Source organism: Carcharodon carcharias, chromosome 11 (assembly GCF_017639515.1).
Source record: "Carcharodon carcharias isolate sCarCar2 chromosome 11, sCarCar2.pri, whole genome shotgun sequence".
Lineage (NCBI taxonomy): Eukaryota > Metazoa > Chordata > Chondrichthyes > Lamniformes > Lamnidae > Carcharodon > Carcharodon carcharias.
The window spans coordinates 100,989,420-101,061,508 of record NC_054477.1 but is presented as its reverse complement, the minus strand read 5'-3'; the positions used below and the strand labels follow the sequence as shown (position 1 = coordinate 101,061,508).

The 72,089-nt window shown below is 44.9% G+C and overlaps 1 long non-coding RNA gene across 1 annotated transcript; it reads left to right on the top strand.

The window, feature by feature from the left end:
- Window positions 1-12,123: 12,123 nt before the first annotated feature.
- LOC121284371 lies at window positions 12,124-69,244 on the top strand. The gene is made up of 5 exons (XR_005944473.1): window positions 12,124-12,191; window positions 12,313-12,534; window positions 67,712-67,799; window positions 67,887-68,016; window positions 69,098-69,244. It is a non-coding gene; the product is annotated as an uncharacterized LOC121284371 (long non-coding RNA).
- Window positions 69,245-72,089: the final 2,845 nt, after the last annotated feature.

Below are 72,089 nucleotides of genomic sequence, written 5' to 3'. Positions count from 1 at the left end.
TAATTCTGTTTTTGCTTTGGATGATCCATTCATTCATTGTTTGTTTGAAGAGCAACATCGCAAAAGTTATAAGGAGCAGCTATGTAATTAAAATTGTTGTTCATGATCAACATTAGTACTGATTATATGTTTTGCGTAATGTTAACCTTAGTAAGACTAATTGATAGTTCATAACAGGAAGTTGCCTATAAAATGAAATGTTTATTGGCAAATCCATATCCTCCAATCAGTTATTATCTCTGCAATTGCTACATCTGATTCTACGTATAAAATGCCTAGAAATTTGAAAGCATGAGTTCAGCAAATACAAGGGACCATTATAATACTTCAAAACAAATAGCTTTATTTTCCTGGAAAAAGTCAGCAGGTCTGGCAGCATCTGTGGAGAGGAGCACAGTTAACATTTCGAGTCCGTATGATTCTTCAACAGAACTAAGTAAAAATAGAAAGGAGGTGAAATATAAGCTGGTTTAAGTGGTGGTGTGGGGGGGTGGAGGGGGTGCAGTAGTTGGGGGAGGGTTGAGCTGGATAGAGGGCCAGTGATAGATGGAGATAGCCAAAAGATGTCATAGACAAAAGGACAAAGAGGTGTTGAAGGTGGTGATATTATCTAAAGAATGTGCTAATTAAGGGTAGAAAGCAGGACAAGCAAGGTACAGATAGCCCTACTGGAGATGGGGTAGGGTGAAGGAATCAAAATAGGCTAAAAAGTAGAGATAAAACAATGGATGGAAATACATTTAAAAACAATGGAAATAGGTGGGAAAAGAAAAATCTATATAAATTATTGGAAAAAAATAAAAAGGGAGGGATCGGAAAGGGGTTGGGGATGGAGGAGAGAGTTCATGAGCTAAAAATGTTGAACTCAATATTCAGTCCGGAAGGCTGTAAGTTGCCTAGTCGGAAGATGAGGTGCTGTTCCTCCAATTTGCATTGAGCTTCACTGGAACAATGTAGCAGGCCAAGGACAGACATGTGGGCATGAGAGCAGGGTGGAGTGTTGAAATGTTAAGCGACAGGGAGGTCTGGGTCATGCTGACTGATCTGCAGTTGCTGGCCTTATCTTTATACTCTTTTTGAACAAAGGTGTAAGATTTGCAATTCTCCAGCCCTTTGGCACCACCCTGAGTCTAAGGAAGGTTGGTAAATTATCGCCAGTAACTCTGCACTTTCCACCCTTACTTCCTTCAGTATCCTTGGATCCATCTCATTTGGTCCTGATGCCTTATCAACTTTAAGTACAGATAACCTATCCAATCCCTTCTCCTTATCAATTTTAATCTCTTCAATTAGGGAGTCTCATGGTCCAGTGGTAGCATCCCTACCTCTGAGCCAGCAGCTCTGGTTTTAAGTCTCACTCCAGGACTTGATGGCCACAGAACGCAGGTTCACAATATGGCCAAACAGGGTGATTATCAATGTGCAAATCCTTCTAATACACCTGTGGCAGGCATTAAGAATGGCACAATCTCTGAGCCAGCCAGAACTGTGTGGTAGCTGTAGCACAACAGCCTCCCCATGTTAAAAGACTCCATGTGCAGGTGCATGGGATGTACTCCATGATAGGCATTGTCCTAATAAAAACTAAAAGAGTGAAATAACTAGCTCTCTCCACATGTCATAATTTAATAGCATGTTGTGTTTCCTTTTTCTTGTTCTGTCATGTCAAGCTGATATGAGAATATTACAAATTGTTAAAAACTGTACTTTCTTATAAAAATGAATGTTTTTTGGATTTTTAAAATGGCTGCTACAGATCACCTGACTTTCTGGATCTACAAATTGGCCAAGCTTCTGGAAGCTTCTAAAAGTAGATTACAATGACCACAGTCTTATGGAATATCGCACATGCCATTGTGAAGACTCACCCCAAAGCAGCAAGGACAAAAAAGCCTCAGACATCCTGTCTCCAGAACTGCCAGCTGACAAAGGGGAGCTAACAAAACTGATAATGTGAAAGAAAGTGCTAAGAACTTCTATCTGTCTTCATTGTATGTCGATAGTTTTGGCCATGGGAGGTGGGAGTTACTTTGTTAATATGAAAAAACTATCGATTGCTTCCCATCGTGTATCAATGGCCAGTTGTCACCTGACTGAAACTCCTTCATTTCTGAAAGCCTTTTAAATTATGAGCCCTGCTTGCTTGCAAAAGAGACAGCACTGCAGAATGCAGGTGTAACATCACTGCAGAAACCTAGCTATTAACATCTAGTCTCCTTGAAACCTATTCTCTGAAAGATACTAAATTTGCCTGGAAAGCAAACTGGTCCTCTGCCTACAAAAATTATCAAGGCTGCCTTTCTCAATTTGCTGCATATCTTTTATCCTGAAGTAAAAACCACAAAATCTTGTCTTTGGCTACCTGGACTTGTTTGGGTTAACTCCTGAGTGGAAGAATCCCTCTCACTGGACTTTAATATTCATGTGAACTATTAACTGCTCTGATTTTATATTCATAGAAGTGAAACTCCTTTCTCTTACTATATCTTTCTTGAGGGCTGAATTTTATGTCCTGCTGGCAGGTGCGTGCCTGACCCGATCAGGCGTAAAGTCATGCAAGAAGACATTGGGCGAGTGTCCTGACGTCATCGCGCACTCGCACGATATTTCGCTCAGCAAGCATATGCAAAAGTTGGAAGCACACCTGCCTACAATTAAGAGGGTGGTTAAGCCCATTAATGGCACAATTGTCTCTGGTTTTTTGTGGCCCGTCCAACCTAATGGTTGGAGGATGGGAGAAACAGCCAGGTGGCCTTTGTATTTTTCATCAAACCACATCCAAGGGTGGGACGAAATTTGCATTATGAAATAAAATAAAAATAAAAATCATATTACCAGCTATATTTTCAGGTGTCTGATTGTGATGCATGGACTTTTTTTGCAGCTTTTAAAACCTTTATTTGATGATTTTCAGGTCTGCAGCTCCCTGAGGCAGCTGCCTGCCTTCAGGGAGCTTTCTCACAGCGCTCACCCGCGCCCGCAGAAACACCATCACCAGCCCTCTTCCCACCCCGGCAGCGCTGATGTTTTCAATACGCATTTCATGTTGTCTGGCCATTAATTGGCCAGGCAGCATGAAATCGCAGTCGGGGGCCAATCGTGGTCAGGGGCCTGTTTTCCGACGCACACCCGCCAAAGATAAAATTCATGCATGTGTGTGTGTGTGTAGTAGCAACAAAAAGCTTTTCCGGGATGGTGTGTGTGAATAAATTACGCCCCTGCTTTAAAATTTCAGGAAAGTCTGCGGCTAGTGACTTTATTCAAAAACTAATTACACATAAATAGGGTTTGGGAATCATATCTCAGCATTATCAAAATTAAACCACACTGTTCACAGACAGAAGGTTAGAAGATTTAAGGAATTCAGTTGGTCTCTTTTCCATGTCCGTAATACTTCTGAAGACAAATGTGCGGTCTACCTAAATGTGATTAGTATACTCCAGTGGGATTGGTAAACTCAAATAAAAGCAAAATACTGCAGATGCTGGAGATTCGACTCCAATTTGACTCTCCTTTGGAACTAAACTCAAATGTGGGTTCTTTATTTATGAAGATTAAGTATGTCATGCCCAATACAGGTATGTAATATGAACTTTCGGTCAATACTTTTAAAAATTGCACTCAAACAAGTTGCTTAGGTGGCTGCCACAAATCATGTCACTTTTGGCATTTGGACTACAGACAATACCAAGTCCCCGGCAAATACCTAATTAAATATAGACATAGGTGAGGATACCTCACAGCCAACTGTGAAATTCACACATCTCATTGTTCAAGGATGGCCCAATACCTAAAAATTATAGAGCTTCCAGGCATCCTGACTCTATGTTTCATGCTGGGCAAAAAGGAAAATTGAAAACCAATAGCCACTTTCAACTTGCCATTGTATCACAATGGCCTCCCCTATCCAAACGAGACATGGTGGGTCTCAGAAGTGTTAACCCAGAAGTCATGTGATCAAAGCTGGTTTAAGGGGCTGCACCTTGATAACCCGAGGACCCAACAGATCCTTAGAACCATCAGTCATCAGCTAGTCTGATAACCAGAGTCTGAAACCAGCTGCAAGTCAATAAGCAGCCAAAGTACTTAACCTGCTCCAGTTTCAAAGTTCACCTGAGAACCAACCTCATAGATATTCAGCTACAAAAAACCTCACAACCTCCTGTAAACCCTTTGCTTTACAAGGCCCTTACTTCAATGTTAGATCATCAAATCCATTCAAGAAACCATAGGCCTGCCATGTAGCAAACCAGAAACTGTAAATCAGAGATTGAATTAACTATACTCAGTAATAGTGCACTGTCTTTATCTGTATCCTGCCTGCCTGTGTGTGTGTGTGTGTGTGTGTGTGTGTGCATGTGCGCGAGTGTGTGTGTGTGCATGCGCGATACTGAGTATGTGACATTGCTTTCATTTTGGTTAAGTGCGTGAGAATAAATAACCTTATTTATTTTAAACACACACAAGCTTGCTGCTGAATTATTTAATTGGAATGCACACTCCAGGGATAAGAAAAGGCACACCTTTCCATGCAAAACATACTGGTGACGGGTAGTAAGAGAACACATATATTCTGTCCGAGATAAGTAACATATATACAATCTTGGTGAGCTTTTGATAACAAATCTTATTTGGATGGCGACACAGTCCAGACTACCTATCATGTGATACATCACATCATTTCCTATCTGGTGATGTTCATAGATCATAGCCACACCTATTTAAAGGTATACCACAATGACAAAGGCAACCAGGCAATAACCCAGCAATGTAACAATATTATAAAATGGTAACATTGCATTATAATAATGTAGTAAAAAAAGAAGTAACACATTTCCCACTCTACCATTAGGGTAATTTTATGAACTCATGCTCCCAACATGGAGCTTCACCTGCTTGGAGTGCATTTTGGGAATTTGTCTACATGATATCCACAGGTCTCCATCAAATGCTGAAAAATCACAGCCCTATAATTCTCATTGAGCACTTCAGTGGGTGAACTTCTACACTGAGATAGCAAATTCAAAAATTATTACAATAGTACCTTTGATATAAACAGACTACCAAGATCTAATGAGTTCAGTAGATTGATATATGAACAGGAAAAAGCGCAAAAGAACCAGGAAGGCTTTACTTGATCAGATATAAACCATCATTTTTCATGTGGAATGTGGACCATGTTGTAACATTAGCCAAGAATGTTTCACACAGTATTATTCACAAAATAGTAATAGTTTTGGCAACTGATCCAACAGACACCAGACTTCTGTTTCTTTTGTCCTCCATAGTAATTTAACCCCAAAGAGCGAGTATCCCAGCCCTTCCTCTCCAATTCCCAACAGCAGTTTAGGACTGTGTCTTTAATCTATTCTCAAACTACCCTGGGAATCTTCCCAGATATTCTTCAAATTGCTGAATTCAGACATAGGTGCTGTTATAAGCTAAAAGTGGGCCCCACCAGGACTACCTTTCAATTCTGATTGTTGACTTCAAGCTGGTTCAATTAAAGACAATGGCCCATAACTTCCATTTCCCAGGGCCTCATACTCGGGGTGGGGGTACCCCAAAGATGTGCTGGGCACCCTCAGTTTACACAGCAATTGCCCAGGAAGTTCAAACTTCCTTTGGGCAATTACCCTGCAATGGGAACCAGCTGATTTAAATCACAGTCTGTGAATGGTTCCAACTGTCTTACAGGAATAATTACCCAAGAAAATTTAGAAGAATTCAAACCACTTCTTTCTCCTAGACTACTGACCCCGATCCCTCACTGGACCTCCTAACCTTCCCCTGCACTACCTCCCCACCCCCTCTAATTACCCATCTGGTTCACTAATGCCCTTAAGGGAAGGAAATCTGCCATCCTTACCTGATCTGGCCTACATGTGACACCAGACCCACAACAATGCGGTTGACATTTAACTGCCCTCTGAAATGGCCAAGCAAGCCACTTAGTACAGGGGTAATTAGAGATGGGCAACAAATACTGGCCTTGTCAGCAAAATCCACATCCCATGAGAGAATAAAAATAAGAAAAACCACCCCAACACCCCATGGGGCCCACTGACTACTCCTCCCATCCCCCCCTGAACCCCCTGACTAGACCACACCCCATGAATACCCTTCCATCCCCCAAGTACCCTCCCCAACCCCCGACTACCTTCCTGACCTCGCAACTACCCCCTGCCCCCAAAATACCCACACTGACCACAGCTCTGCTAACTATCTGAACTCCCCTCACTGGCCATTCGCTCCCCCACACTGAGCACCAAACCCTCCCAACTGACCAGCCGAAGCTCCCAACTGACGTCCTCCTCTGATCACCCGAACCGTCCACTGACCCCCTGATTCCCCCCCCGCACTGACTACCCAACTCCCCCCTCCACTACACTAACCACCCGACCCCCCACACTACTGACCATCCGGCGCCTCCCGCCACTGATCACCCGACTCCCCAGACCCATCCTACCCCCTTGACTGAAGGCCTCATGCCCCTGCTGCACTGCACCTTTCTCACCTGGCCCAAGTCGGAAGGTCAGGCAAGAAAGGTGTGGCTTCATTTCATTGTAAGTAAATAGGGGCAGAGTGGCAATCCAACTGTGATTGCCACTCCTTGGAACTTATGGCCCAATGCCATAGATATGCTCCTATCAGTTTAGGAATTTTATTACGATAATTATATGCCTCTAGTCTTTGTCCTGACCAATTCTAGGCATCTTTTTCTCAAAGTGACAGGATAGTGCTCTGAAATTCATGCTGAGGGCTCGCCTGTGTTGCACCACTAAAAGAACATGCATTACTCAATATTCCCATCACAGGCATTTGGAATGATGTCTTGGCAGCAAGTGGAAGATCCCTTCTTGTCTATTTCTCCAGAATTTCACACTTTCATTTTGAAGAGGATATCAATGCACTGGAGAAGACTCAGATGAGAGTCTTCCTGGGACCTTATGAGCAGAGACTCACAGTTTTTATAATCTTTTGATGTAAGTTTGAGAAATATTAAAAAGCCATGTCCGTAAAAAGCTAAAAAATAAAAGTAATACAGGCACAATTAGGTTGCATAATTTAAAGTAGGACTGCAGACTAGACAACATAAACATAAATGAGGAAACCTCAAACCTCAAGTGAGACTTGAGGATAAATAGGGAGGGTAATTGTTAACTTCATCGCTCAGGGAATAACCTGATGGTGCAGGGCACCTGCATTTTATAAAATCTGCCCAATTTTCATTCCATTGGCTGGGTGGTGAAATTGACAATTAGTTCCTAGATTTCCCACAGGGTGTTACAGTTGTGGAAGGCACTCCCATTGAAAGCTGTTCATGCTATGTCAAACAGCTCTTGAGAAAGAGTTGAAAATCCTCAGATTATTTAAGGAGCTGAAAGTTATAAGTAACAACTCTATAGAACGTGGTGGATCCAGTCTTGCTGGAGCCATGAAAACATAGAATTTCCTCACTGTTTCCAATGGCAGCCATGGTGCTGGAATGGTGTAGAATTGATTTCAAATGAGGAATCCTGGGTGGAAGCAATTTCTTCCACTTGTGCACCTTCAAATCTCTCCCCTCAAGTTTCCTCAATCTTTTAGGTTCCACCTAGGTTATGTTTGTCTAATCTGGTTGAATTTTTTGAGTTGGAAATGAGCATGGTGGATAGGAGAAAATATAAGAACATAAGAGAAAGGAAGAGTAGGCCATACAGCCCCTCGAGCCTGCTCTGAAATTCAACATGAACGTGGACGATCATATGCCTCAACTCCATTTTCCTGCCCACTTCCCATTTGTTGGTTCCCTGGGGGACCAAAAATCTGTCTATCTCAGCCTTAAATATACCTAAGGATGCAACATCTGCAAACCTCTGAGGTAGACAATTCTAAAGATTCCCAACCCTATGAATGAAGAAATTTCTCTTCTTCTAATCCTAAATGATCGATCCCTTATCCTGAGACTGAGGGAAGGATTTTCCATTGGGACACCAAGGTTGTCAGAATTATTTGTGCATCTGGACTCTGTTCTGAAGTAGTCACAGGCCACAATTTTCCATGAGGTTGACCTGTATTGGCTGTAAGTTGGGTTTAGAAGCCAATCAGTGCTGGCTGGGAAGGAGGACAGAGCCTGCATGTGTAGCCCTGATTTAAAGGCATTACGGCAGCCATTATTGTGGCAGCCATTTTGCATCTCAATGGCAGGAACAAGTGCACAGGTGGAGAGGTAATGGCTAGGCAGCCCCGGGGTGGGGTGGAGAGGAGGGGAGAGAGGGGTGGGGGGGCGGGGAGGGGAAGGACGGGGCTGCCCCACTGTTTAGTGATGCAGCCCTTAAGATCATTCTGCAGACTGTGCTTGAAAGGTGAGAGGTCTTGTTCCCAAAAAGTAGCAGGAAAAGGCCACTCAACCAAACGAAGCAGGCTTGTCAGCATCTGCAATGTCATTCAAAAGGATCTAGGTGTAGTGCCACAAAGTGTTCAATGATTTATTTTGTTCTGGCAAGGTGAGTGCCACACAATATCTAGGTGACAGGCTGTGGAGCCTGAGGGTACATTGTGCTCCTGAACATGGGAGGAGTGTGTGTTCAGGGCAATTGCCAACCCATCAGCAAAGACCACAGCTCATAGCATTGTTGAGGATCTGCCAGCTGTAATACATTTGGTTTCTTAAATGAGACACTGGCATTGGTAAGAGAGGCCAGCATCCCATTGGATAGAGGATTGGTTACTACACAAGATAAGAGCATATGGTGTTGGGGATGATATGCTAGCATAGATTAAGGATTGGCTAACTAACAGGAAGCAGGAGGCAGGGAGTTGGGATAATTTGGGTCATTTTCAGGTTTGCAAACTGTAACTAGTGGAGTGCCACAGAGATCAGAGCCAGAGAATTCCATATTAATGACTTGGATGAAGGAACTGAGCGTATGGTTGCTAAATTTGCTGATGAAACATGAATAGGTTGGTAGCAAGTTGTGAAGAGGATACAAAGAGTGTGCAAAGGGATATAGATAGGTTAAGTAAATGTGCAAAAATCTGGCGGATGGAGTATAATTTAGGGAAATGTGAGCCTTTCCACTCTGGCAGGAAGAATAGAAAAGCAGAATATTAATTAAATGGAGAGATACTGCAGAATTCTGTGGTACAGCTGGATCTGGGTGTCCTGGTGCATGAATCATGAAAAGATCCAGTAAGTGATTGGGAAGGCAAATGGAATATTGGCTTTTATTGTTAAGGGAATGGAATAGAAAAATAGGGAAGTCTTGCTAAGCTGTACAAGCCCTTAGTGAGACAGCATCTGGAGTACTGTGTATAGTTTTGGTCTCCTTACTTAAGGAGGGATATAATTACGTTGAAAGCAGTTCAGAGAAGATTCATGCTTCCTGGGATGAAAGGATGGAAAGATTGAACAGGCTAGCCCTATACTCATTACAGCTTAGAAGAATGAGAGGTGACATTACTGAAACATATACGATTCTGAGGGGACTTGACAGGCCGGATACTGAGAGGAAGATTCCCCTTGGCGGGCAGTCTAGAACCAGGACGTACAGTTTAAAAATAAGGAGTCTTCCATTGAAGATGAAAATTAGGAGGATTTTTTTTCCTATCGTAAGGTTGTTAGAAATTGGAATTCTCTTCCCCAGAGTGCAATGGAGGCTGGATCACTGAATATATCCAAGGTTGGATTAGACAGAGTTTTGATTGAAAAGTGATTCAAGGGTTATGGGAAGGCAGACAGTGAAGTGGAATTATGACTACAATCAGATCAGCCATAATCTTATTGAATGGCTTTGCAGACTCTATGGGCCGAATGACCTACTTCTGCTCCTATTTCTTATGATTTTATGCTTTATATCTCTCTCTCTCGATAATCCAAGCAGCGGAAAAGGGCGCAGAATGCTTGGGAAAGGCCGCACACAAGAGGAGGAGTGTCCCGGCTCACCATCCCAACTGCAATGGCAGCACTGGACATCGCGAGGGTGATGCTCCAAGAAGAAGTGGGCAATGGAGAGATGGGAATACCTGTAGGAGATGGCGAAAAGACATCAAATTCTGTTAATGAAGGGGGTGCAATGCAATCCTCCTGCCTGACACCAAAATCTCAGCTGCATTGGGAAGCCTCAGCTGTGCAGAGACTTCTGCTCTCACAGGTGGGTTCTCATGATCTTTTTATGTCTCTCACAGGCCAGTTGTGGAGGTGAAGTCTGCCAGCACTCTGCAGCATCCCCAGGGGCCTCAAACACTAGGTGGATCCTCATGCACGATTAGATAGGGTGGCACTGAGTGATGAGCTGTCACGAGTGAACAGGAGGTGAGAGAGGCAGAGGTAAGCCTGGGCAAACCCCCTTCGGGGATGAAAGACAGACACAGCCCTGCTCAGCTGGGTGCAGGGCCTCATGAGTCATGAGGAAACAGGCTGGCACTTAGAACTGCAGCATGGGACATATACACAGTCCCCTGCAGAGTCATGGGCTGAGAATGGGGGATTTCATCCAGCTCATGTGCACCACCATGCCTCAGGGTATTGAAAGCATGAGCTCTGCCATAGAGAGGGATATGTGACAGCACTCGGAGTGGCAGGCACAGTGCACTGACAAGCACAGAATGCATGTCACGCTCTGTAGCATTCACCAGTCACTCACACTGATTGTGCAAAGATACATAGAGTGGATGCCATTTGTGCCCCGGCTGCTGATCCCCTTCAATGGTCTAGACCACCATCCAAGGGCTGAGATTATCATCGATGAGGAAGAGGGAACCTCATCTCGCAGAGTGCCATCACCATCATTGACCTCCTTAACCCCTCTGGCTGACCATGGCCCAGTAATGGAGGTGGCTCCTGCCATTGATGCCATTGCAGCAGCATCTGGAGGCACCCCAACTGGCACCTACATGATGAGGATGACTGCCCCAGGCATCTCAGCTGCAAGCATTTAGACGGGACCAGGCTGCCTCTACCACATCTGAGGCAATAAGAGCAGCACCTCATAGAAGTGGCTGAGAGCAGAGGCCACCATGATGGTCAGAACATAGACTGGCTCACTGGGGTTAATTTACAATAGTGTACATTATTATTTGCTAATAACATTGGACATGTTGAGTCATGATCCTAGGCATGTGAGCTTCCAATCTTGCACGGAAAACCCCGAACAAATCAAAAAAGTGGTGGACAGATATGTACTGTGCAATGTCAGTAAGAATGGAGCTATTCAAAGCTGTCTGTTTAAAGGCTGTTTTCACAATCAGAGCAAGATAAGTGTCAGAGAATGCTATCCTACTTGATGAGTAGCACTCAGGTAAAACATGCCTGGATCAGATTTGCCCTGGCATTCAGGCCAGCGTGTTGAGAGCTTCTATTCCTGAGACAGCCCTGGACACATCCCTGCATCTCTCTGCTTTGCATCACCCTCCTCTTCCTCCCACGATGAACTGTGTTGATCTAGTGCTTCAACCTCTTCAAGGTCCACATCTCTGTGGAATGCCATATTATGGAAAGTGTATCAGACCACCACAATGCATGAGACCCTTGGAAGAGTAAACTGCAGGGCATCACCTGACCAGTCCACGCACTGGAGCAGCATCTTCAGATGGCCTGCTCATTGGTTGTCTCTGTGAGGGTTTGATTTTTATTAAGGATTGCTTGTCCTACAACCAACAAACTTTCATCAGTCACACAAAATTGGGAGAATTGTTCTCCATCTATTTGTTTTGAGTGTATGTACTGAGCTGTACTTTGTTCCTCTGTATGACTGGTAGTGTAACAGCCACACCTGAGAGCAATGCTGTTCAAATGGTGCCAAACTATCTCTACATCATCAGTACATTGGTAGTGTAGTCAACCTGCTAAGTTGTCTGATTGCACATGAACAATGTTAATTATTACCAAATGTGTAAGATATCTCCCTAAGGGAACATATCTGCACTCATGAGTACTTGTTAATGAATTATATATCCAATTATTCTTACATCATTTCCCTCCAGATTAAATTGTAACCTATTGGTGTAAACTTTCTTTAACAAGAAAAGTTTTAAATAATTGACTACAGGAAGATTTCTAGTCTCAGCAAGAAATGATTTAGTTCAGCAGGAACAGCTCTGAAGATGTTGTGCCTTTATTTTTTTACTTTCTTCTCCTTTTGTGAATATTGTTTTTTCTTTGTTGGTCTTTCTTCGAAGTGAAGCAAAGTGACTTGAACAATGCACAGGTTTGCAATATTTAATAATCATTTTTAAATGCGTTGAGAGCTTGATAATTTTATTTTTTAAAACACTTAAGAGAGGGATCAGTTAAATAGATTTGATCTGATCTTTTATTCTTTCAAACAGAAATATATTAAACAGTTCTATACCCTGGGAGATGGCTCTGAAGGTCTCCTAGAAAGTAAGGACTCCCTATCAGGAAAGATTAAAGAAGTGCAACAATTCTATGGACTGCAGGAAACAGGGAAACTGACTATGAAACTATGACAATGCCTCGATGTGGATCTCTTGACCTTGCTTAATATAGACTATCCAGGAAGACCTCAACGAACCATTTGTCACATACAGGTAAAGAATTCAAGCAGTGTACTTCTTTCTATTTTAGTTTAATAAAAATGTACAATAATATAAACAATGTTTATCCTTCCTAAAGAGTAGTAAACTATGTCCCTTAACTAAGCTACTTTGAGATGGAAGATACCTTATGGAGGGCTGTAAATATTTGGCAAAAAGCAATTCTAGTGAATTTTGACAGAGTCCATAGTATTGAAGCTGATATCACAATTTCATTTAAAGCATGTGGTATGATACTGTTTTTAAGCTTGTTGCTCATTTGTGTGGGAGTAACTTATCTTTTAATATTTTATTCATTTTTATGAAATCTGTGCCATCACTAACACCACCTATTTCTACCTCTAAAGCATTACCCAATTTTACCCCTGTCTCAGCTCATCTGCTGCTGAAATCCTTGTTCCTACACACTCCTGGCTGGTCTTCCACATTCTATCCTCTGTAAATTTGAGCTTATCTAAAGTGTCACAGAACAGCTGCGCAAGAGGGTGAACAGCCAGAGGTCGTGGTCCATGTACATTGGTACTAACGACATAGGTAGGAAGGGGGATGTGGTCCTGCAATTGGAATTTAGGGAGGTAGGGAGAAAATTAGCAAGCAGGACCTCTAAAGTAGCAATCTCTGGATTATTCCCAGTGCCACCTGCAAGTGAGTGAAGAAATAGGAAGATAAGACCGATGAATGCGTGGTTGAAAAGATGGTGCAGGAGGGAGGGCTTTATATTCCTGGGACACTGCAACTGGCTCTGGGGAGATGGCACTGGTTGCACCTGAACAGAGGTGGGACTGAATTCCTTGTGGGGCATTTTGCTAGTGCTGTTGGGGAGGGTTTTAGCTAACTCAGCAGGGGTGTGGGAACCAGGAGAGAATATTAGAAAGTAATACCAGGGTGCATGGAATGCTGGGAGAGGCAGATAGCACTAAAATAGAGAATGGTAATTAATAGACGGAATCAGAGTAAGAGAGCAAATAGTGAAGTCTAAATCAGGGTTACACTGCATGTATGTGAATGCATGGAGTACAGTTAATAAAATTGAAGAGTTACAGGCACAGATTGCCTTGTGGGATTATGATGTTGTGGTGATTATGGAAACCTGGCTTAAGGAAGGGCAGGTCTGGGTGTTAAATATTCCTGGTTACAAGGTGTTCAGAAAAGATAGGAAAGGGAAAAAAGGAGGGTGGCGTTTTTGGCTAAGAAGAGTATTGTAGTACTGGAGAGAGAGGATGTGTCAGAGGATTCAAGGACAGAATCGATTTGGCTAGAGTTAAGGAATAAGAAGGAGCCAATTACATTGTTCAGTGTAATGTATAGACCACCAGCTAGTGGGAAGGATATAGTGGAACAAATCTGCATGGAAATTACAGAGGTGTAAACATCATAAGAGTAGTTATAATGGGGGACTTTAATTACATGTATATAGACTGGGATAGTGGTAGTGTAAAGGGCAGTGAGGGACAAGTGTTCCTAGATTGTGTTCAGGAGAATTTCCTACAGCAGTATGTGTCCAGTCCAACAAGAAAGGAGGCACTGCTAGACCTGGGTCTTTGGAATGAGGTGGGCCAAGTAGATCAAGTGACAATGGGGAAACATTTTGGGGACAGTGATCATTGTATCATAAGGTTTAGGATGATGGTGGAAAATGACATTGGTCAATCTAGAGTAAGAATAATCAACTGGCAGAGAGCGGACTTCAATAGGGCAAGAGCGGATCTGGGCCAGATAGATTGGAACCAAAGGCTGGCGGGAAAAGCAGTAGCTGAACAATGGGCTGCCTTCAAAGAGGAGATGGTTTGGGCAAAGTCAAGGTATATTCCCTCAAAAGGGAAGGGTAGGGCAAACAATTCCAGAGTTTCTTGGATGACAAAGAGGACAGAAATTAAGTTAAAGAAGAAAAAATGTGCATATGGCAGGTGTCAGGTAGCAAATACAATTGAGAACCAAGCTGAATACAGAAGGTTCAAAGGGATGTGAAAAAGCAACTACGAGAATAAAGAGGGATTATGGAAAAAAACTGGTAGCTAACATAAAATGAAATCCCAAAGTATTCTATAAGTACATCAGTGTAAAAGGGTGGTAAAAGGAAGAGTAGGGCCTATTATGCCCAAAAAGGGGATTTACATATTGAGGCAAGATGCATGGCTGAGATGTTAAATTAATATTTTGCATCTGTCTTTACCTATGAGGCAGATGCTGCCCAGGCAATCAAGACAAATGAGGAAACTCAGTCACTAAAAGGGCTTAAAATTGATAAGGAGGAGGTATTGTATAAGTTGTCGGTACTTAAAGTTGATAAGGCACTGGGACCGGATGAGTTGCATCCAAGAATATTGAAGGAAGTGAGAGTGCAAATTGCAGAGGTGCTGGCAATAATCTATCAATGTTCCTTGAACTCAGGGAGGACTGATGAATTGCAAACATTACGCCCTTGTTCATACAAGGCTGTAAAGATCTGCCCTGCAATTACAGACCCATCAGTTTAACTTCGGTGGTAGGGAAACTTCTAGAAATGATTATTCAGGATAGAATTAATAGTCACATGGAAAAATGTGGATTGATTCAGAAGGGTCAGCATGGATTTATTAAAGGAAATTTGTGTCTAACTAACTTGCTGGGGTTTTTTGAAGAGGTAACTGAGACAGTTGATGAGGGCAAGGCTTATATATAGCTTATATATACTTCCAAAAGGCATTGGAGACAGAGCCACACAGCAGATTTGAGAGGAAAATTATAGGTCATGGAATAAAAGGGACAGTAGCAACATGGTTACAAAATTGGCTGTGGGATAGGAAACAGAGAGTAATGGTTAATGGGTATTTGATTTCCCAGGGGTTGGCATTGCTTTTCCTGATATATATAAATGATCTAGATCTTGGTGTGCAGGGAACAATTTCAAAGTTTGCGGACGATACAAAATTTGGGAGAATTGTAAACTGTGAGGAGGACAGTGTAGAAATTCAAAAGGACATTGACACATTGGTGGAGTGGGCAGATACGTGGCAGATGAAGTTCAATGTGGAGAAATGTGAGGTGATACACTTTGGCACAAAGAATATGGAGAGACAGTATAAAATAAAGGATACTATTTTAAAGGGCGTGCAAGAGCAGAGAGACCTGGGTGTATATGTACATGAGTCATTAAAGGTGGCAGGACACGTAGAGAGAGCTGTTACCAAAGCATACAGTATTCTAAGCTTCTATAATAGGGGCATAGAATAAAAAAGAACGAGGAGGTTATGATGAACTTATATAAGACACTGGTTAGACCACAGCTGGAGTACTGTGTACAGTTCTGGACATCACATTATAAGAAGGATTTGAACGCATTGGAGAGGGGGCAGAAGATTTTCACAAGAATGGTTCCAGGATGAGACACTTCAGTTATGAGGAAAGATTGGAGAAGTCGGGACTGTTTTCCTTGGAGAGGAGAAGGCTAAGAGGAGACTTGATAGAAATTTTCAAAATCGTGAGGGGACTGAACAGAGTAGATAGGGAGAAACTGTTCCCGCTTGTAAACAGATTGAGAACCAGAGGACACAGTTTTTTTAAGTGTTTGCAAAGGAAGCAAATACAAGGTGAGAAAAATCTTTTTTTACACAGTGAGTAGTTAGGGTTTGGAATGCACTGCCTGTAAGTGTGGTGGAGGCAATTTCAACTGAGGCATTCAAGAGGCATTGGATGATTATTTAAATAGAAACAACGTGCAGGGTTACGGGGAGAAGGCAGGTGATTGGCACTAAGTTAAAATGCTCAGAGAGCCGGTGAAGACATGATAGGCTGATTGGCCTCCTGCTATGCCATAACAATTCTGTGAAAACCCTGTTGCCCATGTCTTAACTCAGGCAAACCTCATTTCCCTCTCACCGCTGTGTTCACTGGCTCGCAGTCAAGTAATGTCTTGATTTTAAAACTCTCATCCTTGTTTTCAAATTCCTCCATGGCCTCCCTATCTCTGTAATCTCCTCCAACCCCACAACACTCTCAGATACCTACATTCATCTAATTTTGGCCACCTGAACATACCCAATTTTATTTTTTCCACTATCATTGGGCATGTCTTCAGTTGCCTAGGCTCCAAGCTCTGGAACTCCTTCCCAACAGCTCTCTGCCTCTCTCCTTCATTTTCCTCCTTTAACACACTCCTATCTCTTTGACAAAGCTTTTGGTCTTATAACATCCCCCTATGTGAATTGTTGTGATCCTTTGTTTTATAATATTCCTGTGAAGTGCCTTGAGATATTTCATTACCTTAAAGGCACAATTTAAAAGTGCATTGTTGTTGCTTAGGGAAGAATCATCCCTCTGTCAGGTGTGTAGAAGCGGGCACGGGCGGGCGTGCCTCCGATCAGCGCCCCTGATTGGGGGCATGCTGCCATTTTAAATGGGCAGGCCAATTAAGGCTCGCCAGTGTGATGTCCGCCAGGAAGCACTATGCACTCCTCATGTGGGCTGGGGTGGAATCCCTCAGCCGAGAGTGCACTCATCTCCCTGAAGCAAAGTGCTGCCTCAGGGGGATCAGCACCAAATTTGAAAATGGTGAAGGTGCAAAAATAAAATTACCTTCATATGTCCCCTCATGTGACACTGCCACATGAGTTGGGACATGTCCATCCCTTTTAAAGCATACATTTATTAAAATTTTAAAAATGCTCATGAAACCTCATCCCGCCCGTAGATGAGGTTTCAAGCTTTCTTTGAAGCCCGCCAGGGCTCCCGGCCTGCCCACCAACCTTAAGGTTGGACAGGCAAGTCCATTAATTATCTCAATTACTCTTTAAATGGCCTTAATAGGCTGTTGACAGGTCGACAGGTGCACAGCTGATTCAGCTATGCTCCTGCCGACCTGAAAATTTAAATGAGGTTGGGTGACGTCGGGAGTTCTGCCTAATGTCATCCTGTGTCATTTTACACATCGGTGAGCAGGCCCCACCCCCCACTCACTGACCTAAAGATCCTGGCCTTAGAGTGTCAGCTGCATCCCAATGGGTAGCATTCTTCCTAGTGCATCACAATTGGATTCTGCATTCAAGTCTCATTCCAGGTCTTGAGTACAAATATCAAAACTGACACTCCAGTGCAATACTAAGAGAATGCTGCACTGTCAGACGTGCTTTTCTTTGGCTGAGACATTAAACTCAGGACCCATCCTCAGGATGTTAAAGATACTGTATCATTATTTTGAAGAAGAGCAGGGGAGTTAGCCATTGTGTCTTTTATTATATTCTTTCACGAGACGTGGGCATTGCTGGCTAAGCAGCATTTATTGCCCATCCTATTTGCCCTTGAGAAGGTGGTGGTGAGCTGCCTTCTTGAACCGCTGCAGTCCATGTGGTGTAGGTACACCCACAGTGCTGTTAGAAAGGGAGTTCCAGGGTTTTGACCCAGCGACAATGAAGGAACAGTGATATATTTCCAAGTCAGGATGGTGTATGGCCAATATGGTCTTGATTTCACCAATATTTATCACTCAATCAACATCACAAAAACAGATTAACTGGTCATTATCACATTGCTGTTTGTGGGAGTTTACTGTGTGCAGATTGGCTGCTATGTCTCCTACATTACAACAGGGGCAAGAATTCAGAAAATATTTGATTGGCTGTAAAGCATTTTGTGGTTGTGAAAAGTGCCATACAAATGCAAGTGTCTCTTTCTTATTGGTTTTTAGTAGAACATACATGGTTATGGACTAAATCTACCTGAAATTTACCTGTGTTCATTTAGTAGCAAGTGTTAATGATATTATAATTGACAGCATATATCCTTATTCAGTTAAAAGCAAAATACTGCAAATGTTGGAAATCTAGAACAAAAACAAAAATACCTGGAAAAACTCAGCAGCTCTGACAACATCTGCGGAGAGGAATAAGTTGACGTTTCGAGTCTGTATGACCCTTCATCAGAACTAAGACATATAGAAATGAGGTGAAATATAAGCTGGTGGAGGGGGGTTGGTGGGACAGGTAGAGCTCGATAGGGGGCTAGTGATAGGTGGAGGCCAAGAAGAGACTGCCAAAGATGTCATAGACAAAAGGTCAAAGGGGTGTTGACAGTGGTGTTATTATCTAAAGGATGTGTTAATGGGGACACTAAGGGCAGAAAGCAGGATGAGCAAATGACAGATGGCCCTAGTGGTGGTGGGGTGGGGAGAAGGGATTGAAATGGGCTAAAAGGTGGAGATGAAACAATAGATCGAAATAAATTTAAAAATAGGAGGGAAAAGAAAAATATTTTTGTAAAAAACTATAAGTTATTGGAAAAAGGAGAATCGGAAAGGGGGTGGGGATGGAGGAGAGAGTTCATGATCTGAAGTTGTTGAACTCAATATTAAGTCTGGAAGACTGTAAAGTGCCTAGTCGTAAAATGAGGTGTTGTTCCTCCAGTTTGCATTGAGCTTCATTGGAACATTGCAGCAGGCCAAGGACGGACATGTGGGCATGAGAGCAGCTTTATCCTTATTCATTGTTTGTCACAGTTATTTTGATGATCTTGTGTGGAAAAAATACTGCTGCAGGGAAATCAGCAGTAATTGACTGACAATGGTAATTTCATATAGAGGCATAGTCATACCTGTAAAGTTGTTTCACAAGCTTCAGACCATCGTTTGATCCTTTCAGATCATTTTGTTTTCCAACTGCAGTGTCAATATTCACTTTGACATCCATTAATTATAACAGTTGCATGTGATTTAACTGACAAAAATAATTTACAACTTTGTTAACCTATTTCACTTCCCCAAATGTTCATTTTTAAGGGCATTAATAGCACCCTCAGTAGTAATGATGACACCTTTTAAGGAAATGAGAGCAATCTTTGGCTTCTACCATTTATAATTGATCGATTTCATAATGACCTGGTCCTCTCAGAAGCTGAAAGTGATCATTTAAAAATTACAGCCACAAAGCCATATTGTACCATACCATAAATCAATTCTGAACTTGGGATTGTTGTATATTAGCATCATTTTTGGTATTTTCTAAATAATATCAATAATAAAACCTCAGGACAGAGTCACCAGTAGGTAGTGCTTTCATCCAAAATCAGTCAAACCAGTGTAACATTTCAAATGCATGAAACACCCAGCGCAAGTCGAATTTCTGTGATCTCTGCCATTGGTTATACAAAACATTTGAAACTTACAGAATACTGAAAGGCCTGGATAGAGTGGACATGGGGAAGATGTTTCCATTAGTAGGAGAGACTAGGACCCGAGAGCACAGCCTCAGAGTAAAGGGAAGACCTTTTAGAACAGAGATGAGGAGAGTGGTGAATCTATGGAATTCATTGCCACAGAAGGCTGTGGAGGCCAGGTCATTGAGTATATTTAAGACTGAGATAGATAGGTTCTTGATTGCTAAGGGGATCAAAGGTTACGGGGAGAAGGCGGGAGAATGGGGTTGAGAAACTTATCAGCCATGATTGAATGGCGGAGCAGACTCAATGGGCTGAATGGCCTCATTTCTGCTCCTATGTCTGATGGTCTTATGATCTTATTATGTTGAATCCAGCTCCACCCATGAAACTGGCTACGTATCTAATTTGAATTAATAGCCAGGATTTTCCTGCTCCATTGTGGCAGGACCTGCCATGGGTGATGTGCCAGCCCAGCCAAAAGCCCAATGACTTTCAGCGGGACCGGAAGATCCCGTAGTGCTGGAAAATCCTGCGCTAGGTTTAGAAAATAGGTATTAAAGCAGGATTTTCTGAGAGGCTTCGGGACTCCGATGCCAGGACCAAATGGGGGCCCCGAGCCTGCATTTAATGGAAGCCTAACCATGGGACTTATTACCTGGAGGTGGCTCCCACCTGGCTTCCTCCGAGCTCGCCGTTCAGTTGAGGGCAGCGGGAAGGCTCCCGAAGCTGCAGGCTCAATCACAGGGCAAGCAGCTCTAAAGCCTTGTCAGCCCCACTGAGTTAGCTGCTGTGGCAAAGGTGCCTATCTGAGGCATAAAAATAGGTAAATATTTCAAAGGGGGCAAGCTGGCAGGCAGGCAGGCCACTTCGATAGGAGGAAGCCTCCCTGGTGACTATGTTTGAGCCGCAGGTACAGCCTTTGCAGTCGATGGACCCCTCTTTGGTGGATGGAGCCTATGGCTCTATTGGCTCTCTGAACTGCGGCAGGGAGCTCACCTTCATCAAGTAGCAAAATGTTTCTGAGCTTTTTAAATGCTCCCTAAATGGATCCTTAAAACATCAAGCGATCTACAATCTTACCTGCCCTGGGAAAAACCTGGCTGATGTTATGAATGCTTTGGGCAGCCATCCCATGTAGCTCTCGACTATTTACCAGGCCACCCTGCCTCCAGTCCTGCCATCCCAGCGCAAGGAAACCTCTGCCCTGAGTGTCTGGTATATTAATTTGAGTGCCCTAAATTTAAATAACTGAAAATGACGTATACAGAGCCATTTGCTAATTTAGTTGGTATACATTAGTCAGTCCCTCAGTAAATTAAATACATTTTAATATTTATTTTTCTTTGAAAAAAGGTTGCTACAATGCCTTTGTGTCTAAAAGAAATTCATTTGAAGAAACTCTTGGTGAAAACTCACTATGCTCATTGAACCATAACTTCGCCAAGGGTGATTTTGCACCCATTTTGTGCACAAATTTGTCCATTGCCCAATGTGAAATCTTCCATGTTATTATTGTAATAGTGAATTCACTAGAAACAATGCAGACATTTGAACTGGGATCAGGAAAATTATGAACATTGGCCGAGATTTTCTACTGCCATCTCAGACAGGAGTCTGTGGGAAATAGGTCGGAGATCTATGATTCTGGCTCTTCACTCAGTTGAGCACCCATCTGTTTTCAATTTATTTTTCTGGTGAATGGGGAAGCTCTGATCTCAAAAATAACAAAACAAAGTTTGTTTTGAATTCTGAAACAGAATTTAAATATGTTGGGCCGAGATGCCCTGCATACCATTTCTCACTATTCTGTCATGCAGGATAACTACTACTAAATAAATGTCAATCATCCCAACAGCAACGGTAATGCAGATGTCTAATTTAAAATTTTAGCCATAGGATCACCTACAAGGGCTTCTCTTCCTGCTCCTGCACAGTTACCTCAGTTGTTTTAGATCCATTCACCTATTTTTCATCCATGTGCTGCCCATCCAGTGAAATCGTCCAAAACCAGGGTGTCAGATCCACAAGCATACTGACAATATGCATTTTACCTGTTCACCACCTCTCTCAACCCTCCCTGTCTCTAAATGATCAGATGCTTGCCCAACATCAAGGGCTGAATGAACAGATATATCCTCTAACTAATTATTGGGAAGGTTGAAGGCTGGGGCATGTTAGGGGAGGTTGGAGGGGGATTGTGGGGCAGGTTGCAGGGGAGGTGGGGAGGGGAAGTTGGAGGATGGCTTGAGGGTGGGAGTGAGTCAATTTTAAGATTTAGTAGCACAAACTTAAATACTGTACACCTCTCAAAATTCTCTTTGAATGTAAACCACCATATAAATAGCTGTCTAATTTCTTTATGCCATAAAGTAGACATAATTCTAATGACATGCCGTTTCAATGTACCAGAGGATTGAGAATCTTGGGCCTCATCAAAATAAATATAAGAAGCTGAAAACCAGGAGTGTTGCAAAAAAGGTGTTGACTCACTGTTGCTGGCTTTATTACACTTGCAAAGTCTGGAGATAAAATCCTATTTGTCACAAAGAGATTGCTTAAAGAAGGGTTTTACAAATCTCTACTCCATCCTAGATTAACCCCAACCTGCACCATCCTGTTTAAAATCTACCAGAAGGGGGTCACACTGTGGGGTTAAAAGTTCTCTGGGGGTGAGGATTCCTGATCATATATTGTAAATTTGGCAAAAAAAAATCTATTGAAAGCCCAGGGAAATAGCATAAACGGTTTTTACCATAAGAGGGCCTTTACAGAGACCCAGTCCTATGACTTAAGTGCTTCTAGAAATGATTTCTCTCAGGATTTTGCTGTTGCATTTTTTTTGCTGTTGCAGTTTCTTATTTAATTAAATTTTCCCACTTAATTTGCCTATTTCTCTCATACCTCAAACAACAATTGGAATTTTAAAAAAAAAATGCTATTTGCACATTAATTTAGTACAAATGCTATGCAACATTATATTACCTGTGGATAGGCTGTAAATCCACAGTGTACACCAAAATTGTATGTAGTGGGTTGGTGCCAGAGAAATCAGAATGGTAAGGCTGTGTTACCTACAGAGTTGAATTGTTTTGTAAATAGTGATTTCTTTGTAGCCACTTTCCTAACATCAGCTGATTGCTCTGTGATTACTTATCCTTAAAGACTCAGCATTGGACCTCCATTTTCACCATTGCTATAGGCACTCTGCCTGCTTCACACAGGTATAATGAAAGAAAGACAAAGCCTATATTTATAAAGCACCTTTCATGATGCATAAAAGTTGCTTTAAAGCCAATCAAGTACTTTTGAGTTGTAATCATTGGTGTAATGTAGGTAATGTTATCAAAAGATTGAGCAGGTTTGATGTCAAATGGCTTACTCCTGCTCCTAATATGTATGTTCATATGGCAGGACAGGAGTGCATAATGGACTCGTGGCCTGAATTTTCAGTTCAGTGGGCGGGTGTGATCAGCAGGCCCAGAATCAGCCAGGAAACGGACCACCAACTGTGATCAACCCCGACTGCAATTTCTTGCTGGCTGGCCAATTAACATCCAGCCAGCATGAAACATGCCGTGAAGAGCTCAGCACTGTCAGGGTGGGGGTGTGAAGGGGATGGGCGATGACATCATTGTGGATGGGGGCCAGCACTGACAGAAAGCTTCCTGAAGGTAGAGAGCTGCCTCAGGCAGCTGAAGACCCGATAAAGCAAAAATAAAGGTTTCAAAAGCTGAAAAAAAGTGACCATGCATCATAATCAATCACCTGAAAGTTTAGCTAATGGAAATGCTATCCACAGAAATTTATTTATATTTTATTTCATTACGAAAATTTCATCCCACCTGTGGATGTGGTTTGCTGAAAAATGTAAAGGCTGCCTGGCTGATTTGCCCATCAACCAAACATAAAGTTGGACGGGCAATGAAAAATCTGAGTCAATTGCACCATTAATGGGCTTAATTGCCCTCCTAATTGTCGGTGGGCGCTCACAAAAGTCGGAAGTGTGCACACCAACAAATATCGTGTGAGTGCGGGATTACATCGGGACGCTCACCCAATGTCTTCTCACGTGATCTTATGACCAATTGTGTCACTGATTTGTTTAATAGCCAGAGCACCTGTAGGATGCACACAAACTAATACTGCATTATATCATTGCTGCTCTTAAAATTAATGACCCATGCAGCATATATATTGTGTGATATTTGTAACCAGATGCCAACGATGGGCATTATCATTTTACTAGGACCTTTCTGTGATTGTTTGGTGGAATTGATTGGTGAATCTTGAAAAGGGAAAAACATTATGCATGATTGAAAGGGGAGGGTTAAAGAAGTGGGGGATGGGAAATAAGAGGTCTAGAAATAGGAGAAGCACCAGGGCCCATGATTTCCCTCCATGCCCCTGGTTACAGAGCACCTGCACCATGAGAAAATGGAATCACTTTTGATTGATAAAGTTGCCAGGAGGCTAATAGGGAGAACACAAGATATTGTAGATGTAGTCTGTTGTGATATCACTTTAAGAGAGAATATGCCAATGAGTAAGTAGCCAGGATGTAAACAACGTGATCATCAAACATTGTTCAGAGGAGCTTTCAGTTTCATGTGTTGTGAAGGAATTGCAGCTGCACTTTCTTGTTAACAATAGTTGTTGAATCTTTATCGTAAATCTATCTGCTGAGCAAGCCTGTATTACAGCTTCAAATAAACTGAATCTAGTTTTGGTTTACCTGTGTGAGATTGGTAAGTTTGTATTAAGCAAAGATAGAAAGACAATAGAATCCATGGCATTTTGCATCATGCGGAGCCTGCCTTGTGTGTGAATCCCAGTGTTCTCTTGCTCTACTTCTCTCTGCCCATAGGGAAGGAGATGTAGGTGTTTCTCCTTGTAAAGCAGCCCATGAGGTATTGCTGACATCATCTGTTGCAGCTTGAAAAGTGCCTGTGGCATAAAAGTTAAGGGTGACCATGACCTTGATGGAAGTAATGCTGTCCAAGTCTTGACTTGGGGCTTGAGTTATGGCTGCAGTAAGTGACATCACTTAATGAGATCCTCCCTGGTGAAGAGGACATCAGAAAAAAACCCCCTGAAGGCACCTGCAGCTTATTATAGGTTTATGTTTCTAAGTGATTTGAAAATATGTCAAAGTGTTGAGGAGGGCTTCTTCCCTAAAGATAAAGGAAATTGTATTTGTTACTATAACATCAATCTGCATTTGCTTGGTATGTTTAATGTCATTAAACATTTCAAGGCTCTACACACTGGCAATGTTTAACAAAATTTGCCACTGAGCCATATAAAGGAGATATTAGGTAAATGATAAAAAGCTTGTCCCCAAAAAGGTATGCTTTAAGGGGCATCGTAAAGGAAGAAAAAGAAGCAGAAAGTTGGAGAGATTTAGTGGGGACATTCAAGAGCTTTGGGCCTCAGCAGCTGAGGAAATGGCAAGCAATGGTAGAGCGATTCCAATTGAAACAGCACAAGAGGCTAGATTTGGAGGGGGGCAGATATCTCGGAGGGTTCTAGGGTTGGAGCAGGTTACAGAGATAGGAGGAATCTAAAAGTCGATGAGCACACATCAGATGATGAACTCAAAGTGGACTGCCGATTTGCCATCAGCCCATTTTGTGCTCTTCGCGAATAATTTCACTTCGGAAGAATTTATCAGAAAATTCTATGGCCCAGAACTTCTGACCTCAGGGTCGGGGTGGGCCGTACCTGGGACATACGCCAGAAGATGCATTGTGGGCCCCCTGGAATTCCCCATTTAAGAATTGCACGACAATTGTCTGGGAAGTTTCAATTTCTGAGGAACAATGACCCTGCACCTAGAACCATCTGATACTCCGATTTAAATCACAGACTTTGGATGGTTCTGACTCTCTTAGTAGAATAGTTTACCAGGAATTGTTACCCAGGAAAAGTTACTAAGGGAAGGTTAGAATGATTAAAAACACTTCTAACACCTGGGTAACTACAGTACTGACCCCCCAAACAATTGATGAATAATTGAAGAATAAGACACAGTAGGGCCATTGAATCAATCAAATTGTTGCTCATCATTCCTCATTATAAATCATTACTAGTTTATTTGTTAGATCAAAAGAATGGATTAATCCAAATTATAAAGAATCGCATGCGAGAGATACCATATCTTGTTGATTTTGTTAATGGTGACAGGCAGTACAAGCAAATTAGGAATCTATAGAAAGTGACTTTTGCAATATTTCAGGTTTCCAGCATCTGCAGGACTTTGCTTTTGTTATACATCTATATATCTAGTCAGCTATCTCTTGGCTTTAATTCTAACCAACCTAAGTTGTCAACAAAAGATACCAAAGAATTAGCTATTGTGATCCAATTTGAGGGCTGAATTTTCCTGGATCCCTGGTAGCAGGCTTGGAGGCTGGGCCAGGAAAATAGGGGGGAACTATGTTGGGATGGCTCCTCAATACATATTTGTTGCTAGCGATATTTTCCAGGAGTGACTTGGGAAACAGATTAGCTGCCTTCTGAATGGAGGCAGGCAGCCAATTTACATAATTAAGCCCCAATTTGGAGTGATTTGGAAAGTTCACCAGCATTTTGCTGTCAGCGGAGTGGCTTAACACAGTGCGTGGAGACCGTCAGCTTCATGGAAGCATGGAGATGGCCTCCCTGCACAGGCTAGGGGATTATTGGAACCAGAGTCTCCAAATTCCAAAGAGGGAACTGTCACAAAAGGCCATACATATGGTCCAAACACTGCCACAGGCAGAGGTTCCCCTCCTCTTGAATTCAATTACCCTTCCATTTGCTGGCAATTCATTATTTTGACATTCAGGCCAGTGAGGACACTTTGATATTGAGGCACCCTCATGGTCCGTGGCCTACATCCACAACTCCTGGTGGGACTGCTGAGACTCTAGAGCTGCTGGCCCTCCAATCCAACTAACAGTGTCAATAGCCTGCCTGCCATCTTTAATAGGATGATGAGCATGGAGGCGTAAAACTGCGAGGCGTCCCCTGGAAATATCGGTGAGATCTTACTGGTATTGGCTAGCACGTGCGGATTTAGGACCCTAATTTGGCCCTGGCATCGGGGTCCCAAAGCCTGTGGTAAAATCCTGTCCTATATACCCAGATGAGCAATGTTAGATGACTCACTCTAAATCTATCAATTTTGAGATTGTTGTCATGTGATCTTCATGTCAGATAAGCTACCACACCAGTAGATGGCAATGTCACAGCACATAAAATCCTTTCTGACTGGAATGTTTCTTTGCTTGTGTAGACAATTCTGTGTGATACTAAACATTGCACCTTACAAAAAGAATAAAAATGCTACATGTAAATCTTCTTCATGTCTGAGGAGAGAGAAATTGTTAATGTTTCTGACCAATAACCTTTCATTACCCAGTCTTGATGAAGTGCAATCAACTTGAAATGTTAACTCTGATTCTCTACAAATGCTGGGCGGAATTGCCCCAGAATTGTACTAAATGCGATAGCGGGCATGAAAATAATGTTTTTCCCGCCAACCGCAATGGCAGGTTTTTGCGCTGTATCATCTGCTTCCCTCCTCATTAATTATGCCGTCTCGCTGATGGGCGGTCTCTGAATCGCCCATCACGCCATTAGCTTATTGTTTCCTGACTCCGGGTGCCATATTTAAACTGCAACCGTGCACACAGTTCTCAATGCTTGCAGCGTAGGCATGGCATGGCCCTGAAAGCCAAGAAGAGTTCAGTGACCTGCCACTGGAATGCCTTTTGGAGACCTACCCTGATTCCTCCACCCTGCTCTGACCACAGGAAGTGCAGCAATCTCACCACTCCAGCTTGGGAGACGTTGGCAGTGGTGATCAGTGCCAACTCTGCACACAAGAGGTTGGCCATCCAGTGCAGAAAGAGGATGAATGATCTCATCTGGGCCACCAGGGTAAAGCATCCATCTCATCATTCTAAACTCACACACTCACAGGGCTATTACACATTCACTGGCATCTCACTCACTGCCAGCTCAGGGGACATCACCACTCTCTCTCTCACACACACCCTCACATTTCCATCTGGCCTCATCTCCTCTGGAGACTGCCTCCTCAGCCCTCACCATTTTGAGGCCACTTGCACAGATGAACATGTGCCCCCCCCCCCCCCCCCCCCCCCCCCCCCCCCCCACACACCCTGGGATACTCCCCTCTCCTAGTACAGCTTTCGTCCTGCAGTCTCTTTCCTTGCCTTCTCCCCAAACAAGCCCTAGCTCTGCAATTGTTGAAACACTGCTCACGCTGGTTTGGTAGATAGAGATGTGGTGCAGCCTGCGAAGCCTGGCGCTGATGATTGCGAATACTGCCCAAAGCAAGGTAGACAAAGAAACCTCGAAGTCCCAAGTGAAGTGCAGCTCACCAGCTGTAGGTCGCTTATGTACAGTTGTGAAACATGTTGACGTGATGCCCAGATGATTCAGCCTGTGGGGATGATTCCAGAAAGGAGGGCTTATAATGAGACGCTGAAGTATTGAACTTCGGTTCCCGACGTATGGTGGGAAAGGCCCGCCATTGACAGGTGGAGCGGATGATCACAAACTGGTTTCACAAAAGCGCAAAACCGATTTTTGGCCTTCTTGCCATATTGTCCACTCACGCTACCAAACACGCTCACCACCAATGGAGTGGAAAATTCTGGCTGCTTTCTAAACTGCTGAGCGTTTGCAGCATTTTTGGTAGTTTCAGATTTCCAGCATCTGAGGTAACATAAGAGCATTGGAATTTGGAGCAGGAGTAGGCCATTCGGCCCTCTGAGCCTGCTCTGCCATTCAATATGATCATAACTGATCTGATGTGGCCTTGACTCCACTTCCCTTCCTTTTCCCAACAACCCTCGACTCCTTGTCAATCCAAAATCTAACTCAGCCTTCAATATGTTGTGACCTCTTCCACAGAGAACAGCGGAAGTTGGAATTCAAAAGACTAATGACCCTTAGAGGGATGCAAATCCTCCTCATCTCCGTCTTAATTGGGAGACCCCTTATTTTTAACCTGTACTCCCTAATTCTAGGGGAGATATCCTTTCAGCATCTTAGAAAAGCTGGCAGGTGCATTAAAAGATAGCATCAGCATTGATTCCATAGACGAAGAAGACAATAACAGTCTATACCTTCCATAGTTACTGTATAGTCTAACTCCAATGGCATGCCACCATACAAACCCACACTTACAGAAGAATCAGTTATAATGTTGCTACAAAACTTGAATGCTAAACAAGAACTTTGTCACGGAATGAGATCGGTTGTTAGCGAGCTATTTTCTTCAATGATTGATGCTGAATTTAAAACAGGCAGTCCCATTCCATGATATTCCATCCTTCCCATGCCATCCCAATCCCTCTCTTGCCATCCCCATCTCTCCTAGCAATACAATCTCATCCTTCACGGAAGTAGTCTGTCCAGCCAGGGTAATTTTATTGTTGGTCTCCCCTTACCTTCTGCTATTTTTGCTTTCCACCAACACACCACACCACCCATTGCTGCCACCATCAACCATTGGTAGCCGCACAAGGATCATGTGGCCCAGTCCTCCACACTCCCCACGTGCCCCCATGTGTCCTGGGCACCAAATAAACCAATAAACAGATGTATTCCTTAAACTGACCAATCAAAAGAGTTTGCATAGGTTACTATGCTTTAAAGTTAGGGCATCAACAATGTTATTACCTATTTCCTTTTATTATAACCATCTTGCTTTGAGGATTTGTCACTCTTCAGTGCCATTACTTTGTTCATCATTGTTACTTTGCTTGTGTTAATTTTGGTGAGTCCCTATCCATGATTCAGTGTTACGTTTTCTTGCTATCCTCTTCCTCCACTGTGATTTCTGACTCAAAGTGATTGCTCAACATGCCTGTCATTTCCTTGTTTTCATTTACAACATCACCATTATCAATTTTCTAGGCGCCCACATTGTTCCTGATCACCCTCTTTTTTCCAAATGTAATTGTAAAAAATGTGTTGACTTTGATATTGTTTAAGCTTATTTTTATATTCTATTTTTGTAGCTATCACATTTTGTTGTCCTTTACATCTTTCCCAGTTGTCTAGATTTGTGTTTTTTTTGTTGCATTTTTGTATTTTTTTTAGTTTTACTTTGTCTCTCATTTCTTTTGTTGTATATGGCTATTTTTCATTACTTGCCTCTTGGGGGTATAAACTGATTCAATATCAAGAAAATTTTTTTTTTGAAAACCTCCCAATAATTCTCTGTTGATTTATCCATTAACAGATTTGCCCAGTTTACTGAGAACAGATGCTTCTCATCCCAATGAAGCTAGCCTTACCTAAATTTAGAATCCTAGGGTGGAAACCTCCAAGATTTGCACTAAGTGCAGCAGCGGGCATGAAAAAGTCCTTTTATCCACCAGCTGCATTGGTGGGGTTTCACACCATATCATCCGCTTCCTATGTCATAAATTATACAGTCACGGGAAACATGTCGGATTGCTGGCGGACTGCCTCCAATTAGCCTGCCATGCCATTACCTCGCCGCTTTCTCACGCCGGGCACCATATTTAAAATGCAGCCGCGCGCACACTTCTCAATGCTTGCAGCCCAGGAGTTTTCCATTCAAGACATGATCCCAAAAGCCAGGAAGGTTGCAGCCCCACGATTCAGTGATGCATCTCTGGGACACCTTCTGGGTGTCATGGAGAGCTGCTGCAACATCCTCTACCCCGGCTCTGGCTGCAGAAGGCCCACCAGTCTGGCTTGGGAGGTGGTGGCAGAGGTGGCCAGAGTCAGCACAAGAGTTTGGCCAACCAGTGCAGAAAACTCATCTGTGCTGCCAGGGTAAGTCAACCATCTCATCAGTCTCAACCCACCCAATCACAAGCCAATCATACATTCACTGGCATCTCACTCACTGCCTGCACAAGAGGTATCACCACTCACATAAGAACATAAGAAATAGGAAAAGGAGTGGACCTTTCAGCCCCTCGAGTCTGCTCCCCGGTTCAATAAGATCATGGCTGATCCATGTTTAGACTTCCACATGCCCATCTAACTTCGATAACCTTTGATTCCTTTGCCTAACAAGAATCTATCTACCTCTGCCTTAAAAATATTCAATGACCCTGCCCCCACTGCCTTCTGAGGCAGCTTCCAAAGTCTCACAACCCTCTGAGAGAAAAGAATTCTCCTCATCTCTGTCCTAAGTAGGTGACCCCCTAATTTTAAAACAGGACCCCCTAGTTCTGCACTCACCCATAGGAGGAAACATCCTTTCGATGTCCACCTTGGCAAGGCCGTTCAGGATTTTGTATACTTCAATCAAATCACCCCTCACTCTTCTAAACTCCAGTGGAAAGAAGCCCAGCCTGTTTAACCTTTCCTCAAAAGACAACACATTCATTCCAGGTATCAGTTTAGTAAACCTCCTCTGAACCGCCTCCAATGCATTTACATCCTTCCTTAAATAAGGAAAACAAAACTACACACGTTTCGCTTACTGGGCGGAATTTTCTGTGCCCACAGGTGTGGCGTGTGATCGGTGGCGTGAGTGGACAATATGGCATGGTCAGTTTCATGACGGCATGAAACCAGTTCACGATTGTCTGCTCAGCCTGCTGATGGCATTTCCCTCCATCGGATATCAGGAACCTTACTGTAATACAGCAGCATATCATTATCAGGCAAACCCAATGGAATCATCCCCCCTTGCTGGGTCAACTGTCCACATCAGCAGGAAAGCAGGCCATCATCTTTCACAACAGCATATAAAAGATGTGCACTTGGTGGGCTGCACTTTGAGGGGAACTTGGAGGCAAGTACATAGTAACATTGTGCAGTGTTTGCCAGGGTCGCCTGTTGGACTTCAATCTTGAGGGGCATTGGGGGGTTCTGGGTTAAGGGCAGTCTAGCCATTGAGGTGACCTATGCAAGGGTGGTTGGGGGGGGTGGGGGGTGCAGGGGTTGGTGGGGGGAGGTGGCAAGGGCAGCCCAGCCATTGAATATAGCGCACAAGCTTTTGGGGTGGGGAGGTAGGGTGGGTGAGGGAAGTGGCCCTGCATTAGGGAAACCTGTATAAAGTGACCATTCCTCTGCAACTGAGAGAGTTCAAGTGCAGCCACATTGATATGATTAGAGACGGGCTTCTAACTTATCTGCCCACTCTAGTAATGCAGCGGCATCAAAGTGCCACCCAGTGCATCGAAGTTTTTCATCCCCCACTCCATCCCACCCAGCACAGACTGCAAAGTAATGAGCATTTTAGTGGACTGCAGAGCAGTTGGACTGCACATGCACAATCTCCTCGCTAAAGCTGGCCATGGAGTAATCACTGGTGGGGGCACTCACAGCCCCTTGCAATGCCCACATTCCAGTTCGGATCCTATTCCAGTCTCCCCTATGGTTCAAGCTGACAGGGCAGCCTTGCAGTGTGTGTTAGGAGAACGCCTGTGCCTGAGCTGAGAACACTGTATGCAGTCCAATGGGCAAAGCTGCTGCCAATCAGTCAGGTGGACTGGGGCAGAGGTGGTGAAGCGCACTAATTTCTGGCCATCCAAGTGGTGGTCAGCACTCTCCAGGAAGCAGGTGTTCACACTTAACTAGGGCAGGTCCATCGTACACCCATCCTGCAAGAGCAGTACATCAGGATCATGGAGCCTGGTGAACTAGCTGTATGCCTGATGGCCTACAGAGAGCAAAGACGCCAGAGGAGAGAGTGACAGAAGCTCCTGGCTGTGCAAAGGCAGGAATAGTAACCTCAGGAAGAAGGAGCGGCTGGTGCTCTCGCACACACTGTCTAAGAGCCACAGTGAGCCATCGCAGGCCGGCAACTAGTGACACCCAGGGTCTTTAGACACCGCCTTTCATCCCTACAGATGATGGAGAACCAGTGTCGCCGAAGGCTCCGCATGTCTAGGGAACTGGTCGGTCATATCTGCCAACTACTGCAGGATTTGGTGCCATGGGACATGGAGGGCATCCACTGCCAGTGGCTGTAAAAGTGACAGCGGTGCTCAATTTTTATGCCAGTATCTCCTTTCAGAGCTCCACAGGTGACCTCTGTGGGATCTCACAAGCGTCCATCCACAAATGCGTACATGAGTTCACGGATGCCATCTTCACGAAGGAACACAACTTTGTGCATTTTGCCCAGGACCAGGAGAGCCAGGATGCAAGAGCGATTGGATTTGCCCAGATCTCAGGTTTCCCACAGGTGCAGGGTACGATCGACTGCACTCACGTGGCACTTAGGTCTCGGTCACAACACTCGGTGGACTACATCAACTGCAAGGAATTCCATTTGCTGAATGTGCAGCTGATGTGCGACCACCTGAAATGCATCCTGCAGGCATGCACATGGCTTCCAGGCCCTTTGTGCCACCTCTGTGCCCTGTCTAACACAAACCCCACCCTCCACTTCCTCCCCCTCACTGGGATCACGAAAACATGCCTGCCCAAGATCCCCAGACTTAACTGAAGTCCAAGGGACATCATCAGTTCTTTTCAGGACTCCTTGTAGTCCCAGTAGTGGCTTCCACAGTGTCCTGGTGCTGCTGGAACTACAGAGCTGCTGGCCAACCAGATTGGCTGGCGGCTGCTGCACCCTCCTTGATAGGTCATTAATGCAGCCCCCAGCATAATATCACTGTGGGGAAGCTTGATTTGAAGTCAACGAGGTGCCAACTGACTTTTAGATTGGGGTTGGGTCGCGGGTAATCCATCCATTTGTAAAATCCACCCCATGCCTCTATCTATAAAGCCCAGAATCTCGCATGCCTCATTAACTGCTATCTAAACCTGCCCTGCCACCTTCAAAGATTTATGCACATATCCCAAGGTCCTTCTGCTTCTGCATCTCTTTTAGAATTGTATCCTTTAATTTATATTGCTTCCCTCATTCATCCTACCAAAATGTACACTTCATGCTTCTCTACATTACATTTGATCTACTAGGTGTCAAACATTCCACCAGTCTGTCCATGTCCTCTTGAAGTCTTTCCTTATCCTTCTCATGGTTCACAATATCAATTTTTATGCCATCCACAAATTTTGAAATTGTGTTCTACACACCCAGGTCTAGGCCATTAATAAAGATCAAGAAAAGCAGTGACCCTAAAACCAACTTTATACCTTCCTCCAGTCTGAAAAACAACTGTTCACCATTACTATCTGTTTCCTGTCACTCAGCCGAATTTCATATCCATGCTGCCCCTGTCCATTCGATTCCATGGACTTTAACTTTACTAGCAAGCCTATTACGTGGCACTTTGTCAAACAGCTTTTGGGAGCCCGTGCACAGCATGTCATTTGAATGGCGCTCACCTCTGTTACCTCTTCAAAAAACTCTATCAATTTTCTGCTATCAGCCTGTAATGGTTCTGTTGCACCGTGCCACTCTCACTCCTCTGGGACTGTGCATCAGCAATCCCAGCAGGGAGAGGCCCCAGAGAGCTAAAGGGAACTCAGGGAGAGTGGACAGAGAGTGGGGACAGGGAGAAGTCCCAAAAAGTGAAAAAACATTGTGGAGAGGAGCAAAGATAGAGGCTCCAAACAGTAGAAGTGCTACGGTTGACAAGCTACAAGTAGTGACATCTCGGGAAGAACCATGGAGATCAACGGAAGATTGGGGCAAAGGTAACCCTTTAGAGCACTGGTGTTCTGCTCGGTGCAGCTGAAGAGCTGAAGTTGTTCTTGTGAGTTGGTGCTGGAGTGCAGACTCGGGAATCCAGGGAAACGGAGTCTTGGGAGACAAGATTGAATTCTGGGAGGCGAGCAGTTGTTGAGGCAGTCTGCATCAGAGCAGCTTTGAAAGAATTCAGAGAATTGGGGCAGACTCATCCCATATTTGCACCAAGTGCAGTAGCGGGCGGGAAAAATGACATTTCCCAGCTGGCTGCAATGGAGGCTTCTCATGCCGTATTATCCCAACCCCACAGCATTAATAATGCATTCCTGGTAAACATGCTGTTTTGATGGCACGCGGGCACTGATTCGCCGGCCTTGTTGTCACCTCACCGCTTCATCACGCCGGGCGCCACTTTTAAAGCAATTGTTGAGGCAGTCTGAGTCAGCAGTGCACACATCTCTCACTGCTTCCAGCCCAGGACTGCTGCACAGAAGATATGGCCCCAAAAGGCAAAAAGAATGCCGTCCCCAGATTCAGTGATGCATTTCCCGAGTGCCTTTTGTTTGCCATGATGTCCTCTGCCCCTGCTCTGGCCACAGCAAGGGCAACAACATTACCACTCTGGCTGGGAGGCAGTGGCAGTGGTGATCAGTGCAAATGCTGCACAGAAGAGGTTGGCTAACCAATGCACGTAGAGGATAAATGATTTCATCCCTGCTGTCAGGTTAAGGCAACCATCTCATTGCTCTAAACTCACACACTCACGCTCATCACAGATTCACTGGCATCTCACTCACTGCCACCTCAAGGGACATCACCATTCACTCTCTCACATACATAGCCTCACATGTCCATCTGGCCTCATCTCCTCTGAGACTGCCTCCTCAGCCCTCACCACCTTGAGGACACTTGCATAGATCAACACAACCTGGGATACCCCCATTCACACCCTCCACACAACCTGGGATACCCCCCTTCCCCAGTATAGCCCTTGCCCTGCAGCCTCTTCCCTTGCCTGAGGCCACTTCTTCCCCTTCTCCAAGCAAGCCCTAGCCATGCAGCTATTGAAAAAGTACTCCTGCATTATGGCTGGTCGGGTAGGTAGAGCTGCCTGTGAACCCTTCTAAAAGTAATGTGGTGGTGTCTGTGCAGCTTGGCGCTGATGATTGTGAGCTCTGCCCAAAGCAAGGTAGGCAAAAAAACCTAGAAATCCCACACAAAGTGCAGCCCGCCAAATGCATGCCTTATCCATGCTGTTGTGAAATACACGCCGGGGTGCTTGGGCAATCCAGTATTGGGGGATGATTGAGGCGGGCTGGGTTTATAATGATATGCAAATGTAATACAATGAGGTTCTTGACGTCCGACGTTGGGAAATGTGGCTCGCTATTGACAGGCAGAGCGGACAATCGCAAACTGGTTTCACGACATCGTGAAATCAATTTTTCGCCTTCTCGCCATAATATCTGCTCACACTGCCGAACATGTCCAATGCCAGCGGGCACAGAAAATTCCATCCTTGGTCTTTGGAAAAGAAAAGTTTGCAATACATTATGGGTGAGACACAGTTTTAAAGAAATTGTGTAATTCACTGACATCTGGGTTGGTGGCTGAGAAGGCTGTGGGATCTGTCTTGGTTGCATCGGCCACTTATTGTGCAGTGTAGTTTGACCACAGTTTGTCTATAGTTCACGTGAATCTCATGTTGATTCTGAATGTGGGAGTATAAGATAGAATTGTAATTTTTTTTACTTTTCTGACTGTATAGTCAAGTTCATTTTAATTGTTCAAAAACCATGGAAGCTTGTGGCTTTATTCTCTTAGCAAATGCCTGGGGATCTCAAACTTTGTCTACTTTAAACAAAAAGTTACTGGTCCTTAAACGGATCGTACCAAAAACTTGGTACATCTGGTCCAGGATCATAACACTTTACTGCAGACTTAGGAGGATTATGTATCAGCTTATTGTGAGCCTTTATGGTTTCAGCCCCACTGCCATCCATGGCCTTGATTAGGGCTGCTTCAGTGATGAAGTCCACCGTCTCCCCCAGGTAAGAAAGGACATGCAGCTGTGCCTCTCTGCACCACCAAAGCCTCCCCTCCCCAGAGTGGCTGCCTCCAGTTGTGCATGACCTTGTCCTGCAAGAAGGAAGGAAGCGATGAGTTATGCAATCTGTTTAATGACATTGGACACATGGTAAATAACTTGGTGCATGTAAGATGGGTGATGTGGGTGTGAAACTTTCAGCATTCCTAAGTATTTGGGGCTAAGGTAGAGATATAAATGTTAGGTATGGATCATAATTAATAAAAATTGTTGGTAAGTGGTTGATGGAGGTGCGGTGCATTGACCAGTGAATGAAACTAGTTATGTAGTGGGAGGGATATGGCATTTGAAGAAACAATCACTCACCCTGACCACATATGTGAGTTCATTGAACTTCTTATGCACCTAAATCCTTGTGGTTACATGCCTGCCAATGCACATGATTGCTATCTGGTCACACTGCCTTCTGTTAGATTATCTGTAGGGGCTCCTGGCCCCTGCAGGTAGATGGCACCTCTCCTCCTCTGCACCTCCCTGACCAAGGCCTCCACTGCAGCACTGGAAAATCATTACAGTCTCCCATATTGTTTCATAATTCAATGTTCTTCAAGTTCACACTCTCTTTTGTAACTAGTGCTTGCTCTAGTCAAAATTCACCTCACCTTTAAGAGGTGCAGGTTGGCTTTAAGTATTGCAGACTAATGTTAATTGGTGCTCTGATTTATGGTCTTATTGAATTTCACAGCCTTCCAGCTTTGTGGGAATATCTGGTCAATTCCTCCCAGAAGATTTGGACATCATTTGCTTTCAACAGCATTCATTTGTGCTCATTTTTGATCAATTATGCTCAAAAGTGATCATTCAGCCATCATTTGACACATTTGTGCTCATGAGCAATCATTTAGCCATCTTTTGGCATCCCAAGTAGTGATCAACTGACATCATTCATCATCAATTGACATCAATGCACTCAAAAGTGATCATTTAGTATTATTTAATTACCTTCAAAGCTCTCAAAAGCATTGAATTGTCAACAAAGTGATCAGAGCAGTTTGCTTGTGAGGAAAAATTCCATGTTCTAGAAATTTCGACAAAATTTGACTAAGTTCCAAACACACTGACTCTCATTGGGGCATGAGTTCCACACATGCACTGACTCTCTCTGAGGTATGGGTTCCACATGCACTGACTCTCACTGGGGTATGGGTTCCACACACGCTGATCTCACTGGGATATGGGTTTCACATGCATTGACTCTCACTGGGACATGCACTGATGCTCATTGGGGTATAGGTTCCAAACGCACTGACTTTCGTTGGGGTATGGGTTCCAAATGCACTAATTTTCATTGGGGTATGGGTTCCACGTGCACTGAGTTTCACTGGGATATGGGTTCCACATGCACTGACTCTCACTGGGGCATGAGCTCCACACACACTGACTCTCATTGGGTTATGGGTTCCACACACACTGACTCTCATTGGGTTATGGGTTCCACACGCACTGACTCTCATTGGGTTATGGGTTCCACACGCACTGACTCTCATTGGGTTATGGGTTCCACACACACTGACTCTCATTGGGTAATGGGTTCCACATGCACTGACTCTCAATGGGGTGCAGGTTCCCACCAGGAGGAGCAGCCAGGACAGGAGAATAAAAAAGGTAGGGGTGTGTGTTTGGAGTAGGGGTGGGCATTTCGAGTAGAGGTGTGGGTTTGGGGTAGGGTTGTGGAGTTTGGGTAGGGGTGTGGGTTTGGGGTAGGGGTGTGGTCGATGCTGCAGGCCTGAGTGAGCGACAGGGTAGGGGAGGTCCAGTCAGGGTCCCGGAGCAGGCGGCTAGCAATAAGGCCTCAGGGCAGGGGACTGGCAGTAGCCTGAGTCAGCAGCAGGGGTTGAAGTGCAGCCAGGGTCCAGCGGCTGGCCTAGGCTCAAGTCAGCGGTGGGGTGGAAGGGTGGGATCTACCCCACATCCAGGCAAAGTGGCAAAATCCAAGTAGGGGATGGGTGGAGTAGGAGAAGGGAATGAGTGAGTGAGAGCTGTGTGGGATGGGACGGGGGGCAGTGCCAAATGACAACGTTTGATGTCAAATGATCACTGATTGTTTTGGGTGCATTTGAATGCAAAAATTATGTCCATTTTCTGGCAGGGAATGGCTCTCCTCTGAGGCTGCAGTTGTAGCACATGGCATATTTCAGTGAGGAGCTCCTTAGTGAAGGAGATGAATCTGGCATACTGTTCTTTCTAATGTTCAGGAAGGAGAATTGCTTCCTAGATACTCTGTGTAGATGGTCTCCTGCTTCCTCTCCCAACAGCTTGTCCTGTCCTGTGTCAGCTCTATTTATTCTCCCTGTCATGCCCTATGCCAAGGGGATGCAAACTACTGAACTAATGTCTAAGAGCAAGCAGTCTGTGTAGGACCTTTGAATTAAGCACAAAGTTCTGCAGCACCTTCCATGTCACCCCCTGTAGCCTTCAGCAACTTTACCCAATTCTGGGAACCACTAAACACTTGTAGAATCATTAGTAAACATCAGTGGACAACATTGATTTGATGCCAATACTGCCATTTTTGATCTGCATGCTCCAACTTACAGCTGAACATGTGTTAAACACAGGCAGACAGCTTCATATTCTTTCCTCTTGCCAGAAACCAGCAGGTGGAGTGGGCACCAGGGTTTGCTTGGATTACAAGCTTCTCCTTGGTGCTGGGTATCACTGACTGCACACAAATTGCCTTTAGTGCAATTCATGTGAACTCAGCCATTTCAAATAACCAAAAGGAATTCCATTCTCTCATGTCACATCACGCAGGTGAATGCTCATGAATCTGGCAGTAGTCATGATTCCTTCATTCAGTGACAGTTCACTGTGCCATAATGACAATTCAAAGTCTGGCTACTGGGCCACAAGGGTTATTCACTTATGCCGTTGTTCATGACATCAGTCTGGAACCCATGTAATCACGCAGGGCAGGTTTACAATGAGAGCTATGCTGGCACAAGTGGCCTAGACCGCTGTGGTACTCAGCAGTACCAGCTGAGCAGATATCAAGATTTATGGTAGTATGTTGCATGCTGCGCATTCAAGCCATTAGAAAGGAAACAGACCTTGCTACTCAATACGTATCAAGTGAGAAGCTGAGAAACATGAGGAAGAGGAGTGGAGGAAGAAGTTGGGGAGGATGCAGTTCAACAAGATGCAGAGCAAAGGAAGAGGAAGGGAGGGTACAATGTGGGCAGCGCATTTCTGCCTGGTCTCTATGTGATGAAATAATTAATGAGTGAACCTTAACCACACCTTCCTATTCAGCATCAGCCGCACTCTCCTTACCTTCCCTTTCTCACTGACCATCACATTATCCTCTTCCTGACAACAGAAAAATCAAAACCGCAGGAAAATGCACATTCCAATCCAAGTTTCCTAACTTCAGCCACACTATAACGCATATAAAAATAAACTATTCACCCTTGTGCATCTTCTTGGTGCTTTTCCTTTGCCTTATCATGTGCACCTAGAGGGTGGTTTTTCCAGTGGTTGCTGTCTGGCTGGTGAAAGACTGATGATTTTCAGTGCAGGTATCTGCAGGTAGCCTTGCAGAATGACCTTGAGCAGCTGGACCCAGACGGTTTCAGACTGTACCACCTCGGCCTGGGCTGCACCATGGTTGGCACATCAATGAAACAACAGGAGGAGTGGAAGCAGGAATAGAGTCAACCTGAGAGAGGGAAGCAGGCTATTGCTCTCTGGAGCCACTGCCCTTCTCCCAGGGTAGTACCTCAGCAATCCTAGTAATGTGTTGGAGAACAGATTGATGGGCTGCTGTGAAATCTGAAAGTCTTTTTGAACAGTGGTATCTGGACACATGGAGTAGAATCTTGTGCTCCTCCCCAGAGTGTGAAGCAAGTGGGCAGGGGGACGTAACTGTGCATGAGGCAACAAAGGAGCTTCCCAATAGCAGGATGAAACTCAGGTATTAAACTCTCAGAAGTTTGAAGGCAGGTTGAGCTTCCCAACAGCAAATGTTGGGAAGCCATTTTGCACGTACCTGCATCTCATGCATGCTCATTAAAAGGCAACTATGCCGGAATTAAATGCACCTTTCAAATTAAATTATCAGTGTGCGAGAAATGCATGCCTTCAGATTTACAACTGCATATAAGTGGCATGCAGGAAGCAAGGTACTGTATTTGCTGGAGTTGGAGATATAGCCACTGTTTTTCATCACTTTGGGGAGCCTTATCCCATGACAGGCCATGATAGAGTTAAGATGGCAGCAGTCAAAGGGCAAAGGGGCAATCTGAGGAAGGGAGTGAGGCAAGGAGGGATGCTGTCCGAGAGAGGGAAGAAGGCTGTCCGAGGCAGGGAAGGAGATTGTCTGAGGGGGGTGGTGAAAATAGATTGGTCAAAGGTAGGTAGTCCTAAAGGGCAGGGTTGGTGCTAACAATGGTGGGGTCCTGGGTGTTGAACTGAGGGTACTGGGCAGTGGAGGGAGCAGTCAGAGTGAGAGGAGGGAGTGGGATCTGGTATGGTAGAAGATCCAGGATTACAGTTGGGTATCAGATGGTCTCATGGTTGGGGAGATGTTACTGAAATGGACAATGGAAATGGATAACGGGAGGGGTCAGAGTGGGCATGGGGACGTTAACAAGTGTAGGCTCAAAGGGGAGAAAAGGCATGTGGATGGTGATGGTAATAGAATCAAGGGTAATAGGGGGAGGTTCAAGGGAACAGAGGGAAGAGCAATGGTTTTGTTGGGTGGGTCAAATGTAATGGGGAAAAGCATGAGGATGATGGGGAGAGTGTAGAAGCTACAAGATAGGGCCTTGAATGAAACACCCACCATTTTATGCAGCTTGCTGAAAACACATTTGTTTGCAAGTATTGCAGATTGAAGTGGCAGAAGGGTTGTTTTGGGTGGACAGAGTTAATGGTTAATACAATTTACCAACTAAAGGGTCACTCTAACAATCATGAGTTAAAAAGATGATAGCCATGGTCAGGTATATCCTCATCTCAACTGTTAATCTCTGAACACAGTAGCATTGCTGCTTGACCCATGGGTCTCATTAAACCGAGATCCCAGCAAGGCTGGGAGAAGGAAGGCAGGATGCACTGAAGGACAGGGAAGGAAGAAAAGGAGAGGGGGAGGTAGGTGGTAGTCCTATGATCTCTGTTGGGGATTAAGGGAGGATACTGGAGCATGCAGATGTCAGGAGACTATAGGTGCAGAATGATTGTGGAGAGCAAAGTGTAATACAAGGAAGTTTATTCCCAAAGTCTTCAGACTCAAGGATAAATTTGGGAGTTCAATGATGACAGAGGACATATCCGAGAATGATGGATGGAAAGTTGAGTGTTACTGGGTGGGGTAGAATATACCAATGTGCTGGGGGAAGGTCGAGGGTCCCTGAAAGCTGGTCATGGTTGATAAGGGGGTGGCTGGAACTTACCTGAGGGCAAAGCTAGGGTAATGGACTGAGGCTCGAGAGTGAAGCTGAATAGCAATTGAAGGAGGGTGCATGGTTATGGCTTCCATTTTCAGGGTCACTGCTCCAGTGTCCATGTACATGGCTGCATCAGCAAGAAGTGCTCTGGGCAGTGATCCTCCAGGATGGTATTGATCACGGTAGGGTGGATGGAGGTCAGGGCATGCCCATTGCTAAGTACAGGGCTTCCCATTGGACAAAAATGCTCAGTACAGGAGGGAGGGCCTCAATATGCTGCCCAGATCATTCCCTCCATTTGTTTACAGATCACCTCAGGCAGACAGGATGATAGAACAAGTCAATCCAGTGCTTGGCTCTGGTGCAGCTGCGGAGGAACTGGCAGAGGTGGCAGCCAGGGCCAGACAAAACAGCAGCCAGAAGAGCAAGCAGGTGTGGCAGAGAGTCAAGCAATGCAGGATGCTGGCGACAAAGGGCCAGTGCAATGTTAAGTATTGGCGTGCAACCGAATATACTGCAGGCAGTGGAACTACCTGCAAATGTTGGCGAGGCAATCTTGGAGGTGGCTGAGGATGTCAAGGGCTGCCAGCACTCACATATGCCAGAAAGACCTCTAGAAAGACCTGCCTGTGTGAACTGGGAAGTAATCCAATGCCGGTAGCATTGAAAGTCACCACAGCATTGAACTTCTATGCCTGTGGACCTTTCCAGGTCTCCAGTGGGGTCATGTGGAATATTGCAGTCTGCCACTCACAAATGGTTCAGGGAAGTCACCAACGTCCTGTTCAGGAGAACGGATGCATTTGTTAGATCCACAACAGACCTGGAGAACCAGGCAGCCAGAGTTATGAGTTTTGCTGCTATTGTTGGTTTTGCACAGATGCAAGGAGTAATTAACTGTACACATTTGGCATTGAGAGCTCCTTGGGAACAGCATTCATAAACAGAAAGCGTTTCACTCTCTGAATGTACAGCTTTGATCACCAGAAACAAATCTTTCAGGCATGTGTTCGTGCTACCCAGGGAGCTCTTGTGATTCGTTCATCCTAACTAACTCGCAGGTGCTAAAAGTGTTTGCTCCCCCTCATCAGCTGCAGGGCTGGCTCATTGGGACATGGATACCCACAGACAATCTGGCTAATGAACCTGCAAACTACAGCAGAGGAGAGGGACAACGCTGCCCATGCCTCAACAAGAGCTGACTATTGGAGAGAGGCTCCGCTGGTGGACTGCAGAGGCGGAGGACTGAGGTACTCACCAGAAAGCATGTTGAGGATTATTGTGGTCTACTGCACCCTGCACAACCTCAGTCAACAAAGGGGGGAGGAATTTGCAGAAGGGAAAATAGAGGAGCCAGATGTCTCCCCTGACCAGGAGGAAGGGGAAGATGATTCTCCTGATGAGGGACTGGATACTGCGGATGCAGTGGAACATGCCAGGGCAATGGAACGATGTGGAAAACTGGCCCGGGACAATCTAATCCCTACTAGATTTCAGGCTCAGTGAGGCACTGCAACATCTCTACACCGCTATAGGTTATCAACCTCTGGTGGCTGGGAGCTTGGGGCCTCCTCCTGGGTGTGGACACCTATGTTTCATTGCATTGAATTTTTGTTTTGGTGGCTACATTGAACTTGATGTTTTCATTGTAACACATTGTATCGCTATTGTGATCCTGTGTATGTGCCAATTTGAAATAAGACAATGGATGTGCTGCTCAGACAAAATTGTGGCATCAGTGCCAGCAGGACTGGAAAACTACCTGTATAACACTGAACATTCCTGTCAACCCTGGCACCTGGGCCTACTGCAGGCCCTTGGCACAAGCAGGCCCATACGCATGCTATATTGGAAGTCACATGCATTTGTAATTTGGCAGGGAGCCACACATGTCTCTGACACATTCTCCAAACGGGGGTAATATCTTGCAAGGAACTCTGTCATGTGAACACTAGCAGGACATGCAATGTTTGGCTGCAGACATTGCTCAGAAAGCAGCCGCAGGGGAATGAGGGCAGAGATTGCCATGAGAAATTATGATGTTGTGGCAATAACAGAGACCTGGCTCAAGGATGGGCAGAACTGGGTGCTAAATATTCCTAGGTACAAAGTGTTCAGGAAAGATAGGTCAGGAAGAAAAGAAGCAGGGGTGACTGTATTGGTTAAGGAGGGCATTGCAGTGCTGGAGAAAGAAGGTGTCCCAGAGTGTTCAAGGACAAAATCAATTTGGCTAGAGATTAGGAATAAAAAGTGCGCAGTTACATTGCTTGATGTAGTCTATAGGCCACCAATTGGCGGGAAGGATGTAGAGAAACAAATCTGCAGGGAAATTGCAAAGAGGTGCAAACATCATAGAGTAGTTATAATGGGGGACTTTGATTACCTGAATATCGACTGGGATAGTGGTAGTATAAAGGGCAGAGAGGGACAAGAGTTCCTAGAGTGTGTTCAGGAAAATTTTCTACAGCAGTATGTGTCCAGTCCAACAAGAAAGGAGGCACTGCTAGACCTGGTCCTTGGAAATGAGGTGGGCCAGGTAAACCAATCATCAGTGGGAGAACATTTAGGGAACAGTGATTATTGTGTCATAAAGTTTCGTATAATGGTAGAAAAGGACAATGGGCAATCCAAAGTAAGAATAATTAACTGGGGAGAGCCGACTTCAATGGGGCAAGAACAGAGCTGGGTTGGATAGACTGGAGTGAAAGGTGGGATGGAAAAATCTATAGCTGAACAATGGGCTACCTTCAAAGAAGAAATGGATTGGGCACAGTTAAGGTATATTCCCTCAAAAGGGAAAGGTAGGGCAAACATATCCAGAGCTCCTTGGATGAAAAAGGAGATAGAAATTTAGATAAAGAAGAAAAAGTGAGTTTATGGCAGGTGTCAGGTAGAAAATACAATTGAGAGCCAAGCTGAGTACAAAGGTTCAGAGGGGAGGTGAAGAAGCAAATAAGAGAAGTGAAAAGGGATTATGGGATAAGACTGGCAGCCCAAAATCTTCTATAGGCACATGAATAGTAAAAGGATGGCAAAAAGAGGAGTAGGGCCGATTAGGGACCAAAAAGGGGATTTATACATGGAGGCAGGGGGCATGGAGTCCAAGGTAATCAACTATAGTGGTACTGTTCATCCCTTTATGCACCGCCGCCCATTGATGCTGGCCAGTCATCCAGCTTTGGGTTGTAAAGGGTACCGTCAGACCATCTGTATCATCTGGCCCTTCAATTCAGGCCTCTGGCTTCTAAAACTCTCCCAGCACCATCTCTTTTGCCACCTTTGGGTACGATGAATCAAGTATGTTAAATATATAACTAGTATCAGCTGAATCACAACCAGGGCATAGGAGATCATCCGAATCCACAGGTGTATTTGTACGTTTGAGCCCCAATTCCACCACCACCATATGGAGGAACCTATTTGCTCCATATCCTCTTTTAAGGCTCTAACCTGTTGCTTCAGTTTATAGTAAGTTCTGTATATATCTGCTGAGCCTGTCTCCGAATCATAGTTAGGTGCTCTGGTAATAAGGGAATTTCATAGGAGAACTGGTTCAAATACTGTGCCTTAAGGCTTTCCATGACCTGAATAGCAGCTGCTCCTCTCTTGCATACTTCGACCAGTTCCATCTTCTCTACCCTTGCCGGCACCGGTGGGTGTAAGCACATTGAATGATTGTGGATGGGACACATCCGGTTGCTCCTGTACTGGATCTTTTGCTGCCACATGGTGATACAATATCTCCCATTCCCCGTGTATGCAACATGGGTCAGTTCCTTTGCAGCCCATATAGTTTTCATTGTACAGTTTGCTGCTACTTTAAATCTGCACTTAGCTTCTTCCATCTCGTATACTGGATGTGCGCATACTACTGTGATGGTCTCTATCTTACACCCTTCTAATGTGGTGCTAACTATATTCCCTTCCATGTCTACTGCATATGGCAGAATATTGTGGTACTTAATATAGCAATCCCCCACTATAACCCAAATATTTTCTACTCTATATAATGTCCTGCTGGTTGTTGACATAGGTATGACAGGTATTACTAATACAATCGAGTTGACGTTTCGAGTCCTCATGAAGGGTCATGAGGACTCGAAACGTCAACTCTTTTCTTCTCCGCCGATGCTGCCAGACCTGCTGAGTTTTTCCAGGTAATTCTGTTTTTGTTTTGGATTTCCAGCATCCGCAGTTTTTTTGTTTTTTTTTTATTACTAATACAATGTCTATTAGCATATTACTATTCACTATACATTCAACATTCATTCTATATACATGTGTTAAACCTCTGAGCTGGCAACTGGTCAAGTCATGATCCTTGTGTCGTGAAAGATTAAATAAATGCTTATTAGTTACCCATAAAGGAACTACTCCTTCATTAATCTGTGTTAAATTCTCTCGGGCTTGTTCCAGTCCCCAGGATCCATAAGTGCTGCAAACATCACTTCTGCTTGCTTCATCTGAAATATTCTTCCCTATTTCAGTCAGTTTGTTGATAGTCCCCGCATGTCTTTCGAGCACGGTAGCCAGGCTTTGGATTAACTGTGTCATGTCCTGGTCTATATTTAATTGGGTGTTATGAATTCCCTGTCCCCACTCTAAAATCTCCTTAATCTTAAAGCTCAGGGTACGGACCTTCTGATCAAAAGTTGCTAGGATGATGGAATTAACTATTGATGTTCCTGTATTGAATATCGTGGCAGCGTCATTCATCAGGCTGTGCTTTTTTTGGTTTCGTTCTAGACCTGATCGCATCCCGCCATTGAGATGCTTCAGTCATCAACTGGCCCATTAGAGCCGTATATAGTCCTCGAATTATGGGTTGAGCACCACTGGGTCGGGGGAATTCCGGATATGTTCAAGACTATGAGTACCAGCTCGTTGTGTACATTATCATACAAAATTTCTGATTAACCAGTTGGTCCTGGTTGCATAGTTGGACAAAGTGGATCAAACGGTGTGATTTGAGGGGCTTCAATTATCTCTACTCGGATTGTGGAAGTAGACGTAGGAGGTGGCTGGATAGTGGCTCTTTTGGGCAGACCTCCCACGCCCAATCTGAAGCAAACCCTTACTACAATTCGAAAGCACTTGTTCTCCTACTGTTACATTTATCCTTTCCCATTGCGTGTCGCATTCGGCACTGTCCGTGCTGTACCAAAGTTCCTCCTGCGGTGTGGGATGAGCAGTGATGATCCCCGACCTTGTTGCCAGTACTGATACGCCCACGACCAGGATCGTAGATCTGTGAAGACATTAACATTGGCTCCCGTTCTGCCGGTTACCGCTTGGTCAGTTGTCATGTATCTTTAACTGTGTGTAATGCCTCCATTTACTTCCTGTTTTCGTATCTACAAGTGCAAATGTGTCACCTGTCATAAGTACCTCGTATGGTCCATGCCTGTTTACTCCGGGCTCACCTTGACCATCACCTTATTCCCCACTTGGTCCATTGTTGCTCTTTGGATTTGCCTGTTTCCATATCCTTAATCACCTGTCGGTCTCTGACTTCCTTCCTTAACTCATGCAATTGCTTATTTATTTCCCTCACATAGTCTCGCATCCTTCCTTTTAGTGTTCCCACATCTCCTGCTCCTACTATGATTCCCTTGGGTAACTGCATTGCTCTCCTTTCATTATTTCAAATGGGGTGAACCCGGCAGTCCTGCTTGGGGTAGCCCTAAGGTGCATTAGAATATTGGGCTGTTCCCTGTCTCTTGAATTGCTTTTGTGATTGATGTTTTTTTTTAAAGGTCAGTTCATCCTTTCCATCATCCCCGAGCTCTGTGGCTGGAAGGGAATGTGGAATTTCTGTTTAAATTTAAATTTATACATTTCTTTAATGATTCTTCCTGTGAAATGAGTTCCCTGAGCTGAATCCATCTGGATAGGCCCCCTCCACTCCTTCCAGTCGACTGGCTTCTGCTGCTGTTCCACGTCGGACCTAAATTCCCTAAACTGCCGACACAACTCTACAATTCACCTTCTTATCCTATCTTTCAATGGCTCAGTATCTTCTCTTCCAGTGACTTTTCTCTCTGGCAGCCGCTAAATTCTGTCTGTGTTCATAGTGTTAATCCTGTGGTCTTACTTTTTATAGCTGGCAGGCACATTAATACAATCCGTAATACATCAATTTAGCCTTTTTCCAGCTTTCCCTTTACCTATATCCATCTTGTGGTAAATTGTTGTTAAGTATTGTTTCTCCTTACATTTCAATTTCTGAACTATAGATTCCACATAGTATCACCTCTAAGTTTTTTTCCCTGACCATGATCATCCTAAAATTCTCTTGAGTTCAGTTTCTCTATTGTCTTGATCGTTTAAAATGTTTCCATACTCTTTAGGCCGTATTAATTATTTCATGTCAATGAGGATCTCTGTCTCTAGATCTTTGCTTATCTCCCCCTGTGCGTTTCCAATGTCTCAGTTGATGGCCAGATTATCAAATTCACTTCCCTTAAAAAAAGTTTGTACATTATGTCCTCTTTCCCTAACTCTTTCCCTTATTTGCCTCATAACATTTTATCCATGCAACAACTACCATCTTATCTTGTTCAGGTTGCCTGGATAGACTTTAAAATAACTAAAATATTCTCATTGACATGTTCCTTGTCTTCTTCTCAAACAACATTTTATTGTCTCAAAGGTAACCCACTAAATTGTGTCTGACCTGTTTCTTTTAAAATAATCCCAGATTCATTAACTCAGCCAAAAATTGGATTCTGCCAAATTTTGTCAAGGTCTTGAGCTTAACTTCTTATTTTTGGAACAGACTTACAAATACAAAAGCTTGTAGCATTTGAATTAGTGCCAATTGTTGTCAAACCTTTTAAAATGAAAAGTCCCTTTTGAGAAATTATCAGGAACCAAACCTCAAATTTTAAACTTTGCAAGAAATGTAATTTACACTATCAAAATTAAAACAACCTTTCTCTTATGTGTATTGATTTGTATCCAGGTTATAATTCCCATATGTTTATCGACACATTCTTTATCTTAAATAACATCGTAGTGATTCAAAACCTTCTAAACTACGCTGCACTTTACACCTCAAGCCTTGTCTCAACTTCAACTAACAGTGCTGTTGGGGTGCAGATTTCCTTTCCTATTCAATTAATCTCTTCAAAAGAAACCCCTTTTTATTCATTTGAACCACCTAGACCATGTGTTTATGCCTTTTGGTTTTCCTAGACTCCCTTGAATTTCAGGTAATTTTTCCCCTCAGAATTTTAGAATACTAACTCGTATGAGTTAATGCAACTTGTAAATATCAATCCAATCAGCTTGGAAGCTGGTGATACTAGCCTGCAAGGGGTGGTACAAAGATTGGTTCATCTAACCCTGTTTAGCTTCATGATACCTTCAAATTGCAATTATTTTTTGCCAGAAATCTCAACTCAAACCTTATACTCAAAACTTTGGAATGTTTTAGTATATGTTTCCTTTAATCTAACATGGGGCTTTCAACCCTAAAGTGCTGAACTACACACACAAATGACAATTTACAGAAGAAAACACATTAAAGCTCACATACAAATGCTTCCTTGCGCACAAACGAATATATATTTAGAGGTATATATTTATATTCCTTTAGCCTTAACTTAATGACTTAAAACTCTCATTCTAAATGAAACTTCAAATAGCAGTGGGGGAAATAAAGGGATCTTGAAGGCTCCACCTATAGGAGCCATCAAACTGACGAAAGCTCACATTGCCCCTGCTCCTGCCTGTCAGTGCTTATTAACTCGGTAGGGGTACCCCCCTTTTCTCTCTTTCTCTCTTCAGCACAAACAGCTCTTGTAACTTAAATCAATTCATTTTTTTAAGTTACAGAAAATTCAGTAGCGGATATTTTGGGTCCCAATCATCCTTCCACATTTTCAGGAAAATTTCATCATCCCGCACGGGATGCGGTTGTCCTGAAAACTGTACATACGCCTCCCAATCCCGCTCTGCATAGTCCATTACGGACTCACCCTTCTTCTGTACTACGGACTTTATACACCCCCAATCTGTCTCTCCCTTCCCCCAAGGCTTCCTTAACTGCCTCCTCAAAGTCTCTGTGCAGGGCTGTCACCTTCTCCCGATCTGGGACGCTCCCAGGTTTCGCCCAGTCACCAGTTCTAAACTGTAAGGGCAATCTTCCCCAAATATCCCCTGGGCATTTTGCCTTCACCAGTATGTGGGTATCAAGGGGGTGCATTGCTTGGAAATCTTGCATTTCCTGCAGTTTGGTCCAAAAATCTGGGTTGCTATGTCGAGTTTTAAGTCTCGGCAGTTCTTTAAGCAAAACCTGCTTCTCCCCCGGGCTGAATGGTACGTCCTTCTCTATAACCCTCTCAATCTCCTCATCCTCCCCCCATTCCTCAGCCCCCTTTCCCCCTTTGGTTTTTAATTCCCATTTCCCGACTTTACTTTTCCTATCAGTTACTGCCATAGGGGCCATGGGATTTAACACGCACAGTGGGACGGTTGGTTTGTATGAGGGAGGTTTTGTCCCAACTCCATCGTAGGCTTCTTCGGAGCTCTCTTCCTCTTGGTCAGTATCACTACAAGCTGTCGCCACTGTTCTGATCTGTCCTGGATCTGACTTTGTCTCTCTCTCTCTAATCGACTGGAACTTAGTATTAATCCATCCACACAACTGCAGGCACAAGATGATAATAACCATCACTCCTTTCTTTTCCTTATCTTTCTTCTGCTCTATCCACCACTGTTTTTGTTCTCCAGGGTTCCCTATGGATTCCGCCCCTTCTTCTGCACTTTTGTGATGAGTCTTGACTGTTGTTCCGCTAAGAACCTTGTAATGGAGTCCATGGTTCCCCAGTCGAGGTCCATAGCACTATTCTGTTTCCCTGGTGGCACTCTGTTCTTATTCCCATCTATCTTTGCACAGTACGTTCACGCGGCCCTAACAACCTAATTGCTTGTGGTATGTGTGGTTTCACTTATTTCACTGGGGTCTGGCATTCCTGCACAGCTTCGGTTATGGTTATATTTCAAACCGTAACCCACCAGCATGGCTCCGCCTCCTATTTCGGGTAGTGGTCTAGCCTCCCTGTGTGGCTTTGGCACCGCTAGCCTGCCTGCGTGGCTCCCCCTCCTACCCCAGTGCCTCCTACCCCAGCGCCTCCTATCTCTGTCCTGTCCTGAGTCCTCCTCCTGATTCTTTGATACTCGGCCGGACTACGCTTGGGTAGGCTTACTTCACTAACTATGGGTGGTAAATGAAATATACTCGCCCTCTTGGCAGAGCCGTCCCAAGGGCCCAATCCGAGTATCCTGCGGACTACGCCAAACCGTTGTGGTCACTTTGACAAACAGACCACAGGAGTCTCAGGTACAGGTCATGATCGTTTATTTGAGCAATTGCAAGGAAAAAACCATCCCAATGCAGCTTGAGATAGCATTCTGCTAAATTACAAGTATTCAACATATTTATCCATTATTGGTCATGTACAAGATCACTTTTCAGATTCTGATCTCGTCAACATATATGTTTACATTAAACAAACATCTCTGGTAACAGGTACATGCATCGTATGTCCCTATTTTTCACCCAGGCAGAGACCTTCCCTCCTACCTAAACTAGAACCATCTGTTCTTCCCCTATCTGTTGAAGAGCACACTTAATCTATGTTATGCCATCCTCTGACTCCAGTCTGGTTCGCAAAGCCTTTCTGTTGCTTACAGACCCTAAGACAATGCAAGGTTCATCTGGTAAATCGCATTTGCTTCTTTTGCAAATCACTTTAAATCTGTGCACTCTCATTCCCGATCCTTTTATGAGTGGGAACAGTTTCTCCCTAACTACTCTGTCCAGCCTGCTCATGAGTTTGAACATCTCTATCAAATTTCCTTTTAGCCTTCACCTCTCGAAGGAGAACAGTCCCAACCTCTCCAATCTAGCTTCATAACTGAAGTTTCTCATCCATGGAACCATTTTCGTAAACCTCTTCTGCACTCTCTCCAATGCATTCACTTGCTTCCTAAAGTGTGGCGCCCAGAACAATACACAATATTCCAGCGGAGGTTTAAAAATGTCCTATACAAGTTCAGCATAACATCCTTGCTCTTGTACTCTAGGTCCCTATATATAAAGCCTCGGATATTGTATGTTTTACTAACTGCTCTCTGCATCTGTCCTGCCATCTTTAATGACTTGTACATGTTAGGGGGAAGAAGGTAAATGAGAATTTATGGTAAGGGAGAATATATTGAAAAGCTTTTTCACACAGCGAGTGATTCGAGTCTGGAACACACTGCCTGGAAGTGTGGTGGAGGTAGGTTCAGTTGAAGCATTCAAGAGGGCAATAGATGGTTTTTTAATTAGAAACAAAGTGCAGGGTTATGGGGAAAATTCAAAAGAATGGCACTGAGTCATAATGTTCACTTAGAGAGCTGGTGCAGACATGATGGGCTGAATGGCCTCCTTCTGCACATAATTCTGTGATAACTGGAAGCTATTAACACAACCTGCTGAGTTGTCAGATGCATTAAAGCCCCAGTGTTAAAAAAATGATGACCAAGGTTTAAATCCTACGCATGTCAGGATACCCAAAGATGACGCCACTGATGATCTGATACAATAAATGGTGCATCGATAGGCTCACATCATACGAAGCTGATTGCAAAAGAAGTGCAATGCCCTTAAATGCACATAAACATTGCAGCGACAAGAAACATAATGAAAATACAACATACATGGATAAAGTGAAATTAAACATATATTGACAAGTGTGTTTCATATTCACAGTGATTAGACACCTTTGTGCTGTTATAATTTTTTAATCTTTCTGTTTCTATTACTTTGTCTTGGTGCAGCCCTGACATCCACAGCTGAGATGGAGGTATTCTGCTGACTGTTATGCTCTGTTAACTGTGATAACACTGACAACTGTCCTCCGGTGACCCAAAGCCAGGATGGCTATGGTCCGCTGAGGGTCTCCTGCTTAGATACAGGTTCACCTTCCTTGGCCTGACCTGTTGTTGGAAGGTGCAGCGGCTGGGCACCCTTGGAATGTCCAATGATGAAGCCCCTGAGGTTGCCCGACTGGCACTCCTCCTCAATGGCACCTCCCTGACTCCGTGAGGAGAAGGGGCACCTGGAAGGAAGGCGAGGTGCCCCATCCCCCTCTCACCTAGCTACTGCTGCACTGCACCCATGGTTGGAGCAATGGAGTGCAGATCCGAATGCATTTCCAGCAGCAACTGTGTGTTCTTTCCAGTTGATATTATAACAGCAGACTTAGCTGTGAGGCAAGAAATGTAATATTAAAACAATTCAAAAGGCTAGAATTTTGGGGGTCATGTGACATGGCCCATTCATGAGTTAACTGCAGCCTCGCAAGCAGTTTCTGTGCTTCAGGCCAAAATCCACTGTTTCCCTTAGGAGCAAAATGGCAGCTGCTAATACTTCTTCAGATATAACGAGTTTTGATGTCTCTGTCTTTGCTTTCACCCTGTTTAGAGGAAGTGAGTTTATCTATTAGTTGTGTGGTTGCATGATTATACTGTGGTCTTAAAATGGGGTGTGAGATTCCACAAGGAAAAGAGTGGAACTCTTTTGTTCTGGTAATCTCTGTTGGCAAATTTTAGGACAAATGGACAATCTTGTGAGTCATGTGACTTGTAGCAGCCATTTTGTTGTTCAGCAGAAATCCATTTTAAAATAGCAAAAAAGAATAAAGTTTTCATACAGAGTTTTGATTTTTTTCATGAATTATTGACATAATACTGTTCAAGGCCTTTGGCATCTCTGACTGATGGCCCCCTGCCTGACTGTGGCTGAATCCAGAGGTTCGTCATTTAATTGCATGGGTCTCAACATGGGCCTGGTCTCCAGCCATCCTCCAAGTGTCAAACATGGGCTGTCACCTCTTTCATCAGTCGCAGTGTCAATGATGTGCTCACCTGATTTCAACTCTAAGCCTATTTAGTACCCACCAAGGTGAATGTCTCTATGCTGGTGGAAGGTGCAAGGGAATGCTGTGATGGTGTTTCCTCTGAGCATTCAGAGACCTCATCCTCAGAGGTGGTGCACAAGATGGAGCTGGAGCTGGAGGTGGAGGTGGAGGCAGGTTTGAGGGAAAGCCATCTCCTCTTTTTTGCCTTTTACTTGCTGCAAGAACCTGCAGTGGAAAATAAAAAGAATTACCTAATGGTTATGCACAATCCCTTTTCTCAGCAATGTTTCAGGCATTACTCCTTTATGTCCATTTTGTCAACACCAGGCTGGAAGCATTCGTACTGGTTGGCTGCAAAACTCCGGTCTCTCCATTAATGCATGCTCGGTGCTGGTATTCCAAGGCAAGTTCTGTGGTCTCCTCCTCAGCTGGGGCCAGGATTCTTATATCTGAGGAACGTCTGATTGTGCTCTCTCCTATTATGAGTGGTTTTCTCCTGAAGACAGACAGAATGATTGAGTGTCACCCCAATGGGTGCATAACCACTGTATAAGCATGCGTGCCCATGACATCTCCTGAGCCCTCCCCAGTAAGTATTTAACACTCACAGTGACCTGCAGCTGCCACACATTCAATGTACATGTTCCATCTGACAGTGAGGCCTTCAATACAAACTTCTGTCTGACATGCCTCTGCATTCACATACTTACTTTACTTCATGCTCCTATGAGTGACACTTTGTAGTGACTACATGGTACCACTTACCCTGGCGGAGTGTAGCAGATCGTTCATCTTCTTCCTGCACTGCCCAGCTTCTTAGAGTGGGCTCCACAGGCAATAGCCCATACTATAACCTCCATCCAGGCTGCCTTAGTCAGACAGGGTAGCCTCCTGCTGCAACCCCTGGGAAACAGGACCTCCCCACCTTTCCCGGTTGACCTGGAAGTGAACCTGCAGTGAGGCAATGCCGAACTGCCACTCATCTTCTCTGTGACATCACTCCTGAATAGCGAGTTAGTAGTTAAGGTTATCGGAGGGGAGAGGGAATCAGAATGATTTGCTGCATGTGTCCCCACAGACAGTGGGACTGATGCTCCTGGCTTGCAGGGAATGAATGCCTTTCTGGGTGCCCTTTAAATATGGTGCCTGGATGATTGACCCTGTGAGGGCGGGGTGGGGGAGGACATCGACTTACTACCCACTCTGCTGGATGGCTCACTGCACTCCCCACCAATGCACAGTCAATTGGCTGGTTGCTGTGTGGCCAGCCATCTCACCCCAGAGCAGAAATATTGCACTTTTCTTGTCCTGTTGCCAACAGCCTCACCTCATTCTGCCTATGATAGCAGCAGCCTTCCAGTGCCACATTTTGATTTTTATTGGAAGTTCTTTGTGCTACAAAGAAGCTGCGACACCACCCATCAAGTGCAACATTATGGTTAGTTGCACGTGTCTGCTGATGAAGGTGACTATTTGTTTCATGATGCAAGAGGCTGCGTGCCACCAATTTATGTGGGCGGGCCAATTAAGGCCCGCCCAGCATGACATGCATCCAGAAGCACTGAGCGCTCCCTGTGTGGGTGGGGGGAGTAGGCTGAGTTGGGACCTGCGCTCTTCCGTGCATGCGTGCAAAAATCTTCCTGAGGCACAGAGCAGCCTCAGGCAGATCAGTTTGAGTTTCAAAAATTTTAATAAAGAAAAAATTTAGGGCATGTGCCCTCATGTGAAAGTGTCACATGAGCTGGGACATGTCTATGAATTTTAATGAAAATCTTTATTTCGCTTATAAATCATTCATGAAACCTCACCCCGCCCATGGATGAGATTTCATGAACAATGCGAAGGCCGCCAGGGCTCTTCGCCTGCCTGTCAACCTTAAGGTTGGACGGGCAGCTATATTAAGTGGTTTAATTAGTTTTTAAATGGCCTTAATAGATTTTTGATTGTTCAGCGGGCACGCAGCCAACTCTGTTGGGCGCCCGCTGAACTGAAAATTGGAATGATGTGCGCTAATGTCGGGACGCATGCCTGACGTCACTGTGCGTCATTTTACACATCTGCAAGCGGGCCCTGCCCCCGCTTGCCGAACCGAAGATTCTGGCCATTATCTGCTCTTGCCACCTCAGGTTCCTTTTGCTAATTCCCTTCAATCTATGCCCTTTGATTACTGGTCTTTCTCTCACTGGGAACAGTTTCGCCTTATTTACTCTGTCAAAACTTTTTATGATGTGGAACACCTCTATCAAATATCTTGTTTATTTTATGTGCTCTAAGGAACACAGCACTACATTTTCGAGTTCCTCCATCTAACTGCAGTCTTTTAACCCTGGAACCATTTTCTTCTACAGTTTCTCTAAGGCCTTGACATCCTTTCTGAACACGATGCCCAGAACTGGCCACAAATCCAGGATCTAACTAGTGTTTTATAAAGGCTTAGCCCACCGGTGAGACCATCTGTACGCTAGTAGCCCTTTCAATTTCCATACCTCTCTCCATTCACAAAGGGGGTTCCTCAGAACTACATACATGCTGTCGATGGTTCCCTGCACCATCATGAATTCTGCTATCCTGGCAAAATCACATGCCCATGGTCCCACTGCTTTTCCCTTCTTAGAGAGAACAGAATGTCATTGTCTCTCTTTGCATACGTGGCCTTCATCACCTACCAGATGCATTGATGGATGATGCACTGGGAGATGGGGGATATGTTGCATGGTCTTGCCTGGAAAATGTTGGTCATGTTGAAGTTTAATATTATTGTGATCTTGGTAAGAACTGGCAGTGCTGCTCTCATCTTGGAGAGAGGCTGCAGTTTGTGTTGAAGGAGGCACAGTTCTATGACCACCTACTTTTGAATCTAAGTCCCCTCAGGCAATGTTTTTCATTGAGGTGGAAGTCAGAGAATGCTCGTGAAAAATCCATGGTTGGTGGTGCCTTCTATGGAGAGCTCACCTCACTTGCTTTCTCTTTACAAAGCTTCTTCTCTCTGCAATCTCTGCTCCATTTTTCTGATAATGAGGTAGACCCAGAGGAACTCACCAAGCCTCCTTAAACAGCACCTTCCAAACCCATGACCACTACCATCTAGAAGGACAAGGGCAACAGGCACATGGGAACATCACCATCTGGAAGTTCCCCTCCAAGCTACTTGCCATTCTGATTTGGAAATATATCACCATTCCTTCACTGTTGCTGGGTCAAAATCCTGGAACTCCCTTCTTAACAGCAATGTGGGTGTATCTATAGCGTACGGACTGCAGCGGTTCAAGAAGGCAGCTCACCACCACCATCTCAAGGTCAATTAGGGATGGGCAATAAATGCTGGCTAAGCCAGTGATGCCCATATCCCATGATTGAAAAAAAGCTTCAACTACTGATCTTATACCTCATCCAAACTTTGGTGACCAAATCATCTGCTCTCCCTGAATGAATGCACCAGATCACCATCGCACCTTCAAAACCAAGCCAGACCACTTCCACAAACTTTATAATATCAGAATTAAAAAGCACCTCACCTGCAAGTTGAATGCCTCCCTTGAAATAATGCTCATGGAGTTCCCCAATGCAGCTTGAACACATGTTCAGCTATGAGTGATTAGCAATAGCATTCACTGGATCTTTATGTTCTTTAGAGTGATTGACCTAAATGGGGTTGATGTATTTGGCGACCGCTTTGGTGCCTCCAGAGATGGTGTGTTTGGCCAGTTCTCCTAGCAGCATGAGGCAGACAGCGCTCTAGATCTCCTTGGCCGAATGTGGCACTTGTTGTAGCGAATGAGGTGTGAAGCCTCAGAGGCGATGCGCTCAAAAATGTCGACGACGAAGGAATTCATAACACTCATGGTCTTGGACGAGATCCTGGTGGAAGGGTGGACCTGAGTCAGCGCGCTATACACGTAAGTGGAATAGCTCTGCTTGCGAGATTTTCTCCGCATCTTAGGCGGCTTCTTGGTGACTTTAGTCAGCGACTGTTTCGATGCCTTGCAGGATGCACCACCCTTTGCTGCAGCCACCACCTCGGGCATTCCACTTGACTTAGACTGACTCAAATCAGTTACAGTTGAAGTTCTCTCAGCGTGGGTCAAATCAACCGTAATGGCTGTTTGATATCATAATCTCACCACTCCTGATGGCTCTGGTGCACAAATGGGACAGCTTCACACAAATGCCCTTCCCAGCATGGGGTGCCACATGGGGCACACCAGAAGTGGCCAGAAGCTCAGCCCATATCATTTTATGCCTTTTGAGTTGCTATGGTATCAGCACCTGTGGCGCAACTAGAACCCAATTTCATGGTCCAGAAGCTAAAATTGTCTGCTTTGATTTAATATCCTGTTTCTGTGTTGTAAATTCTACATATTTCCATGTATTTATTAACCCATCTCTCCCTCTGGAGAAGTGTGTATAGATTTGTGAGCAGAGCCTACTGTGCTTGATATTTCCAAATTCTAGGTGGAAGCAATAAATCACATACCCAGGTATGTGTCTTGCAGATGCCTTATCCACATGTGTGCTTAGAGAAGTAATGTTCCATCATAGCTGTGTGGTATGGCATCTTGCCACTGGTACTTAGAGCTGCAATAATCTGTACATGTCAGGCAGACCCTCCACCTCAAGGACAGGCCTGATGGAGAGGGCAGTGTATTTGAGGGTACATCAATGCTGCTGATGGCCTTTCTGGCACCCTAACTGGAGGCCAGGAAGTCATATCTTTCAACATGTGATGAGGTGTTACTCGATTAAGATAGGTAGTGTTTGGCTGTGGCTGCACCACAATTTTTTCCTAGCACTCTGCAACAGATCTACTTCACCTTCAGAAATTTAAGAGACATCTTAGGCACTCCCAGGCAGAGCTTTATTGCTTTTAATGGGAAAGTGTTGATGAAAGACAATAGCCCTTATCTTACTTCTCTTCATCAGCCTTATTCTTTCCACTCCTCCTTCCTTATAATTGCAAATATTCATAATAATCTTAGCGTGGATTGCAATGTCTCTTATTCCTTAGGGCAGTAATCATCAATGATGCGAGGGATATTATTTGGAGGAAGCAGGCAACATCTGTGTCTGTGTGATGGCACCAGCAGAATGATATTATCTTTGGTTAGCATTCAGGAGATTGCCCATTATTTATGTCCTCTGTCAGTCAGGCTAGCCTGCCTTGTCATTGGGAACAAGAGTTTGGCACTACATGGACAGTTCAGACAGGCCAATATTGTAAAAATGGCAGACTACATTATCTTGTATGTAACACTTCTATCGCAGAGGGAAAATTCAACTTCATCAGAGGTCATGTGTTTTCTTAGCAGTGCAGATAATAGTCTACAAATACAATTATGCAATTCTCCTGAGAAACTTCTGTTGTCTCTTAACTGTGAATCTGTCCTTTGTATGAAACTGGGGATTCAGGTTTGAAGGCCCATTGAAGCCAGATTGGTGTCAGGAGCCCCTCAGTATCCAGACCTAACAAACACCCAAGAGCGTTTTGGATGAATGGATTGATCTAACCTTTTAAGACCTTTGAGAATTCTGATGATAGAGATGTTATTGCTCTGCCTCCTGTAGTAAAGATTGCTTAATTTAGTAATCATTTTTTGATTCCATTCACATTTCAAGTTTTTCTGAGTGATCAGGTTTGGACTATTTCACTTGTGGACACAAGTCTCAAACTTAATTTATACAACATTTTACTTGGGTGCTTGCACTGCAGAGTTCATGGGTTTCATGTTTCTGTCAATGATAATGGTAGTTCTCAAACCTTCTGGAATTTTGTGAGTAGGGTTTCACAGTCAGCTGGGGCTGTTACTAATTAACATTTGGTTCTGCCTTTGCCGTCTTGCCTTTGCTAATGCAGCATATTTATGGATTGGGTGGAGCCTGGTAACTGGGAATGTGTGTATACAACAGAGCCCTTTGGAATGTTTCTATATATGGAGATTGGAAACTGTTCCCTGATTCTTTAGGGCAAAGCCTCATGGGGAGAATGTTCAGAGGGCCCAAGCCAGTGACAGGCATACAGTCAGAAGTACTTGAAATTTGAAAAGCTGATCTTGCGAGGATATGTTGGTGCTGAGACTGGGTTCTGAAGCTTCTTTTAATTCCTCCACCGAATTACAACTTGGAAGAAATTTGGCAGCTACAGGCTTCAGGCCAGCTATTTATTATCTTCTGTAGTCACTGAGCCTTTCCATGTGCCCTCTAAGCTTTCCCTGACTATCAAATGCTGAGTCTATGGCTGGAACTTTCCATTTCCATTGGCGGCAGGTGTCATGGCAGGTGCAGGGGGTACAATATGGTAGGAAAGCCAAAAATCTGATTTACGTCGTCGTGAAACCAGTTTGCAATCAACCGCCCCGCCCATCAATGGTGGGCCGACTTTTCCACGGCTGCACATCGGGAACTAATTCCAATACATTAGCATCTCATTATTAACTCTGCTTGCCAGAATCATTCCCCCACTCTGGATCATCCAAGCACATCGGCGTGATTGCATGCCGGCATGTTTCACAACAGCATTTAAAAGGTGTGCACCTGCTGAGCTGAACTTCAAGCAGAACTCAGAGGTGAGTGCACACCAACATTGTGCAGCACTTGCGAGGGTCACGTGTTCAACTTGAAGGAAGAAGTGCCATGCATTCAGGCAAAGACACGGTCAAGCTACTTGCTCTGGGTAGGCTAAAGTACGGTGCTGGGGCAAGGGCTGCACTCCAGTTGTGGCAAATTGTGGGGCAAGGCAGCATAGTCTGATGCACAAGCACATGTGAGGTGGGCAGAGGTAAGTGGCCACGCATTAGGGAAACCTTGTGTAAAGTGAGCATTCTTCTGAGACAGTTCAGACGCAGCTACATTGACATGCTAGGAGTTGGGCCTTTAGCTTATCTATCCACTCAAGCAACACAGGCATCAAGGTGCCACCAAATGCTCCTTAACTTTGCACCCCTTGGGCACAGACTGCAAATTAATGAACATTTTAGTGGACTGCAGAACAATTGGACAACTGGGCAAGTTGTTCAATATCCTTGAGAAAGCTGGATATGGAGCAGTCACTGGTGGAGGCACTCACAGCCCCTTGCAATGTCCTCATTAAGTTTTGGACCAGTCTCCCCCATGGTTCAAGCTAATAGTGCAGCCTTGCAGCGCAGGTTAGGAGAATGCCTGCGTCTGAGCTGAGAGCACAGCATGCAGTCCAATGGGCAAAGCTGCTGCCAGTCGGTCAGGTGGAATGGGGTAGAGGTGGGTGGGGCATCTGGCAGCCATACAGCGCACTAAGCTCTGGCCATCCAAGTGGTGTACAACGCTCTCCAGCATGCATTAAGGAGCCTTGAGACGGAGCTGAAGGCACACACATGACCATGAGAGGTCCCAAGGAGGCTGATGCAAAACCAGGCATCTCCCTCTATCATCCTGCAGGAGAAGTATATCAGGAGCATGAAGCCTGGTGACCTAGCTGTATGCCTCATGGCTTACAGGGAGCAGAAATGAAAGGGAAGAGACCGACAGAGGCTCCCAGGCTGAGCAGAGGGAGGAGAAGCATCCTCAGGAGTAAGGGACAGATGAAGCTCCTGTGCAGGCCGCTGAAGAACCACAGCAAGCCGTCATGGTTTGGTGCCTAGCTAGGCCTAGGGTCTATAGATGGCACTTGACATTCCTGCAGATGACCAAGAACCAGTGTCTCTGAAGACTGCACATGTCCAGGGAATTGGCTGGTCACATATGCCACTTGCTGCAGGATTTGGCAACACGCGTACATGGAGGGCATTTACTGCCAGTGGCCATGAAAGTTACCAGGGCACTTAATTTTTACACCAGTGGCTCCTTGCAGGGCTCCATAGGTGACCTGTGTGGCGTCCCTCAAGCATCCATGCACAAATGCATCCAGGAAGTCAGGGATGCCATATTTGTGAAGGCACACAACTTTGCGCGTTTTGCCTGGGATCAGGAAAGCTAGGAAGCAAGAGCACTGGGATTTGCCCAGATCTCTCCACAGGTGCAGGGTGCCATCGGCTGCATTCACGTGGTGCTCAGAAATCCATGGCAACAAGCAGTCAACTATGTCAACCACAAAGACTTCCACTCGCTGAATGTTCAGCTGGTGTGCGACTACCACAAACACATCCTGCAGGTCTGCGCATGGTTCCCATGACTCCTTCATTCTCAGTAGACCTCAGATCCCTGACATCATCCAGGATACACAGAGGCTGTAGGGTTGGCACTTCAGGGATAAGGGCTATCCGCAGAGGCCGTGGCTGATGACACCCGTGCAGCGGCCTCAGGCTGCAGCAGAGCGACACTATAATGAGGCTCATGCAGCAACTCGTACCTTGGTGGAGCAGACCATCAGGATGCTGAAAATGAGGTTCCGGTGCCTGGACCGGTCTGGTGATGCCCTGCAATATAGTCCACAGAGGGTGTCACACATTGTCATCGCCTTTTGTGCCCTTTACAACCTGGCGCTACAATGGGGGGAGGAGCTGCTTGAGGAGGAGATGGAGGAGCTGGAGGTCTCCTATGATTAGGAGGACCTCAACGGGGATGACAGTGATGAGGTCTTCAAAGGCAAGGGTTACGACATTGAGACCATTGCTTTTTTCAGATGAGGCAGGTGCACTCGGGAGTCCCTCATAGCTGCTAGATTGGTGGAAGATGAGGATGACTTGCATTGAGGAGACACCATAGATCCTCACATTGCATCTGTTGATGTTTGACTCCAGTCTGGTTGATGGCAGGGCACATACCCTCTGTGATAAGGCTCCTGTCAAGGAGATGCAGTGGATGCCCATAGTCCCTACATTCCAGGAGGATGATGATGACATGCAGTGGGGACACTCCATAGATCCTCACATACCCTATGTGAATGTTTGACTCCTGTCTGGCTGATGGTACTTTGCTTGCGGTCTGTGAGATGCTGCAAGGAAACTTCAACTTCGTGAGTTGTACCCTTCAGGAGCACACTGTCACAGAGCTCAGATGCTGATGAGATAGTAGATGCTGGGAGCACACAGTGAATGACAGAACTCTGTGCCACCGGCCCAGGACATTCTGGCAGCAATGACAAGAACCATCAAGGTGCAGGCATGACTGATGTGTCCAATGAAAGTGAAGGCCCACCATAAGTGTGCTGGGAAGGTTGCACAAAGCACGGGGAAGAGGCCTGGACTGAGACACCTGCCTTTATGTTGTGCAGGAACCAAGGTTTCACACCTGAGTGACATGAACACTGCTCATCAGAACAAGGAGCCAAAGACAAGGTGACATTGTTGGGAATTTGTTGACAATTGCCAATATTATGTACAAGCGATTAATGACCAGGCCCATGCAGTGAAATTACATCTTCTTAACCTTTCTAACCCTGCCTCTATGTCTTGGTGCACCCCCGACATCCACAGCGGAGGTGGAGGCAGCCTGCTGACTGCTACACCCTGTCTGTGATTACCTTGGTGGGTGTCCTGTGGAGGGCCGAGACTTGGAGGGTCCTGGCCTGCTTTCAGGATCTTGCTGTGTGGCAGTGGCCCTCTTCTTGGCCTGTGGAGCTGGAGCTGCTGGGGTCACAGGGAGAGAGGATTTGGATGGGCCGGACACTCCTGGAGTCACCTGGGTGGATGGCCCCAGGGTGTGCACCTGCTAGTCCTCCTACCTATGGGTATCTAAGGGCACCTGGCTGATGCCTTGAGGAGAAGGGGAAGCTGGAGTGAGATCAAGCTGCCCCACACCCCTCTTGCATTGACATTGCTGGAGGCCAACTATGGCGTCAGCGATTGAGTTCGGCCCACACAGCAGTGCAGGATCGATGTCCTGGATCAAGGTCTTCATGGCGGCTGCCATCCTACGAGCGTTGACTTCGGCAGGTTGGCATGTCGGCTCTATCGCCTTAGACTGAAGATGGATGGACTTCTCCATTGTGCCTTGCAATCTGAGGAGTGCAGCGGTCATTCCTTTTTGATGTTTCCAAGCTTGCCTATGCAGCTCCAGCAACTGAGGTATGACTGAGTCTAGAGGCTCATCATCTAACTCAGACTCAGCAGATTTCTGGCTTCCAGCAGTTCTCCGAGTGCCAGAAACCTGGCAAGTCCCTGCCACCACCTGCTGTGGGTCAGACAGTGCAATGTGCTCACCAGATTGTGATCCCAAGGCTACTCTAGAGCTGGGTCCCATAAAGGTGTGTGTCTCTGCTCTGGTGGAGGATGTGGGTGAGCGCTGTGATGAGTCTCCAATGAGGACATTATCAGATTCTTTTTCCAAGGTGTCTTCGGGGCTTGAGTCCAGGACCTGGGTCATGGACCCACTTGGTTGCTTCCCAGACGTGCCTGCAAAAGCAAGGAGGGATAATTAGGACAGAAAAGGGAACTGACTCATGGCATGGTTGTCTGATGGATGTTACACTGCTGGATCTTCACTTGGCTGAGCACTGCCAACCTCACCGTCAGCATAGGAACAGTCCAGATCATCTCTGAGCAGCTGGATGACTCTATTTTCAAAGCCTGTTAGTACCTTGATATCAGGCATTCCTCCACCAGTCTGTGACCTCTCCCTTTTGTTGTGTTCCAGCTTGTCCTGCATGAATGGAGATGGAGAAACCACAAGCAGGATGCCTGCCAGGCCAGATGATAAGGGTGCCTTCTAAATGTGGGCGATGAGTGGTCCATGGGCGGGATGAGGACACGATCTGCCGGGAAGATGATGCTGTGTGTGTGTGTGTGTGTGTGTGTGTGTCTGTGAGAGAATGAATGGTGATGTCCCTTTAGCTAGCAGTGAGTGAGATCCCTGTAGATGTGTGATGGGCCTGTTTGTGTGTGTGAGCTGAGAGTGATGAGAAAAATGACTTACCTTGGCAGGACGGAGGAGATCATTCATCATCTTTTGGCACTGGGTGCATGCCCCTTTTGCAGGACATTGGCACTGACCACTGCTGCCACTGCCTCCCATGCAGGATTTGTCACTTTGTTTGCTTGTCTTCATCCAGACTAAGGGTAGAGGATTTTGCGTCGGGCCTCCACTGCATCCAGTAGGCTTTTGAGGGAGGTGTCGCTAAATTTGGGGCAGCACGTTTCCTTCTTTTGGCATGGAGCTGCCGCAGGGAGATTGAAGCGCTTTTGAAATAAATAAATAAATGGAATAAATATTTAATGAAACATGTCCCATCTCATGTGACTGTGTCAAATGCGATGGGTCATATTTTTATATTTCAGAAATTTTTTAAATTCAATTTGTCAAAGCTTTAGGAAACCTCATCCCACTCATGGATGAGGTTTCCTAAAAAACGTAAAGGCCGTTTGGCCTTTTTGCCTGCCCACTAACCGTTAGGTTGGAAGGGCAGTGGAAATTTGAAATTAATTAGTTCCTAAATGGCTTTAATAGGCTTTTTAATTATCAGCAGGTGTGCAGCTGACTCTGGTGCACACCCGCCGAATGAAATATCGTGAGACAGCGCAAAGACGTCAGGACGCACACCTGACGCCATCATGCGTCATTTTACACGCCAGCAGATTGGGCCCACCCCCGCACGCCGACAGAACATTTCTGGCCTTATAATGTTTAAAATACTGCACCAAGAATGGAATATAATGTTCCTGTCAAGTTTTTATATGTGTGTCAGTAGGGAGGGACTTAGTGATTCTGAGGCAGAGAAGCATGGAGGTGCTTGGAGTTTTGCAGTTTAGCAAGAACAGGGGGTGATACAGCTATTTCATGAAATTCTGAGTTATGGCCAAAAGATCAGTCCAATTTGTAATGATCTATAGTTCTCAGTGTTATGTTTCTTTAGGAGGAAGGGAGGAAACTTCAATGGACACTTGGTAATTTAATTTTCATTGCCTAATTTAGGAAGAAATGTATGGTGTGTCTTACCACAAAGAAGTACTCACTAGTATAACATGAATGAAACCATTATGGTTACGACATTAGATGCATGCAGTCAACTAATTATTTTTATCTATAAGCAATGTTATGAATTTGATTGCATAGTTTTGCGATGATGAAACCAATTTATAATCCTTGGATTTAATCTTTGGATTAGTAACAGGGCTGCCTACAGGAGAAAATTAAGGAGAGGGACAATATCCCATGTTAACAGCCCCGAAGGAACAATTCAGCCTATTGTGTCCATGCCAGCACTCTGCAAGAGCAAATCAGCTAATCTCACTCCCCTGCCTTTTCCCTAAAGCTCTGCAAATCTTTCCTGATGGCACAGAATCCTCAGAGTCCCCCTTCTCCCATCTCTTTAAAGGATCTGATGGGCTCTGGCAACACTGAAACAGCAGTGCATTCCACAATCCATTGCACTTCCTGCCTTCAGTTATCTGTCCTTTCCAAATGTATAACACACAGTAACACAGTCTCTGCTCTATTTTCAGAAATCCACTTCAACAATGGGATCTGTTCAAAGACTGCCAATCAGAAAACTGTTCCATTTGGAAAAACTTTGCTTGTTTCGTCTTTACATAAATTCTCAGTATGTTCTGAACTGTCAAAAAAATGCAGGATGTTCCTACCCCACTAAAATTAGTCTTTTATTTACCCTTTGCTTCTGATCTGTTTACCTCATAGCAATGTCAGGTCATATGGGCATTTTTCGGAACCTAATAATGTCATGATTAGGGGCAGAATTTTGCCCTAGGAGGGCGGGCTCGGCTGGGGGTGGTCGGGAAGCCAACCGCTACCTGTGATTGGCATTAGACCGCGATTTCATGCTGGTGGGTCAATTAAGGCCCGTCCAGCATGAAGTGTGAGCAGCAGCGCTCAGTACTGCCTGTGCCGGTGGTGGTGGTAGTGGGGATGGAGTCGGGGGGAAGGAGAGCAAGCAGGTCGAGCATGAACTTCGCACATGCATGCGAGTGAGTGCTTCATAATCTCCCTGAGGCACGGAGCTGCCTCAGGGAGTTGAAGTGTTGTTAACAAAAGTAAATAAAGAAAATAAAAATGTAATAAAACATGTCCCCTCATGTGACCCTGTCACATGAACAGGGACATGTTATTAATTCAGTTGTAAAACTTTTATTTTTATTTGTTTTTGAAGACCTCACCTCCCTCTCCACCACCACCCCCCCAACCCACCCCCCCCCCTCCCCACCATGGATGAGATTTCCAAAAAAGTGCAAAGACCACTTGGCCAACCATTCGGTTTGACGGGCAGCAAAAAATTTAGGTTAATTGATTATTTAATGGCCTTAACAGGCCTTTTAATTGTCGGCGGGTGCACTGCCAATTCTGGCACGCGCCCGCTGACCGAACTATCGTGCGACTGCGTGTTGATGTTGGCATGCCTGGCCGGCGTCAACATTCGTCATTTCATCCTTGAGCGGGTCAGGCGCGCACCTGCCGAGCGAAAATTTCTGCCCCAGGAAACCAATTAATCCTCTTTCAGAATTCTCCCTAGCCTACTTTGGTCTTAAAGGGACATCGCACCTGGCTTTTCCCACACACGGGTCATCACACTGTGACCATCTGCTCAGCTTCCGCTGATGCTTCCTCTTCTTCCCTTTTCCACAAAGCCAAAAATTCCTCCATGGTTTTCATGTTCTAACCCTGAACTCGCACCTTTCTCAAGTTTTTCTCTTATCTTTCCCATGTCCTCTCTGAGCACACCTAGTACTGCTCTCTTGAGCATATTTGCACTATACTGCTGACCAACTTTCCTTCCTAACTCCCATGCTATCTGATATTGTAACAGGCTCCCATGCCTCAAGCACTGTCCCTCTTGTTTAAACTCCATCAGAAAACCCACTGTGGACTTCTCTGTTCATGCAAAATCTTGCAGCCTATCAGCAACCTCCCTTTCCTCTCCAAACTCCTTGAGCATATAGCTGCCTCCCAAATCCATGCATTTCTTTTTGCAAATCCATGTTTGAAAATCTCTAATCATGTTTCTGCTCCTGCACCAAAAAGGCCTGAACCAAAACCCTCCTGCAGTTATTCTTCTTCATTTTCCTTGATCTTTGCAGCATTTAGAACAGTTGATCCCACCATCCGCCTGTAACACATTTCCTCCATTCATCTTAGTGGACTGCCTTCATTTTGTTTCATGTTTACTCCTCAGATCATAACACAAGCAGCTTCAGTAAGAGTTTTCCATCTCACCCCAGTGCCATTACCTCTGGAGCCCACCACAAAGTTCTCACCTGATGGTATTTGTTGACTTTATTGATGCATTTTCTGTAGAAATATCATAATTAAAACAATGTTTTCTGCAGTAAAACAACATTTTCCTTCAGGTAAAGACAAAAAAACTGCGGACGCTGGAAATCCAAAACAAAAACAGAATTACCTGGAAAAACTCAGCAGGTCTGGCAGCATCGGCGGAGAAGAAAAGAGATGACGTTTCGACTCCTCATTTTCCTTCAGGTAACTGGCACATAAGAGCTGGTTAGCTCAAACAGAATGAGTGTGGTGCTACACTGACAGTGCCGTTCAGTCCCCTTACTAGCTGAGGTGGTTCTTGGGGCCTCTTCCACATGCCTCCACATGGAAAAAAGCTACTAGAAATGGAGATGTGTGATGAACCATGATAGGCAGCCTTCAGATAACCGAGGACGCTATATGACGAGAGAGAGAACTGACGCTGACATATCCAAGGCCAACAGGAGACTGAGTCAATTTTGAAGGTGAACCTTGTTACCATGGTGATGAGAGGTACATGTGGGCCTTGTTACCATGGGGATGAGGGGTGCATGTGGGCCTTGTTACCATGGGGATGAGGGATGCATGTGGGAAAACAGCATCCAGAGGCTACCTCCTGGCTTTGGACTGTTGCAGTTTCCAATTGTCCAGTCAGATTCCTGACAATGAAAGGTAGATCCACAGGATGAAGTCTTATTCAGGAAGATGAGGAACCTGGTGTGTAATAGCAACTGGTGTTATTTTTGTGAAATCCATAGAAAAGCAGATTCCCCCCCAACCCAACAAAATTAAGATGAAATTTACCTTCTGACTCCTCCTTGACTAGGCCATAATTTGAACCTGTGAAGTGAGAGCAACGCAGGCTTCCATCTAGCAATTTCCTAAATTTACAACATGCATCTTATGTACACTATAGCTTATGGTGATTTGAACCACAAGAATAAATAAATTGAGATGATGGAATAAAGTGGGCATCTTAAGAGCTTAGTCAAATCTTAAATACTGTGAAAGATTTGATGCAACATGACATCCAAGTGTCCTAATTCTATTTCTACATTACACCATGCCTCAGTTGTTGCTAAGCCACCTAGCAACCACAGCTAGATTCCACAGCTCTTAAGCAACTTTCACAAGGATTTAGAGATGTTGGGTAACCATCTGTTTTGAAAAATATTGGTATGTTGCTTTACTCTTATTATTGGAGGTTTAATGTTTTATAAATTGAACAGAAGTGCCATAGTGCACGAATGTAAACAGATGAACAATTTGAAAATACCAATTGCAGTTTGTTTCTTGTCATCATTAGGTTTCATTTGCAATAAACCTACACCTGTGGAACTGGATGAGTGTGTGTAGCCTCTCATCACTTTCAGCAGTTTCACCTTTACCTATCTGAGGTCCTGCAATCTGGCTTCTATGTCTTCCAGAATTATTCTTTTGGTTAAAGTGTTAACTTATAAAGATAAATGTATAAACCTAATTTATATTCCTTTGAGTTTTTAAGATGTTTTTGAGATATTTAAAATGGTGAAAGGATTCGATTATGTTGATTCAGAGAAAGTATTTTTCCAGTGGAGAACCCAAAATAATCATCTCTAATACACCTTAAACTCTACCCTTGATTCCTGCTTTTTCATCAAATATGTTACAATTCAAGAATATTATCTGTCAGCATGGGGTCAGCATTCTAATGTAAGTGCTGAAGGGACTGAACTTCATATCACTTGGAACACATTCATTTCAAAGACTGTGACAATAAAAACTTCTAGAGTCATAATTTCATAGGCATAAAAATGGGTTAAATCGAAGCTATCCTCACTGGTTCATATCAGCACCTCAACTCCTTCAACCTGTCCAGTGACACCTCAGACTAAATCCAAGCTAATCTTGATAACCTACCCGACCACACACAGAATCTCCTTTCTCTCATCCAATCTTCAACATAGAGCACCATGTTTCATCTCCAAAACACTGGCTACTTTTACTCGATCTTTCCCTTACCACTGCAGAAAATACCTCAATTTTTGACTTTCATTTTTTCCTTTGATTTCTGCTGCATGTTTAAATTTAGCCTTAGATATTCCCTCAAGTTAGGGTTGCTGACTCTGGCTGGAGTTCCCAAAATTTTCATCACGTGAATTCCCATCTCCAAATGTTCCATCCAGTCGAACAAGCTTTCTCACATCTCCGATATTTTTACGCCAGACTGGATTTGCAATGGGCAGCAGAAACAGTGCAGAGCATAGAGGCAGGTCCTTCCCATCTCAGGGCCCATGAAAGGCCCACCTCTGCTGCCATCTTGGTGCTGTCAGAATTGGAGGAAATTTTTTTGAAGAACTCATCAATAGCACTGGAGCTGTTGGCTCCACTTTGACCTGTGACCACTTACTGTCATTGTTGGTGTCATTGCTGACTAATAGCCTGTTGCCCCTATGGAAGTTGACCGAGTATTAAGAAACTCTCAGTAAATTCCTAACCATTGCATGGTCTATTGATGTCCTGCTACTCCCTGTGAAGACCCAGCTCTGAGGAGCCTGCTAGCCCAGTCTTTGGCTACACTCCCCTGCAAATGAACATGCAGCAGCTCACAGCACAGCTGGGCAAGTGGGCATAGCAACCCAGCTCAGGGGCCACACTCCACACTCGGGCCTCAATGACACGGATCCCTCTCCCTACAACCTCAAAAGAGGAAGGCAACTACTGAGCACTCCCAAGGCTTGTCTGCCCCTCCAAGAGATCTGGCCCCTTAGAACATTGCCACACAGTGTCAACACATGCCATGCTGGCACCCGCACAGCAAAAGTGAGGCCAGCAAGCTTATACATGGAGAATACATCACCGGTATCCAGACCGCAAAACACTAACACCTCGCTATCATAGCATTGTGATGTACTCAACACACTTACTGACCAATGTCCTTCATACGTTCTGATACCAGGATGGCTGAACCAAGAAGCAGACAGAAGAGCTGAGACATGCCAGCTCCACACTTCAACAACCATGGCCAATACATGATGGTGCAGACGGTCAGTGACAGGAGAGACATCCTATACCCAGCAGACTGTAAGATGTCCCCAATCATGACCAAGAGGGCATAGATTCAGATTGCAAAGGTGGTAAGTGCCTCGAGGAAGCACCGATGAATCTGGGTGCAGTGCAGCAAGAGGTCCAATGACTTGTTGCACTCAGGCGGGGTGAAAGAAAGGTCCAGCTACTCGGTGACCCCTTGGATTGCAGCAGGCAGAGCATCTGGGGTACACAAGGCACATGCTGCTCTGCAACTTCGGAGGTGTTTGTGCCAAGGTCACTGGCATAGTGCCAGTGCTAATGGGTAAAGCTGCCAAAGAGGGGATGCTGTTTCAAAGCAGGTGGAGGAGTTTCCTTTCTCTGTGCGGCAGTGCACTGCCTCATCTCCCTCTATCCTCGCAGGAGAAATGGGCAAACAAAGGGCCACATAAAAGGCATTTGCAGCAATAATCCAGTGGTGATTGTCATGGTGATAGATCTTGTGAATTGGTCATGTTGGTGGGAATGGGGTGGGGGCATGTTTTGGACTGTGAAAGGGTGGCACTGAACCTGCTAGGAAAGTCTAGTCTGACAGCATGCCAAGCACTGGGTGTAGCGGACATACTTGTCAATGAGAAATGTTGACACGTCCAGACCTTCTTCTCATTAGCTTCTATTGTGCCTCACAAAGGTACCAGGGTTCTGACTCCACCCTCAGGAGAAAGCAAGAGGAGGGAAACTTGTCCGTGGAAGCATCACACCACACTAACTCCTCAGGTCCCAGCACAGATCTGTATGGCTCGGAGAGTCCATGCCCAGTTTCAGAGTCAGGGGTACTGGGTGAGGAGCACCACATGAGTGTGCAGGAGAAGGTGTCTGAGGCAGAGGCATTTGTGGGCAGTCCCCCTTGGAGATGGGTGGACAGTCACAGTGATCTCTGCGGGGCAGTGAGGTAGGGCCTCAGGAGTCATAGTTTAGGGCACAGCAGCAGCAGATATCTGGCCATCTGTCATAGTTCCCTGAGGCACTGAGAGCTCATGAGCTGCGAATGGAGGAGTTATGGAGCAGATGAGTTTGATCATGTTGCAGAGATTCCAAAGCGTGAGCTTCAACAATGAGAAGGTGGCCAACCTCATGGAGAGCCACATGCAGCAGCACATGGACTGTGTGTAGAAGCAGCACGATGTCCTGTACAGGTACATTACAGCTCTCTATGTAACCTCTAACCAGTCAAGTTAGACCTGAGTGCTGAGGATTATGTGCAATATGTGAGGAGCTGCAAAACCAGAGCA